Here is a 72,089-nt window from a genome sequence, read left to right as displayed (position 1 = left end):
ACTACCCTCCTGGTGAGAGTTTTTCCTAATATCTAACCTAAACTTCCCTTGCTGCAACTTGAGACCATTGTTGCTTACTTTGTTATTTGCCATCACTGAGAACAGTCTAGCTCCATCCTCTTTGTAACCTCTCTTCAAGTAGTTGGAGGCTGCTATTAAATCCTACCTTAGTCTTCTCTTCTCCAAACTAAATAAGCCAAGTTCCCTCAGCCTTTCCTCATAAGTCCTGTTCCCCAACCCTCTATTTCTCTCGCCCTCTGCTGGACTCTTTCCAATATTTTCTACATCCTTTCTGTACTGGGGGGTCCAAAACTGGACACAGTACTCCAGATGTCACTTCACTATTGCTGAATAGAGGGGAATCATCACTTTACTCAATCTGGCAACACTCCTACTAATTCAGCCCAGTATATTGTAGCCTGCTTCAAAACAAGGGCATTTTTGGCTCATATCCAACTTACTGTCCAGTGTAACACCCAAGTCCTTTTCTACGGATTTCCTGCTTAACCAGTCAGTCCCGAGTCTGTACCAGTGCATGGGACTGTTCTGTCCTAAGTAAAGGATGTTGCACTTGTCCTTATTGAACTTCATGAGGTACTTTTGGTCCAATCCTCAAATGTATCTAGGTCTCTTTGAATCCGAGCCATACCCTCCAGCATATCTACTCTACCACCTAGCTTGGTGTCATCCACAACCTTGCGAAGGGTGCACTCCATCCCATCTTCCAGGTCATTGATGAAGATATTGAACGAAATGCCCCAGGACTGACCCCTCGTGCACTCCACTTGATATTGACTGAAACTAGACTACTAGCAATTGATTACTACCCTTTGAACCTGACAATCCAGCTAATCTTGTATCCCCCTTGCAGTCCATTTATCCAACCCGTACTTCCTTAGCTTGCTTGCAAGAATGTTGTAGGAGACCATATCAAAAGCCTTGATAAAGTCAAGGTATATCACGTCCACTGCTGTTCCACATCCACAGAGCCAGTCATCTCATCAAAGAAGGCAATCAGGTTGGTCAGGCATGACTTTCCCTTGGTGAATCCATGCTGACTGTTCCTAATCACCTTCTTCTCCTCCAAGTGCTTTGACATGAATTCCTTGAGGACCTGCTCCATGATTTTTCAAGGGACTGAAGTGAAGCTAAGCAGTTTATAGTTCTCCAGATTCTCCTCCTTCCCTTTCTTAAAGATGGGTACCATATTTGGCCTTTTCCAAACTTCTAGAACCTCTCCTACTAATTTCCATGAGTTTTCAAAGTTTTCTACATACTTGTAGAAACCCTTTTTGTTACCTTGAATTTATATTTTTTTGGTTGCTAGCCCAACATACAGGGCCCTAAGATACAGACACATCAGGTCTAGGACTGTCCTATAGTTTTAAACATAATATCAAATTATGAAATTATTCACAAAGGCCAGTAGAGTTGCATGGATATTTCAGAAGCAGAATTCTTCTTATTTGTATTAGGGTATATTTTAGAATGATCATGGCATTAGGGTTTTACTAAGTTAGTTACTCAAGAAACATGTAGAGAAAGACAGTTTTTGTCCTACGTCTCTCACCCCAGTCTTTAAAACAGGATATAGCTGTGATAGCTTTGTAGTAACTGTTGGCAGTTTAATTGTGCTGATAACTGCGAGGGCACAAAGATATACTTGCAGTTGTTTAGATTAGTTTTGTTAGAAATAAACCTATTGCATCCACTACACATTTAATTCCACAAAGAGCACATGGAGAATAAATCAACTTTTGGGTTGTAGGAGTTAAATTACAATGCAGAAGGGAAAATTATCATAGCAGAATACTTTGAGGGGAAAAAAAACCCTTTCTATAGTGCACAAGCACCTGGACAAGCATTATACCCTAAAACAAATATTGAGTTTCCAATAAATATCTATTATAAACATTGAATGAAATAGCTTTGCAGTTTTAGGCAGTGATCTTCAAAACACTTATATTCCATTTTAGGATGGAGGAGGACACTTTATGAACAGATTCCCAAGAAACAATGTTCTGAAATGATGTTGATGATTCAGTAGACATTCCTCTACCTTTAAAGTCAATAAATGAAGAGGTGCCTACTGTTGTTGCTTACATAGAACCCAAAGATGTGTCAGATAAATTGAAATGTAATAGATGACCAAAAGGCATTTCACAGTTGGATTTGTAAGTAAGCCTCTAATCAACATGAATGGATTTGCGAAGCTATAACACAGGATTTGAGATCTAGGACTAAGGAAATGGATCTGAGTTTTGGATAACAGATTAAAACTAAATCTGTCAATTTAAGGTTCCATTAAATATTTACAAATCTTGGACCTGTTTTAAGAATAAAATAATATTTACAAAGACATGAATTGCTGTCCAAATGTATTTGGATAAAATTATCATTCAGGTGCAAAAAATGATTTCATGTTGCAGAACTTTATCAGGCATGAAATTTTGCTCCCTAGTTCAACAAAGTATTTCATGTTCCAAGTATCCAGGAGTTGGTATGAGTGAAATAATATTTAGCATATAAAGAAGATCTTTAAAACATTACTTCCATTCTGACATCTTCTGGCCTATCCCAAGTTTGTTAAAGGTTCCTTTTTTCAATGCATGGTTAGCAGATAAGGTAGCTTAAGAGGCAGCAGTTACATCATTGCCAGGCCTAAGCATTAAAAAAACTTCTGAGTCAAACCTTTCATAATCATGAAACTACTTAACAATTGTGGGCACTGACAGACGTGCAGCTCCCTGCTGTAATTCATGGTGCTTTGCAGGAAGTGCCATGAGTTACACCATTCCCCCCAACCCAACAAACATTGGCTGATCAAGCTCCAGTTTGGAGCACCTGTTCAGACACTCTCCCCTAGCCCCACCCCTCCCCCTTCCCAGTTCCAGTGCTCTCTTCAAAACAGAAGCAGGGTGGGGAGGAGAAGGGAATGGAGGGAGCTCAGTCTGGGGTTTGCCCAGCCTGCGTTCAAGGGTGGGGCTGGTGGATTGGAGCTGCTGAAGCCCCATGTCCACAGATCAAATGACTTCATGGTTCATAGGCTGTAGGTTACTGACCTCTGCTATATGCAATCTGCAATTCACTGTGGGATGGATATCTCTGGATAAATAATGTTCTATAGATGCATCATCAAATTTCTTAGACAGGAATACTTATGAATTATTACAGAATGTTTCCAGTGGCTTAGAGATTCAAATTTCTTCTCCTATCTATAGGCTCATCGTAGGCAAAAAAGTTTACAAAGCCAGGAGGAACCTAAGTGATGCCATCTGACCTCTTATATAACACAGCCCTGATGGATGCTGTGTTGCCCCTTGTGGGGCCTCTGCTCCAGGACCTCTATATAACCCCCCTTTCTATCTCTCCTGCCACGTCTTTATGTGCCTTTTATGTTGATTGGGAGGCTGCCTCTGAGTTCTGGAGTGATCCCTTGGTGCCTAGCAGACTCAGTCTTGGGGCCCTCTGTCTGATAATAGGACCTTGCCTGTTTTCTGCAGGCAGCTTGCATGCCCAGTCAGAACTATTTGTGCCCTGTAGGCATGACTCAAACTCGTTATTCACAACTCATGACTCCAGTGGCTCTAATTAAGCCTTAAGGTCTCTAATTGTGGCCTCTGTTCTCCTGTATGGCCACACCTGTGCCTTGCAGGTGTTACTTGGTTGTCCTTCACTCTCTTGTATAGGCTCCAGTCCTCTTGGCTTTGTCCTGCAAGTTATGGCCTCTAACCTGGGCCCCCTTGCTCTGGCCCAGCTTCCTGGCCTCAGCCTCTCTTTCTTGGGGCTCAGGCTCTAAAACGCTCAGTTGCAGTCTCCCTTTTTTTCTTGCTCTCTCTCTCTCTATAGCACCTGCATAGTGCCTTCCTAGTGCCCCTGCATGGCCTCCTAACTCTCCCTATAGCCACAGTCTGGTCCTCCAGTATTTGCTATCTCTGCCACAGCAAAACAAAAGATACAACCCGTCCAGGTACTCACAAAACAAAGATCACCTCAATTCAAAATCCTCTCCTGAACAAACTTAAAAGAAAAAGGGTTTTTTTCTGTTTGCATGCCAGGGCTCACCTTACTGCCACTCCAAGCTCTGTAGCAGCATTCCTGGGAGGTCCTTATCCTTCCCTGGCTAGAGTGAGTCCCATATACTGGAAAATCCCTCCTCTTCTGGCCAGTTCATTCTATCATGCAGTGTGAGCCCAGGGTCCTCTCTTTGCTTCGTTCAGCCCTGCTTGGTTTCAGTACACCTGTACCAGGGCTCCTGAAAACCTGTATGTTCTTTCTGCATTGTTTTTGTCTACATCCACCCCACCTTATAAGCCACAAAGATTCTACTCTTAAAGGGTCCTTGTAGGCTGTTGCTTGTCCCACAGCCTTCTTTTAGTTACAGGGATCTGCCACAAACTTCAAAAAGCAGTTTCAATTGTTAATCACCATCTCTGTTATAAATGTAAGCCTTATTTTTTTCTAAATTTGCCTAGCTTCAACTTCCAGCCATTGTATCTTAACATACCTAGACCTGATAGATTGTAAATGTCTCTTCTCTAATCCAGTAACATCACAGAAAAGAAGATTATGCTGCACTATTGATCTCTTAAAGGCTTAATATACATCTGTTGGATTTCTATTTATTGATGCTGTCCAAGCCATTTGTTGACATCTTCCAACTTACTAAACACCACAGAATACCAGTTAATATCAGGTAGCATAGCTTGAGAATATTCTTTAAAAATGTATACCTATATATGCAGTAACTTGTAGATTAATTGCTGCTTTTGACCAGGAATAGAATGTTACCTATAAAATAAAACCATTTTATGAATAAAAGGCCTGACATGCTTTTAACAAGATTTTCTAACAATAACCTTCTTGAGATCCAGCCCATTCTTCCTTTTGAGCAGAAGAGGCTCCCTAGAGGCTAGAGAAGTTGTTTTGTTTTTGTACACTGTAAACTGCTCTGGGACTTGGTGTCTTTCTTAGGTACATTGATGCTATTATGTTAAACTGTGACTGAAACACTTTCTATTAGTATGGAATGAACTCTAGGATGTAATGGATCTTTTCTATTTTTAGCTGCTGTATCCCTTTAGGCACAGGTTTGAAACACATACACTGAAAACTTCAAAGAAACTCTGAGAAACACATAGTTATCCCACAATGGTACAGTCCTACAAAACATTATTATGATGACCTGAAATAAGACTGAGATGGCAATGGCTGCCCACTTCTGAATGGTTAGGAGAGGTCAGGTCTGAAGTGAGCTCTGTATTGATTTCCAGAAACTTCATTCTGAAATTTTGCAGCCAAGCTTGCAAGGTGGCAATGCTCTCCTACGATGCCCATTTCAGGAGTGTGGAAAATGGTGATGAATTGAGTGAAGTTGAAGGCGACGAAGAAAAATTCCTCCAGAAGCAGCTGTTCAGCATTATCCTTTTCCTCACCCCTCTGCTATTCCAGCTGCTGAAAGATTGGTTGTTAGTGCTGCTCAGTGTTCTGGTGGCCACCCTGGAAACTGAAGACAACTGTGAGCTGTCAAATACATCTCCACCAGCACTGTGTATATATGATAACTAGAATTGTGGCACACAACTAGCTGGCTGGTAACAGTGGGCATTCTGTTGTGATCAGTTGAAGGATGGGATGGTGTGAGACCAGTTATTGAGGTTTTTGAGTTTGACCCCCAAGTTCCATAATTACTGTTGATGACATCTAGTTGTTTCTACATATCTCACAATATTCCACAGGAATAACCTCACGGTGCATAGGATCCAGGAGCGGGACAACTAACAATTGGATACCCACCAAAATGCTGAGCACTTAATGTAGGAAGAATTCTTGTCACATGGAAACAATGATTCAGACTTCTATAGGAAGTATCTCACTGTGTAGACACAGCTATGGTCTAATGTATTTAATAAAAACAGTTAGTGCACCACAGCTCAGGGTACACTAAACCCTATAATTAGAAAAATTCTAATAAACTGGGAGCTTGATTTTCTACCTCCTTGTCCACTCATAGATTCATAGACTCATAAACATTAGGGGCTGTAAGGGACCTCGCAAGATCATCGAGTCCAGCCCCAATGCCATAGGCAGGAAGTCTTCTGGGGTCAGATGACCCTGGCAAGATAAGCATCCAAATGCAATTTGAATGAGTCCAGAGTAGATGCTTACACCACCTCTGGGGGGAGTCTGTTTCCTGGACTGAAAGAAGTTTTTCCTTATGTCCAGTCTAAATCAGCCTTCCAGAAGTTTGTGGCCATTAGTTTAGAATGTCCACCAATGGACACAGAACTCCATAATAACTTTACTTTCAGAGTAGCAGTGTTGGAGTGATGGTCCAGGAAATATGTGAGGCAAGAATGCTTTTGGGTGGTATCTTTTATGGAACCAACTGTATAGGCAGTGAGTTTTCAGGCACAAGGTGACCTTCCTCATATTATTGAGGTTCCTGACCTGAGGATGGCCCCATAAAAGATATCACCCCAAAAAATCCTGACCTTTTACACTTCTAAGAGTGAAAACAGATACAATTCCTGTGAAACAATCAGTGAAGTCATGATGATTGAAGTTATATGGCACCTCTGAAGAGTCATTTGTTCCACCACAGAATCTGGACTTAATGCAGAATGCTACAAGTGATTTTTGTTTTCCCTCTGAAAATGAACAAGACAATCTTTACACTTCTGCTATTTCTCTCTTTGCATTATTCTTTTTGTCATAGCATTTACTGGTTAGACAGAAAAAAACCAAGAGGAAAAGCAAGGGAAGGTGTGAAGGGAAACTAGGATTTTCTTCCTAGGTTTTCATATTTGCAGAATGATTTTTTAAAGACAATGTGGTTAGATAATCTTTAAAAGTACCCAGTGGCTCTTATTTTGGTAAAGTGATATGTTTTCCCATTCATTGCATGGGAAACATAGATGACATAAGGGTAGCTAGAAAAACCAATTATATTGTGGTCCTGAGCATTTAATGAGGTTAAATTTAAGAATATAGGGCTGGAAAAGACCTCCCAGGTCACTGAATCCAGTTCCTTTATGCTATTATTTATTGTATAATCCCATTAATAAATTTGCTATCCACTGTTTTAAAATTAGCTAGGTCATTTGCTCCACAACTAATAATATTGGAAGGCTGATGATTAGAAACATTCTTGTAAATTTCCAGCCCAAATTCATTTATCACCAGTTTACACACATACACAGGTTGCCTAACCTCCTAGCTTCTACAAGCAGGTTTTTCTCTCTGGGGAGCTCCTCGGTCAATCCTTCAAAATAAAATGCAGTTTTCTAAACAAATAAAACAAGCAAAACAAAATGTTACTGTCCTGTTCTGGACGCTGGGACAGAAACCCCTTTGGTGCTAACCATAGCGCAGCATCCTGACGCTGTTTTTAGACATTTCCACAGCACCTAGCTTTAAGAGTATAAGTTGCAAAAGTGTTGTTAGAAATACCTGGCTGTCAGAAAATTAATTAATAAGAACTTTCATTTCACAGTGAGAAATGCTTGCCTACGGGCTTCCCCATGCTTGAAAAAAGGTGCAAGTAATCCCAGGCACATTTTGTAATTCCAACATAGAAAAACATCTTTTCTAAGAGTTAGCTAAAAATTGTAAGCAGTACTAATGTACAATTGTATATTCTTATTTGAATGATCTACTTTGCAGCTTTCTTTCAAATGTACTATTTTCTGATCATTCTTTGAGCCAGATTAGGGGAAAAAATTATTATTTTAACATTCATTTCTGTTTCTCGAAAAAAAAAAAGGCCAAAAACAAATATTTCTTAATGGTGAATTGTTTAATCTACTATATTGCTTTTCTGCAATTATAAGCAAGCACTTTACCACTTTTATTCACATAACTCAACAAATCTCTAAGATACTTGTGAATTGTCAAAACTTTGGTTATTCTCTTTATTACATGGGTTGTTATTCTAGCAAAATCATTTTTATAACAAGTTCACAGATGTCCTTTAAGCCAGCAAATTAGTTGTTTTTTTCTCTCTTAATTTGTTGCCTTTATAAAAGCTTGTGAAAGAACACAGGGCGTATTTTGTATGGGGAGGGAAGTGTGCAAAACTTAGTTTTCTAACACTCCCCACCCCAGGTATATAAGCAAAACTTTGTTCTTGCTTTCAGCCTGTAGGAGTCTAGGAGGGAGGAAAAAACCTAATTCCTTTTATTGGTACTGCAGCAGTTTTTGAAGGGTACGTACCTTCATTAAGATAGCTGAAAGTCACCTCTACCATATTTACCAGTGTGGAAACTTCAAGGCATCTATCACACAGTAGTGAAGAATATATTAACTACTGTGTGATCAACAGATTTTAGATTGTTAAAATATAAGTAGCTGAACTGTAATATCAAAGTCCTAAGAATTGGACAAATCCATGTTAATTTATCATTAATATGATAAAGTAGCAAGCAAGAAACTGAATTATCTGGCAACCTCTATGCACAGAAAGTCTCAGTAAATATAATCTTAGATTTATTCCCACCTGTTGTAGACCGTCACTTCTTTAGACCATTTCTGGTCAGTATAAGATGATAAAAACTAATAGGTAATTTATACAAATTACTTTGATATTTCCCAGGTTGAGATCTTCAAAGGCCTTTCTTTTCCATTTCTCACACCACTGGTTTTCTTCTACACCTGATCTCTAGTAATATATGAAACTCTTTATGAGCCTAGTGTGCTCACCTTCAACATATTAGAGAAGATGAAAGGGAAATAATTTTATTGGTGCAAGCTGTGTTGGAATTGGGGTAGGGGGCAAGAGAACTAGTTGATATCTTAAGTAGATGTGACTATTGTTTTGACCAGCTAGTCTCTCCCCACCCCCATCTACTTTACATGACAGATTAATTGTAATTATTTCGGTTACATTAACCTTGCCACACAGAAACACAGATGTGGAATAAAATGGATTAATTGTGCCAGTAGTATTGCTGGAATTTCACTGCTATTCTACCAAGAGAAGATATGCCTATACCATACCTGCCACCTTAGCACATACCATGACACATATCAATTCAGATTTGATGGTTCTGCTTTTGGAATATTTTAAAGCTAGAGGTTCCTTGCAACTTGTCTACGCATTTACATGTTGACACCATGGTACCATGGTATATCTTTAATAGACCCTTTTCCCAATTACTAAGGTACCAGGATAGCCCTGGTGATTATCTAAGGCAGTGGGCTTGCCTACTTCTGGTTCTGCCCACACCAGGAGCTATAACAGTTGGAGAGCCAAAAGTAAGAGGCATTTGCAGGCTGTACATGAAGAAAGCCAGAGCTCCCCAGCCAGAGAGTTTCATAGCTTCACAGTTTCATAGTTTCAAAGTTGGTAGGGTTGGAAGGGACCTGAGCAGATCATCAAGTCCGACCCCCTGCCATGGCAGGAAAGAGTACTGGGGTCAAACGACCCCAGCAAAGTGTTCATCCAGCCTCCTCTTATAGACCCCCAGGGTGGGAGCCAGCACCACTTCTCTTGGAAGTTGGTTCCAGATCCTAGCTGCCCTGACAGTGAAGTAGTGCCTCCTGATGTCTAGTCTGAATCAACCCTCTGCCAGGTGGCCGTTATTTCTAGTCACTCCTAGTAGTGCTCGGGGGAACAGGGACTCCCCCAATGCCTGTTGGTCCCCCCTGACTAGTTTGTAAATGGCCACTAGATCCCACCTCAGCCTTCTTTTGTGGAGGCTTAACAGGTTCAGGTCCCATAGCCTCTCTTCTTAAGGCCTGCTCTGCTGACCCCTGATCATGCAGGTGGCCCTCCTCTGGACCCTCTCCATGTTGTCCACATCCCTCCTGAAGTGCAGCGCCCAGAACTGGCCACAGTACTCCAACTGCAGCCTGACCAGTGTTGCATAGAGGGGGAGGATCACCTCCTTGGACCTGCTTGAGATGCATCTGTAGATGCATGGCAAGGTACGGTTGGCCTTCCTGACCACATCCCCACACTGTCGGCCCATGTTCATTTTGGCATCAATAATGACTCCAAGATCCTTTTCTGCCTCTGTACTGATGAGAAGGGAGTTCCCCAGCCTGTAGGTCTGCTGCTGGTTCCTCCCCCCCAGGTGCAGTACCTTGCACTTGTCAGTGTTGAAACCCATCCTGTTCTCATCCACCCACCCCTGTAACCTGTCTAGGTCCAATTGCAGCCTATTCCTCCCTTCTAGCATGCCCACATCCCCCCACAACTTAGTGTCGTCTGTGAATTTGAACAGGGTGCTTTTTACCCCCTCGTCCAAGTTGCTGATGTAGATGTTAAACAGTGCAGTTGTGCTGGACAGCTCCCATCAGGGCCAGGGAGGCTGCAGGAGCAGAGAACCAAAGCAGGGAAGGGCTGAGGGCACCAGATGAGAGAGTGGGGCCAGCCTGAGGACTGCAGCAGAGAGATCCAAAGGGCTACAGAGCACAGCGAAGGGCCAGAGCAATCAATGAGACAAGTGTCTAACTTGTGGAGGGCACTGTGAGTAGAGAGTACAGGCTGAGAGAGTGCTGTGGCACTGTAGGCAGGCAAAAGGTCAATTTAGGTTGGAGAACATAAGACCAGTGCACAACATCCATTTTACATTCACTTTTCAGAGCTGTAAATGTTTATGCAGGAGACAATGGACAGTTGAATTGGACCTGTAATTTCTGATTTCCAGTGGAACTTTCTTTTACTCTTCTGACTTGTTATCACTGACCTCCCACTGCATGGGTAACAAAAGTGTTTGGATAAAGAAAAACTCTGTTACTGAACTCTTACGCCAAATGTATGTTTTGGACTGCTTGAGAAGTACAAGGAGGCTTAGAAGAAATCAAAGAAGAAATTTGTGGTGAGCAACATGCTGGAATGCAATTGAGAAGTCTTTATACTAGCTACAACCATAACTGATAGGGGGGACTAGAACTGTGACGATGTTGCTGGGATTTGATAGCGGGGTGGCAGAATGCTATAACAGGGTACTTTGTCCCTTTACAAAGTAACAGTCAGGGCTGTTGTCAAGTCTCAGTTGCCAGACATTTGGATAGGCAGGAAGAGTCCTGCTAGGAACTTTCAAAATCTCCTAGAAGAGTAAGCAGGGAAGGAGAAAGCAAGTGGTGAGTCAGCTGCTCGCTGTCAGAAGGGGCCAGGCTCCTCCTCAAGTGCCTGGGATGAGGCAGAAGGATTTGGTTTCCTTTGATTTGTTTGTTTGCTTATGTGTTACGTAAGGACTATGTTTTACGTAGGGGCACTTTTAAACAGAGAATTTCTGAACATTCACCTCAATAGATATGCAGAGTTCCTTACTGTGTAGTACATGTAGCAAGTTCACTTTTGAGAGTTTGGGTTGAGTCCCAGGCTTGAGATCCTGCTGTTTTGATTGGTGGAGCCCATCCACCAATCAGGAGACAGCAGGAGAAATAAAGCCACACCTCTTTCCTGAGGGAAGGGGGCGAAGAGCTCCCCTGGACCTGATTGAAGACTGTAAACTGTCAGGTCTGGAAGACTTCAGGGGCGGAGCCCTGGAGTGTATAAAAGGAGCTGTGTGCCCAGCACGAGGGCCAGATGCAGCAACGGACTCAAGAAGAGTGGAACCAAGAAAAGCTGGGGAGCTCTCCCTCAGTGGGCAAAAGGTCCAAGGCTCCTGAAGCTGCCATTGGAGGAGCAGCCTTGGGAGCGGTGCAAGACCGCTTGAGCTGCTGATGGCACACAGGGACAGTGTGCGGAGACCTGGCCCTGGGATTGGTGAGAGACTGCTCGGGCCCATCATGTTGCACAGTTCAGTGCATGGAGCCCAGGCTTTGGGAGCTGCAAATGGCAGCTTGAGCCTGCAACCCCAGCAGGGCCTTGGGGCCCACAGTGAGGCGGCTCAGGCCTCATCTCCCAGTAAGCAGCCAGGTCCCACAGTGCACAGGGCAGCACACAGCACCGAGCCTTGGGAGCCAGGGAGTAGTGGAGGCTGCTTGGGTTAGCCACCTGGTGTGAGGACAGCTAGTTGGAGCCTGAAGGGCCCAGCATATGCTAAGAGAGCCCTCAGTGCCAAGCCAGGGCACAGGGAAATGGCAGTGCTGCAGTGTGAGGCCCAGCACCCAGGAGCCAGCAGCAGTTATGCAGCAGCTGAGAGGAGCTGAGCCCTCGGTGCCCAGAGCAGGGCACAGGGTGGAGAGGAGTCCAGCAGCACAGGAGAGTGCTGGAGAGGCGCTCCAGCAGAGGAAACCCTATTAAGCTGTGCTCTGACCACCGCCACCTGAAAAAGCATGAGTCATTGGGTCTCACAGGGGAAAGACATTTGGGGTGGGCAAACCTAGAGAAGGGACTGGATGAGCAGCCCCTTCCACCCCCCCACCTAGTCAAGGGTTTAAGAGGAGGGCCCCTGGTGCTTCCTGGACAATCCCCTAAGGGACCCCATTGGAAGGAGGACTATCTTTTGCCATGGGTCAGGGACTATATTAAGGAAATAGATGTTATTAAGATTGTTCATGTTTGCACCTTATATTTTGCAATTGAAATATTGTATTGTGATGTTGTAAATAGTGTTATTTAGGGTTTGACCTTGGTTATTGGTTAATGTTCACTGTAAATATATGTATATGATATTTAGTTTTATGTTTATGCATATTATAACTCAATAAATTGTGTATAGTTAAGAACTTTGGGCTTGGGCTAACTCTATAGAGGAAAGAGGGATCTGCTCAAAATTCTGGCATCCCTCTCACAGCACCCCCTCCTGCCTACCCAACCCATCCTATTAAGAATAGGGCACACCATTGGGTGTACCTGGGTTACATACAAAAGTCCATCCTGAATGTGTATTTGCTCCAGATGCAAAAGATATGCCTTAGACAAGTTCTAGGACCAGTGCCTATGCTGCTTCCATTCTTTGGGACTTCATAAATTCATAAGTAACATAAGTGCATTTTCAACACATACACAGTGGCTGTGTCTACACAAGATGCTTTACTACATAGTAGACTAATCTGATGCACAGTAAAGCATCACCATCTATACATGCAGGCTTTTACTACACAGTAAATTAGTCCACTGCATAGTAAATTTACTGCACAGTAAAGCCAAATAACATTAATTCCATGTGTAGATGCACCCAATAGCACAACACTCATAATGCTAGTAGCTACAAATGGGAATAAGTGGAGATGTATTTCTAATGCTTGTTTTCTGGAGTTTATTATTGCCCTTCCCCATTGTTACTGGCTAGAACATCAGCTAGAAATTGCCAAAATGTTTATATTAGCATATATTCCAACATGGGTGCCTTGGACATTCATTAGAAACAAGTCAATAGAAATAAAACCATCTCTCTCATAAACTAAGAGGCGGGATTTGCTCCATTCCTCCCATAAACAGTAACATCTTCTGTCCTATCTCTCCCTATTGGAGCACAATCATTTTAGCCACCCAAGGAAAAAACAGCCTTTTGGCATGCCCCGAAGTTCAGCGATGACTGACTATGTAGGACCTATGGGTGTTTCTCAGTTGAGAACCCCAAATGGAAAATGCTATTTCATTCACTTCTTTTAGTTATAAACTTGAAAAAGGTATTTTTCACTACTTGGCAGAAATCTGTGGTGCTTTTCTGTACACCAATGCAAGTCAATATCTGCTCCTCCAAACCTGTAGTCCCAACTAAAGCTAAGACTTTCATTCAAAAAGTTAGTAGATTTGACCTGGTTTGTTTGTATCATAAAAAGTTCAGTTACCTTTTTCTGGCTCTCTACTATTCAGTTGAATATAAAACAGCTTTTTTACTGTTCTCCCCCCTCAACCTCTGAACTATCTACTGTCTGGTACATCTAAAATTATCTTGTGCTTGGAAGCGCTAAAAGACTTATCACTTTATTCAAAGGTGAGAATAGAATTAATGAGGGTATTAGCACACAAGATTACAGCTTGCATCAAGGAAGCATATGCTAATGATTAAGGGGCAACTGTTTTAGTAAGTGAAAGTGCTTTTTCAAATCTTATCAGACACTCTGCTTTTCCTAGAGTCAGTGTTGCATCATAGCTATACCAGAGTACAGCTACATCCACATACAGCCTGGGTGTTGCAGCCTTGACTGTTTCAACATCTAACTTCAAAGAACCTAAGGCATAATTCATATTGGCCCCTGAAGTACCTCCAATTTAGCCTTCAGCATATCTAAAAATTGAGGACCTAATTCTAGAAGGGTGTTACAAAGAATAAATGTGTAGGCAGCCGCAAAGTCTCCAGTCAGTGTGCAGAGTCAGATGTCTCTGATGGGCAATTCAGAGAGCCTTGATGCTGAGCAGGGACCTTTGTAGTACTAGTTAATAAGAAATGCTTAGCACAGGGTTATATCTAAATTTCTGTATGTCTTTGGACAACCTAACTGTATGTTAGTTACTTCCACCTGTTTGGGGTTCAGTGCCTGGAGTTCTCTTTTGAGGGGTAGTTACCAAAAAGATATGCTCATATTCTTTTTAAGACACAGCTGGAAGAGAAGGTGACAGCTGTTCCTTCTATATACTAGCTTAGTGACTAGAGCAGTCCCACGTGAAATGAAAGACCTCTAGATCCTCTGCATATGGAAAGAATTCAAACCGATATCTTCCACTGCCCAAAAGAGTGCCATAACCACCACACTGTCAAAGACTGTATGGGGGGCACTCTCCAGCCCTCCTGCTGAGGCAGACCACTGTACAGAGAAAAATGAAAATGTTGTTGTTTTAAAGGGAGATCAACAATAGGGAGTATGACTATAACCTAGCACAGGGGTGTCAAACATGTATATGGGTTCCCAAAGGGGTTGTGACTTCAAAGGTGGGGTGAACAAATTCCCTTGTAGTGGCAGGTGAGTGATGGCTGTGTTAATCCCTGCTGCTACTGTTTCCTGGACACTGCTGTCAAGTCCAGATCCAGCCCAAGTGACTCCTTGTAGTCCAGATCTATCCTGCAATAACCTCAGCAGTTTGGATCTGGTTGGGGTACAGGTGAATTTGACACCCCTAGTCTAGTGGTTTGGCACTTTTTTAGGAGGGAAGAGACCTGCGTTCTGTTCCTTGGACTGTTCATGCAGTTGTATTAGAAGGTCACTGCATAAAACCAAAACAATTCAGGGAGCAGAAAACAAAAACCAGGACAATGACAAGTGCAAACAAAAGAGCTAGAGAAGTCTAAGCACAGGATCAATATGGTCACATGGCATGTTTGTGGCAATGGCTGCTTTAAAGATTCTGACAGAAGATCTCAAAGAAGTGAATTAGAGTAAGCAGTATGTTAGTCATTGTGTTTTACTTACTGTGAGCAAAGCAGTTTAGTTGGTCCCCACTGCCCTCACTAATTGAGTGCTGCACCAGGTAAAGGATAAACAAAGGCTTTAACAGCAGGGGCTCTTTCTACAAAGAACAAACATAAAAAAGAATCTCTGCCCTCAGCATTGACTCTTCCCATAGTATAGGAATTAACATAAACCAGTCTTTGTTGCTAACATACCTAATAAATGATGCATCTCTGCTGCCAAGGCCTTGTGTGTGCTCAAGTTGCTTTAGCAGAGATGCAGACAAAGGCTAGCAAGCCTTTGTCTGGATTTCAGTGTAACCCCAGTATTATCAAAATATCATGTGTTTTTAAAGAAACAATAGTAAACATGTCTCTGTAGTCAAGTAATTAGTTATTTCTTTGAGAGGGAGAAATCTGAGTTCTGGCCCAGCTTCACAGATTGCTTAGGCATTTTGCCTTAAGAGTCATTGGACAGAATAAAAAAATCCCACTGGGACCAGGACTACTCATGCTGTCTGTGGTTTGTGAGTCTCTGGCCCTAGACATGTTACATTTGTTGGGCTCTAGACACACTTTCCTGCTGTTTGCTGTGCTAAGAAAATGGCACAATCCACCACAGAATGGCAGATCTGTGATAAAATAAAAAAGTTGTTGTTTCAAGCAAAAACAACTCTGTTGTGGGAAACTTTTCTGCAAAAAATTTAAGATATGTACAGGTTTCTCTAAGTCAGTGGTTCTTGAAACTTTTTGAACTCAAGGCACTTCTCCACAACATTATGGCACCCTATTTTAAAGACTAATTTATTACAGTGCTTGCCTCTCCTTGCAGAGGAGCCAGGCAGTAGGGGTAGGAGAGTGGCCGGACAGGTGGGGCCTAAGCCTGCCCTTATCTGCTTGTCTCCTCACACTCTCTGTGACACCCTTCAAAGGTGTTTTAGGGTGCCCCAGCACCCTGGCTGAGAATCACTGCTCTAGGTTTCTGCAACTCCCAGTATCCCACAGTGCTGTGCTCTCCCTCTCCCCTCTAATGGGGCAGGGAAGGAGGGAAAGTATCTGGCTTTCTGATAGCCCACCCCACCAGTGAGCTGCAGAGAGCCCTGCAGGGATCACTGCTGCTGGTTAGCAGTGATGGCATAGCTGCAGCAGTGGCAGGGGCTGATGGGGTGATCTCTGCTACCCAAGCAGCCCTTGCCAAAGCGGGTAACTTGCAGGCAGTCCTGTCAACTGATGTAATTTCAGGAACAGTGGTGGAGATGCAGCAGCAGCAAAGGCTGATTGGGTGGCAGAGACTACCCAAGCAGCCCTTGAGGCTGTAGGTGGCTTGAGAGCAGCCCCACTGGTTGTTACCATGTTAGGAATGGCTGACTGTGTGAGCCTGTCCCCTTTACTGACAGACTGTCCTGGGAGTGCGGAGAGCTAAGGAACACCCCTGTGTCACCCTCTGGCTGGAAAGCATGCCTTTGTGGTGACTTTGTTCCATTCAGGAGCCTGGGTATGGAGTGTAGATGCCCCCATACCAATCTATTTTTGTAGTACCATTAACCTTGAAGCACTACAAATATAATGCATGTCTAGGGCCTTTCAACACAAGGTAGAAACACTCTGCTCTTACAAAATGGTGAAGCCACTGGCCATGCACCCTAGCAAAATCTGGGCACCTAAGTACCATTGCTGGCAAAAACTTAGTTGCCTGGAGCCTCTCAGTTAGCTAAGCAGCTAAATGGAGTTATTGTATATCACCCATTAAAGTGCCTCCAGTCTGTCTGAATTGTATCCCACCTACCCTGACCAGCCCTAACTCCACTATCAAGTACATAAAATAGAAATCATTTTCTTACTACCTGGAGCTATTCTGAGAGATTGGAAGGGGCATCAAAGGAGAAAGGGTTAATATTCACTGAAGTTTGCATAAAGCAGCAAAAAGTGTGTACGTTTCTTGACTAGCTCTATGGGTATGCACTATAGTAGACCTGCTTAATCTCCCTCACCGCAGTGGTTTGATATAGAACCAGGTTGTTCATCTTAATGATTACAGAGTCTATGATCAACATTGCTATAATAAAGACTCTTCTAGTAAAAGTTTTCTAAGTCTAAAAAACTAGTGATACATCAGTGATTGGGGAAGATCATGTGCACTTGAGAAAAGATGACTTCATTTGAAGTGCTTCGTTTGAGTTCACTAAAGAGCAGGGTGCTGCTAGCAACAACAGGTCCCACCTCTGGAGCCTTTTTTGGAAAGACAAAGAGGGAAGAGTAGTGAAGCTGATGCATAAATTCAGAGGAAGAGGAGATAATCCGTGTGTGTTTTGAATCTACCATATTATAACCCAGTGTTTTCAAATGGTGTTCACTGAACCCTGGGGTTCTATAAGTCATAAGGGTTTCCATAGAGATTAGGGGTTATGGTGACCACCACTGCCATGCTGGGTCACCTAGCTCCACATCGGCTCACATGGTGTGTGGAGTCACAGGTAGGAGGTCTGTGGCAGAAGAAGTGATATGAAAGTATTCTGTGATTTTAGGAAGTTTGACAACCACTGTTAAATCCAGATGGATTGGCCTGGAAATGTCAAGCAAGATTTATGCTTCCTTTCTTTAAGAGGAAATGCTGTTACTTATCTATGCTGGCCTAACAAGTTGTTAAACATATATTCAATTGATATTTCTATGAATTAAAATGCCATATACAAGTTGCATATGCATGCATTAATTTGTTTTACTGTATGGCAAATACCGTGGGAATGCTCATCCCTTCGCTACCTTGTAATGGTATAATTTTGTGCAGTAAACAGATTGTGAATTAAATAAGCTCTGATGAGTTGTTTGAAGAAAATTCAGAGAGTTAATTACCACTGTCGCAGGGCACCTCGGTGCCCCTGCTCCTAGAAAGGAGAAACTGCCAGAGAGCGAGTGAGCGCGCCCTGGCCTGACATAACGAGCCCAGCTGAGGCTTGCTCAGGTAATGAGCGCAGCTGCGGGTTCCCGGAGCAACCAAGGGGAACCAGCTGCCTGTAGGGGGCAGGGCCTGGCCCTTATAAAGCTCAGGGCTGAGGTCAGGCTGGCAGTTCTCTGCCAGCAGCTGGAGAGGCAGGAGCCTGAGTTGCAAGTACAGCTCATGATAGCCCTGGAGGCTTGAGCTATGATAATGAGTTATGGCCATGCGGCTTGTGGTTATGTTACAGCCTAGGGGCTTGTGGTTTTGCGTTGTGTTTGTGTTATTACACCCGGAGGCTTGGGTGAGGCTGTAGGGGTTGGAGGAGGCCTCAATCACAGGGACCCCAGAGAGTGTGGGGTGCCCTAGCACCAAGAGGGCGCATTATTCTCATAGCGCCAGGGAAGGCGCAGCTCGCACGCCAGGGCGTGAGCAACTGGTGGCGAGGAGCGCGGCCAGTGGGTCGCGGGTGCAACCCGTAGGTTGCAGACGGGGGCCTAGACCCCGGATTGTGTGTGGGGGAACATAGACCCTGGCCCCAGGAAAGGGGCGGTATTATTGAGTAGCCCAGAGTGAGCACGGCGAGCCCCAAAGAGGGGGAGCACCATACTGAGGAGCCCTAGAGAGAGGGGCAACTACTGAGAAGCCTGAGACAAGCATAGCGAGCCCGGTCCGCAGGCTAGTGCGGTAACACCCCTCAGACTGAGGCAGGGCGCTGCGGTTGCCCCGAGAAGACAGGGAGTAGCAGCGTGGTGAGCCAGGGTCAGAGAGGGTGCCCGTGCGGTTGGCCCATAGGACCGGAGGCCCGCTAGAGAGTCCCTGAGCGGAACCACACCGGCAGGGGAGGCCCAGAGTGGGCCAGACGAGAGTCCCAGTGAGAGGCTGGGCACGAGAGAGGGAGCCCAGAGTGGGCCACAGTAAAGAGGAGGCCCGGGAAGCGGGCGTACGGACCGGACAATGTCCATTACATCTGCGAGGCTTGGGGGCGTGGTATTAGGGGTTGGTAGGAGCCATGCATAGCCCATAAGGCTAGGGTGTCCGAGGAACACCCACCGTATCGGGAGACCCCCAGGGGGTCCGGAAGAACCGCGGGGACAGAGTTCCCGAGTAGCCGTGCCCAGGGAAGACACAAGGCAGCCTCCCAACATTATATTGACCAACAAGACGTGGCGGGCGAGAATTAGAGGGTGTCTTGGGCCGGCCTGACACGGAGCGAGGGACCTCAAGGAGATCACGGCTCTCTGCGAGGACCCCGCCATGACAACCACCTTGACAGCAAACTATTCTTCATAGATACTTTGTGCATCTATTGTTATTTCCATCTCTTATTTCACACTAAGAATATGGGAGTTCTTGGTTTTAAATTACTCAGGACAGGTCTATAAGATCATTTCAGTTTCTATTGTTGACTTTTCCACAAGATTGAGTGTAACGATAATATCTGAGGTTTTTCAAATTGAATCAATACATCATGTCTTTCCTACACAAGTAAAAACCTTTAAAGGTTTTAGTCAACTACAGAAAAGACACGACCAGAAAGCTCAATGGAGTGCTTTTTCACTTTTCAGATGTTTCATTTCAGATCGGATGGGCCTAAAATGCATCTAAGACTTAAATGAAACCTACAGCAACTGTTTATGCATTTTATCCAATGACTTTTTAGTATAAAATACATAAGGAGTAAGAATTAGAACCCAGGACTTTCTCCATCCCAGGGGAATGCCCATATCACTAGACTGCAAAGTCAGGGCTCCTTCTTGCTTGCTTTCACCCTGGCCACATGAACCCTTCATTCTTTTCACCACTTGTTAGGTACTCTCCTGACAATTAGATGACATAGATTTGGGCACCGTCAAATTGAGGAAAAGTTGAACCCAGACCTCCCACTTCCTCATCAGCTGCTCTGTCAAACTGCTATTGAAAAGATAACTACTTTCTTTTTTACCCATTTCTTTTATTGAAAGTGGCCTCTACAATCTATACTAAAAGTAATGTCATCAATATATGTTAGGCATGTTTGTGCCTTTTGAAATGGGCCTTTCTAGGAACTTAGGCACAGGTCAGCTAGTTTTCAAATGTTGGAAGATGTCAGGCAGGAGCTAAACATCTTCCTGACTCAGCTAAGATGGAGGTAGTTCATGTCCATAAGGTGAACTTTAGACATAAAAGCAGTTAGATAGGGGTTTCTGGATGGCTAATTTGGATTTAGGTGTTTAAATTCTACCTGCAGTGGACAACCAAGGGCCCTTTTTTTCCAGCAGTTCCAGCCCTAACTCCAGGCCAATAACAAGTATGTTCAACTGCAGCTTCACTGGTGGTAAGTTTTAACAGTTATATTTAACTGTCTGTTAACACAGATACAAGAACAAGCAAATATTTAGTATTTGTTTTACCAACAGTAGCCACTACTCTGAGGACTAATTGTAGCTCCATTGTTCATTCACAGGCTTAATTAACACTATGGGATTTCAGAGTCTCCTGTGCAGATACAGTTCTGTGGCTGAAGTAGTTTTTCTTATGCTTAAGTTGTATGAGGTCTCCTGAACACCACAAACTCTGCTGACAAAGCTTTCTTTTGCTGGCCGAATTGTGTCCACGTGGAGGGGCTTTGTTGGTTATAAGATATGATCTTTACACACCCTTAGCAAATATAGTTATGCTAACAGAAATCTAATGCAGGCAAAACTACAGATTTGCAGTTCTTTCATTTCTGTTTTGAAACGTATTTGTAGATAAAGTCATGAACAAATTAAGAAAAGATCTAGTAGAAGAAAAACAGAAATTCCTCTGATTTGCTATGTAGTCTTTAGCAAGTCACTTAGATCCAGATTTTTTAAAGCAGGCATTAATACATGAATTTGCGTGCCTTTATTTTCAGATTCAAAAATTGATTTTGCATTCGACAATTCAATTTAATTTAATGGGAGTCTACTGCACAGTACCTTAAAACCCCCCCAAAAAACTAACATTGGATACATTTCACTGACTATCATAGAGAATGTTAGCTTTAATTGCCTTATGCCACACCTGAATTATGTTTTAAAAAATTAATCTGAGCAATAAGGAAACTTCCAGTAACCACATTTTTCCTCCTCTCTTTCATTGTCCATTAAAAACCCATCTCAAAGCTTTGATTGAGAGGCATGGACATGCCAAATACTTATTATAGTTCTTGTATAATTCAGGGTGGACTGGATGAGGAGTATGGGGCTGATCTGGGGTCCAGATCATGTGCCAGATCCATCATGGAGGGCTGGTTCAGTGCAAGCGCCTGTAAGCAGTGTGCCCCACACACTGCATGCGGCATGTGCTGGCCCTGGCCTCACAGGCAGCACATGCACAACATGCTGTACATAGGAACTGTGCCAATGCAGGGCATATGCTATATGTGGCACCTGCAACAGACTAGTCCTGTGCACTGAACCCAGCATGCAAGGCCAATCTGTGTACCTCATCCAGACTGACCCTGAATCCAGCATACAGGGCCAGTCTGACACAGGTACCATATGCAGTGCATGTCCTGGATCAGTCCCATGTCCCATATGAAGTGTAGGTCCCAAACTGGCCCCATGTTCTATGTGTAGCATATGCCCTGGATCAGCTTTATGTAGCAAGCGGCACGCAGGGCCAGCCCAGGGTGGCCAATCACTGCATGTGACACCCATGCTGGACCATCTCTGCATGCTGGAACCAGGGTGGGTCTGAATTCAGCATGCAAGGCCAGTCTAGTACCAGAGCCACATGCAGTATGCACCCTAGACCTGTTGCCCTGTGGGGTCAGGCCAACTCTCAGGATCTCAAAATTGTGCTGTTAGATGGGAGGGTGTGACACAACTGCACATATACAAACACACAAATCAATTAGGTGCACACACACACTACCAACTCAGACACATACACATCCAAGATTACCAGCCTAGGCACATGCATACCTATCACCAATTCAAGCACATATATGCTCTAATGATAATAACATGAAATCATACACACTACGCATATACAGACACATATACACACAGGTTACACACTGACTCAAGTGACAGTGTGTGTGTTGGTGCCTGGTGTACCTATGCTTGGGGTGCTTGGTAACTAAAGAGCAGGTGGCAGAGATCAGGGGAAAAAGTCGTGGGGATAAGGCAATAGCAGTGGCAGAGATCAGGGGGAAAGGCAGTGGGGATAAGGCAATAGCAAAGAAACAGGGGTTTGCAGGCAGAGAGGAACTCAGGATGGCTGGAGCCACAGGAGCATGGGACAGGTGTTGGAGAAGCAGGAGTGAGAGAAATGAGACAGAAGTTAGAGGGGCAAGGAACAGAGATTGGAGCAGGGCTGGAACCACAGTAAAGCAAAACCCAACTCAGGGTTCCAAATAACAGTTTTATTAAATGAACACTGTACTGTAGAGCTGGGTTCCTACCCGCACTCATACAAGCACTCCCACACACACTCATACAATGGTAGCAGGAGAAAGAAACTCAGTGGAAGGGTTGGAGTCCAGGTAGGGAAGAGAAACAGAGTCCAAGTCCTTGGTTGAAGAGAGGGTGAGGGTGATAGCTACCTATCCAGGCTGGAAGGGGGTCCTTGATGGCCAGTTGGGGTCTTTCTCCAGCAGATGTTGTCCAGAGGGGGTCACCAGCAGGGCCTCTGGGTTGATAGGCAGGGTGATGTGGAGCAGGTCTGGTCCAGGTGAAGATGGTGTCCCAAGGAGTCAGTCTTCACTACTCCTTTTTATGGGGCAGACTACCTATGATCTCCTATGGGGAGGTCATGCCCAGGCAACGTCAGCCTTGTTCCAGATGTTCATACTGAGCATGTGCAGCCTTGGCACAATGGTGGGTTGCCTCATCTTTTGTTTCTTCAATGCTGAGAGTGGTTCCAATGGCTGGGTTGTTGGTCCAGGTATTGGTTTTGATGGTGGGGTGATTTAGTAGGGGGTCCTGCTATCATTGTGCTTCAGTCATCCTTTCACTCTTTTGCTGTAGGCATTCAAGGAAAACCAATTTACATGGGAGAGGTTACGGACTTAAACATGAGTCATAATTGCAACATACTTATGTGGCAGAAAGGCCACCGTCTGTGTCCCTCTCCAGAAATCTGTCTCTGCCAGCGTGAGAGGCTGGTGTTGAATTCCCCAGGGAGGGGGATCCGCCTCCCTGCCTACATGACAAAAGCCTGGTGCCTTGGAGGCGGATGCTCTGGTCACCTGGGGAGGGGGAGGGAAAAGCCCCGCTCACCAGCCCAGGTAGCCAGTGATGTGTTTTTAGATTGGTTGGCTAGTGGCCAGCACTGGCAGCTTCGATTGGACCGGGCTGCTGAGGTCAGAGAAGTTATAAAAAGGCCCGGGCCAGGAAGAAGGGTAGCCATTAGCCATGCAGTCATCCAGGTGAATCTGAAACTGGCTCTCTCCTCATAACTGCATGCTCAGCGTGACCTGCCTCCAGAGGAAAACTCCAACCACCTCTGGATGATGCGTGTGAGTAAGCTACTCGAGATCAGACTAGATATTTAGCTTACAGTAACTCAGATGCGTGTTTAAATGGCTACCTCAGCCATTCTAGTTTGCTCTATGGGATTCCTCTGATATTCCTCTGATATTGCTCTACCTTTTACCCTGTTTTCACCCTGCCCCCTGTAATCAATAAAGTTCTCCTTTGTGACCGGTGTGGGAGACTTATTGAGGGGTGGGTCTAAATTATGCCAAGGAGGCCCCTTAGGTCTGTGGACTAAGGGAGACTTTCCTAATACGCCCCTGACTTGGGGGAAGTGCCCCAAGTGCCTGTATTGGGTCTAGTACCCATTGGACGATCAGGCCTGTGTTTTCCAAGGTGCGCAGAGCCAGAATTGAGTCCAGAGCCTTGGATGGTGGCAGCGGGAACCCCAGGCTAGCAGGTGTGCTCCAGGGAAGGGGTCGGCTGGACGTGAGGCACCCCAGGGAGGGCACTCGGAGCCTGGAAGGTGGTCGGGCGTAGTGAGGTGGGCGGCTCAATGCAGGAGTGCCCCCTACTGGCCTGCCACAACTTACGCAGCAGGGCATGGGGACAAGATGGGAACAAGATGGGAACCTGACACACAGAATGGATACTTGACATCATTCATGGCAACCCACATTACAAGCCTAAATTGTACAATGTTAATATGAAACAATAAAAATCAATACACAAATGATAGGAATCAATATAATACAATATAAAACAGTAAAAATCAATACAAACATAACAGAACACTATTTACAATATAAAAAGGAGCTTATTACAATACTAGCATACAAGAACTTATCTTAGCTTACCTATTACTACTTGTAATCACATAAGGGATAGAGATGGCAGAGAGAAAGTCAGAAATGGTTAGGGGAAGGGGAGGGAATGTATTTTTAAATTAAAAAAAAGAAAAATTGGGAGTTTTGCTACAGACCAGCCCCATGTGCCACTTGTGCAGTGCATGCTTCAGTTTCAGCTCCAGCCCCAGATGCAGCTCATGGCAGACAAGATCTATGTGCTGCATTCAGCATGGAGGGCAGTCCAAACCCCACAGGCAGCACTGTAGGCTGGATGATAGGAGCCTGCAGGCCAGCCCCATCCCATGGGCTATATTTTTGACACCTCTGGTATAATTTAAAGTGAAGTGTGACCGTGTAAAATGGCATTCTAGAGCAGTGGGGTCATCATTTTTGGCTGGTGTGCTATAAATTAGCTTGGCACTCTCCCCAATAGCCACTCTGAGCCCCTTTCCCTGCTGGATCTGCTGCTCTGTTTTCTCCTTCCTGTCTTATGTGCCACTGTGCTGCCAGTCCCCTCTCCAACCTGCTGTTTAGCACACAGAGGCTGCCTGTGCCATTTGTGGCACCTGTGCTGCAGTTTCATAGAATCATAGAAGTAGGGTCTGAAGGGGCCTTGTAGATCTTCAAGTCCGACCCCCTGCCTGGGCAGGAGGGAAACAAGTGACCCCAGCCAGGGAGGCATCGAGCCGCTTCTTAAAGACCCCCAGGGTAGGAGCGTGCACCACTTCCCTCAGAAGCTGGTTCCAGATCCTAGCCGCCCTAACTGTGAAGTAGTTCCTACGGATGTCTAATCTAAACCTACTCTCCAACAACTTGTGGCCGTTATTCCTTGTTATCCTGGGGGGCGCTAGGGGAAACAAGGTCTCCCCCAAACCCTTCTGGTCCCCCCTAGTGAGTTTATAGACAGCCACAAGGTCCCCCCTAAGCCTTCTCTTGTGAAGGCTGAACAGGTTCAGGTCCCGTAGCCTCTCATTGTAGGGTCTGCCCTGCTGTCCCCGGATCATGCGGGTGGCCCTCCTCTGGACCCTCTCAATGTTGTCCACATCCCTCTTGAAGTGGGGTGCCCAGAACTGGACACAGTACTCCAGCTGTGGCCTGACCAGTGTCATGTAGAGGGGGAGGATCACCTCCTTGGCCCTACTTGACATGCACCTGTGGATGCACGATAGGGTCCAGTTAGCCCTGCCGACCATGACCTTGCATTGTCGGCCCATGTTCATATTGGAGTCAATGATGACTCCAAGATCCCTTTCTGCCTCCATGCTCTCAAGAAGGGAGTTTCCCATCTTATAAGTGTGCTGCCGGTTACTACTGCCCAAATAGTAACCGGCAAGGTGTGGGCAGTGGGGTACTGCAGGGCTCGGTCCTTGGACCGATACTCTTTAATGTCTTCATCAGCGACTTGGATGAGGGAGTCAAGTGTACTCTGTCCAAGTTTGCGGATGACACAAAGGGAGAAGTGGACATGCCGGAGGGCAGGGAACAGCTACAAGCAGACCTGGACAGGTTGGACAAGTGGGCAGAAAACAACAGAATGCAGTTCAACAAGGAGAAATGCAAAGTGCTGCACCTAGGAAGGAAAAATGTCCAGCACACCTACTGCCTAGGAAATGACCTGCTGGGTGGCACGGAAGTGGAAAGGGATCTTGGAGTCCTAGTGGACTCCAAGATGAACATGAGTCGGCAGTGTGACGAAGCCATCAGAAAAGCTAATGGCACTTTATCATGCATCAGCAGATGCATGGCGAATAGATCCAAAGAGGTGATACTTCCCCCCTATCGGGCGCTGGTCAGACTGCAGTTGGAGTACTGCGTGCAATTCTGGGCGCCACAATTCAAGAGGGATGCAGATAACCTGGAGAGGGTCCAGAGAAGGGCCACTCATATGGTTAAGGGCTTGCAGACCAAGCCCTACGAGGAGAGACTAGAGAACCTGGACCTTTTCAGCCTCCGCAAAAGAAGGTTGAGAGGTGACCTTGTGGCTGCCTATAAGTTCATCACGGGGGCACAGAAGGGAATTGGTGAGGTTTTATTCACCAAGGTGCCCCCGGGGGTTACAAGAAATAATGTCCACAAACTAGCAGAGGGCAGATTTAGACTGGACATTAGGAAGAACTTCTTCACAGTTAGAGTGGCCAAGGTCTGGAATGGGCTCCCAAGGGAGGTGGTGCTCTCCCCTACCCTGGGGGGTCTTCAAGAGGAGGTTGGATATGCATCTAGCTGGGGTCATCTAGACCCAGCACTCTTCCCTGCCTATGCAGGGGGTCGGACTCGATGATCTATTGAGGTCCCTTCTGACCCTAACATCTATGAATCTATGAATAAGTGCAGCACCCTGCACTTGTCCGTATTGAAACGCATCCTGTTTTTGTTAGCCCACCCTTACAACCTATCCAGGTCTTTCTGCAGTCTTTCCCTCCCTACTAGTGTGCTCACCTCACCCTAAATTTTGGTATCATCAGCAAATTTGAACAGGTTGCTTTTCGCCCCGTCGTCCAAATCGCTGATAAAGAAATTGAACAGTGCGGGCCCAAGGACCGAGCCCTGGGGGACTCTGTTGCCCACTTCTCTCCAGGTCGAATATGACCCGTCCACCACCACCCTCTGAGTACGACCCTTCAGCCAATTAGCAATCCATCTGACCGTGTAGGCATCGATGCCACAGTCGCCTAGTTTTTTAATGAGGATGGGGTAGGAGAAAATGTCAAAGGCCTTGCTGAAGTTCAGAAAGACTACATCCACGGCGACACCTGCATCCAATGCTTTTGTGACCTGATCATAAAAGGCAATCAGGTTGGTCTGACATGACCTGCCCCTAATGAAATCGTGCTGGTTGCCCCTGAGCATCATCCCCGAGGCCGGCCCATCACAGATGTGCTCCTTGATGATCTTCTCAAAGAGTTTCCCCAGGATTGAGGTAAGACTGATGGGCCTATAGTTGCCTGGGTCCTCCCTCCTCCCTTTCTTAAAGATGGGGACCACATTGGTATCTTCCAATCATTTGGCATCTGGCCCAAGCACCACGAGTGCTCGTAAAGCCGTGCCAAGGGCCCAGCAATAACCCCTGCTAGCTCCCTCAACACCCTGGGGTGGAGAGCATCTAGACCTGCTGACTTGAAAACATCCAGCCCCTCCAGAAGCACTCTAACCCGGTCCTCCTTAACCCTAGGTCTTGAGGCGTTCCCCTCAAGTCCGTCTTGAAACACGGTGGGGGAGTCCCAGTCTCTGCACAAGAAAACGGAGGTGAAGAATTTGTTAAAGATGTGTGCCTTCTTCTCTGGCGCAACCACCAGATTGCCCAGCGCATCTTGCAGGGGCCCCACATTTCTCAGTGCCTTCTTCATCCTCCCTATATATTTGAAAAAGGACTTTTTATTATCTTTGATCTTGGACACTAGTCCTAGCATTATGTCCGCCTTAGCTTTCCTAACAGCCTCCCTGCAGGCCCAAGCAGTGGAGTTATACTCTTCTTTGGAGATATCCCCCTCCTTCCACTGGGTGTACGCCGCCTTTTTGGCAACCAGGCATTCCCGGACTTCCTTGGTGAGCCAGGGAGGCTTTCAGGCACTCTTGCCCCCCTTGCTTCTTGTTGGGATCATCACCCCTTGGGCCCTGAGTATCGTCTCCTTAAGGAACGACCACTCATCTTGGGCACTGAGTTCCCCTGCCCTTGAGAACCCCAGTGCCTCTCCCACCAATCTCCTCAACTGGTTGAGCTTGGCCCTCTTGAAGTCTAGAGCTACCGCCTTGTTGCAGGCCCTTGACACCCTGAGTTGGATGATGAATTCCAGCAAGCAATGATTGCTGTCACCCAGGTGGTCAAGGACCTGGAGCCCCCTTACCAGATCATTGCCTGGCTGCCTCTGATCTAGAGTTTTATATTTGGCCTCCTTGCTTCAGAAAACAGAAACACTACAATGACACTGAAGGAGTTTTCATCGTGTCTAGCAGAACATCCTTCTAAATGGCAAGTAAAGTTAGCACTTGCTAAGATTGGTACCTAATATGATGATTTGAAAGGTAACAAAAATGCAAATTTAACCTAGAGCCTGAAATCTAAGTTTGATTCTCCACTGATCAACTCATCAGCACCAGACCCTCTAGTCCAAGCAGGGCTGATGATGACAGCAACTGGCATGCCCCTTGCAAGAAAAGGTTCTGTAGTTGTATTAACAATTCTGGAGAGGGCTGTACATAACACAGGAAACCAGTGCTCTCTCCTGCATTAGGAGGGCAAGAGGAAATAGTAGGTAAACTTGGAGCTCCTCAGGATCTGTAAATACTCTGAGTGATGTCTGTCCCAGGGCGATGAGCATCCATGGGCAGATCTACAATTTTGCAAAGGGAGGTACAGATGGTGAGGTGAATCATTTCATAGGAAACAACACATATTTTCCCTAGTTAAAAATAAACTGGAAGCTTTACTAATATTTTAGGGGCTTAGGATTGGATTATTTAATTTAAGACCAAAGCAAAAAATAAATGTAACTTCATTGGAATAAGTTAGAAACAATCTGCAGGGCTGTGAAATAGGACCATCATTACCAGGAGTCACTGACAGACAGCAGAGTTGTGAAATGGAGGCTAGCTCACCAATACCATTAAAAAGAAGAGAGGGTTGTTAACACCTGTGGAATGAAGAGTTTAGAAAGGGTAAGGTGGATTACAATGAGTTGTGAAGTCAAGTGAAACATCAAGACCATTAAAAAGAAGAGAGGGTCATTAACACTTGTGGAACAAAGTTTTGAAGGGATGCAGTAGATTATGCTGAGGTAGAAAGTCAAGAGACTCCCTTGACACTGCCTGATTAGAAATGCTGCTGCCTCTGCCAGGCAGCTGGTTTTAAAATGTGAGTGGAGCAATTGCCCTCTCTTGGATGTGCCCTTGCAAGTATCAGTTTGGTGCCTGCTCGACATTACCCACATTATGCAATTCACTGGTGCATGGGCAAATTTACACTGGCCACATGAGCAAAGTCATGGCCATAGAATCATAGACAATTAGGGTTGGAAGGGCCTTCAGGAGGTCATCTAGTCCAAGCTGCTGCTCAAAGCAGGACCGTCCCCAACTAGATCATCTCACCCAAGACTTTGTTTAAGTGGGTCTTGGGAACCTCCAAGGATGGAGAGTCCACAACCTCTCTGGATAACCTGTTCCAGTGCTTTACTACCCTCCTAGTGAGAAAATTCTTCCTAATATCCAACCTAAACTTCTGTTGCTGCAACTTGTGACCATCGCTTCTTGTTCTGTCATCTGTCACCACTGAGAACAGTCTAGCTCCAGCCTCTTTGGAACCACCCTTCAGGTAGTTAAGGCTGCTATTAAATCCCCCCTCAGTCTTCTCTTCTCTAGACTAAATAAGCCCAGTTCCCTCAGCCTTTCCTCATAAATCACGTGCAACCATTTCTGTTGCCCTCCACCTTCAGTTTTATCACCCCATACAACTGACTACGCAGCACTAAAAAGAGCTGTCCGGCTTCAAAATTGGCACTTGGAAACATGTCACTGCTCCGCAGCTGGATTCTATGGGATGGCTTGGATAGGGCCCATCTCACCTCAGGCAGGGGCTGGGACTGTGGCTGTACCTTAGTGCAATACTAACTGAATAACATGGATCAGAGATAATCCTACCCTGGAGTGGTGTAACATTAAGCCCTATAAAGAATGCTTAAAACCAGTTTCAGGTGTTGTGCAGATAATCCAGGGGTTAAGAGCTCCAGGAACCACTCAAAATGACTGTGTAACTAAGCCCTTACATTGTAATTTTGGGCAGCTCCTGGAGCTCTTAACCCCTGGATTGTCCTGGCTTTCCCATTACACTGGGGACTCTGTGTGAGTTGGATTTCTTGGGAGGCAATGGCCAGATCACAGTGTGGGGGCGCATTTCCCTTCCCGGGGCCACTCTTGACCCTCCCTTCAGAAATGAGTGGTGGGGAAGACTAGGGCTGGCCAGGAATGACTTCATGGGAGAGCTGCAGTCACAGCAGCCAGATGCTGCTGCCTCAAACCATAGAAGCAGGAGGCAGCTGAATGCCTCGCTTGCTAACCATGGGGGAGCAGAGACCAAGGTAGGCACAACCCAGAGCAGCATTGCCAGGTCAAATTATTGTATTGGAAGCTCAAAATTATTGTATTTTCTGAAAAACTATTGTACACTGAAAAATTATACAAATAAATATGCAAATAAGTCTTCTTATTTACTTTATATTGCTCTCTATAACTCACCAATGAGTGAGTGAGAACTGGGTCATCAAAGTTGAAGCTTTTCTTTCTTTCAAGGCTAGGAGTCATAAGAAAGTGCTGACAGCAAGCCCCAAAGTTGGTTAAGACTCTCTGAGAGTGACTTGGGTTTTCCATAAGCTGCATCAATGAAATGCCTCAAAAAATATCCATGTTGCAGGGTTGTTGGTTGTAGCCATGTTGGTCTAAGGACATAGGCAGGCAAGGTTCTCTGGGTAGATGCAGTCTTTTTTATTGGACCAACTAGATAGTTGGAAAAAAGTTCTTTGCAAGCTTTTGGGCATAAACACCCTTCCTCAGGCATTGGGAGATACATCAGCAGAGTCTCCCAATGCCCGATGAAGAGTGTTTGTGCCCGAAAGCTTGCAAAGAACTTTTTTCCAATTATCTAGTTTGGGGGTTGTCAACTGGGGGTATGCATAACCTGGGGGTACTTGAGAAGGCCCTAGCGGGTATGCACCGGTGGGAGTGGCCCCTGAGATTGGCCCCTGACTCAGCACCGCTCAGGATGGGGCAGCTTTTTTGCTGCTTGGGTGGGTGGCATGTTGGAGGGAGGGAGGGACATTAAGCCATGGCACAGAAGTATAGGAGTGGATTTGGGGCTTTTGGCCTGCCCACAAGTTGTGCGCCCCCAGACTCAGGATGCACCAGTCACCCCTGCTGCTGTGGGTACACTGATCCAAAAAGGTTGAAAACCCCTGATCTAGTTCAGCGGTTCCCCAACTCTGACAGATTGCACCCCACCAATTAAAAACAATACAACTTTAAGTACCACCAGCACACTTTTGTCAACCAAGACCAGTGACATGCATGTACCCAAGTAAGTGACAGGCGTCTGGATAGTCCTGGGAATTGGGGGGTGGCACACGCACCAATTCATGGCCTTAAATGCCTCTACACCAATGCTCATACTACGGGGAATAAGCAGGCAGAACTCACCCTCCGGATAGCTAGTTCAAACCAGGATATAGTAGGGTTCACAGAAACCTGGTGGGATTCATCCCACGACTGGGTGGTTAACATTAGGGGCTATAGATTATACAGGCGGGGTACAGCAGGGAGGAAAGGCAGAGGTGTGGCGCCCTACATCAAAGAGCAATACACATCCTCAACTAGTGGGATGGGGTCAGAGGAGGGGCAGGCTGAAGTGCTCTGGGTCAGAATACAGGGGGGTTGTGGGGAAAGGGACTTAATGGTGGGGGTCTACTACAGACCTCCCAACCAAGGGGAAGAGCTGGACCGCGAATTCTCGGGTCAGCTTACAGAGGCACTTAAGGCAAGGGATGTAGTTGTCATGGGTGAGCTAAATTACCTGGAGATCTGCTGGGAGGAGCAGTCAGCGAGGTTGGAACGCTCATGAAGTTTCCTTGTCAAGATACAGGACCTCCACTTAACCCAGGAGGTGCACAGTCCCACCAGGGGAAATGCTCTGCTGGACCTGGTCCTGGCCACAGGCGACGACCTGGTGATGGGACTCCAGGTTCTTAACCATTTGGGCGACAGTGATTATTGCCTGCTGGAATTCACCATCCAGTGCAGGGTGTCAAGGGCCTGCAACAAGGCAGTAGCCCTTGACTTCAAGAGGGCCAACTTCGATGAGTTGAGACTGGTAGGAGAGGCACTGGGATCCTGGAGAGTAGGGGAACTGGGTGCCCAAGATGACTGGTCATTCCTTAAGGAGATGATACTCAGAGCCCAAGGGGTGACAATCCCAACAAGAATCAAAGGAGGCAAGAGTGCTCAAAAGCCCCCTGGCTCACCAAGGGCATTCGGGAATGCCTGATTGCCAAAAAGGAGGTGTACACCCAGTGGAAGGGAGAGGCTATCACCAAAGAGGAGTATACCTCCATCGCTCGGATCTGTAGGGGGGCTGTTAGGAAAGCTAAGGCAGATACAGAACTAGGGCTAGCATCAAGGACCAAGGGCAACAAAAAGTCCTTTTTTAAATACACAGGGCGTATGAAGAAGGCACTGGGTGATGTGGGGCCCCTGCAGGATATGCTAGGCAATCTGGTGGTTGCACCAGAGAAAAAAGCAGACCTTTTTAACAATTTCTTTGCCTCCATTTTCTTGTGCAGGGACTGGGACTCTCCCACCGAGATTCGGATCGGACTCAGGAGAGACTCTGCCAGGCCTAGGGTCAGGGAGGACCGAGTTAGGGAACTTCTGGAGGGGCTGGACATGTTCAAATCAACAGGTCCAGATGCTCTCCACCCCAGGGTGTTGAGGGAATTGGCAGTGGTTATAGCGGGGCCCCTGGCACGGCTTTATGAGCACTCATGGTGCTCTGGCCAGGTGCCAGACAACTGGAAGGGGGCCAATGTGGTCCTCATCTTCATAAAAGGGAGGAAGGAGGACCTGGGCAACTATAGGCCTGCTAGTCTTACTTTGATCCCGGGGAAGCTCTTTGAGAAGATTATCAAGGAGCACATCTGTGAAGGGCCAGCAGCAGGGATGATGCTCAGGGGCAACCAGCATGGTTTCATTAGGGGCAGGTCCTGTCAGACCAACTTGATTGCCTTCTACGATCAGGTCACAAAATCATTGGGCGCAGGTGTCATGGTGGATGTAGCCTTTCTGGACTTCAGGAAGTCCTTTGACACTGTCTCCCACCCCATTCTCATTAAAAAGCTAGCGACTGTGGCACTGATGCCTACACAGTCAGATGGATTGCAAATTGGCTGAGGGGCCGCACCCAGAGAGTGGTGGTGGACGGGTCATATTTGATCTGGAGGGATGTGGGCAGTGGAGTCCCCCAGGGCTCGGTCCTTGGGCCCGCATTGTTTAGTCTCTTTATTAGTGACTTGGACAAGGGGGTGAAAAGAACCCTCTTTAAATTCACAGATGACACCAAGATTTGGGGTGAGGTGGGCATGCCAGCAGGGAGGGACAGGATACAGCTGGACCTGGACAGGTTACAGGGGTGGGCAAATGAGACTAGGATGGGATTCAATACTGACAAGTGCAGGGTACTACACTTGGGCTGTAAGAACCAGCAGCATACCTACAGGCTGGGGAACTCTCTTCTCAAGAGCACAGTGGCAGAAAGGGATCTTGGAGTCATTATTGTTTCCAAAATGAACATGGGCTGCCAATGCGAGGACACAGTCAATAGGCCCAACCGCACCTTGTTGTGCATCCACAGATGCATCACAAGCAGGTCCAAGGAGGTGATCCTCCCCCTCTATGCAACACTGGTCAGGCTGCAGTTGGAGTACTGTGGCCAGTTCTGGGCGCCGCACTTCAGAAGGGATGTGGACAGCATGGAGAGGGTCCAGAGGAGGGGAAATCGCATGATCCGGGGACAGCAGGGCAGACCCTACGAGGAGAGGCTATGGGAATTGAACCTGTTCAGCCTTCACAAGAGAAGTCTGAGGGGGGATCTGGTTGCTGTCTATAAACTTACTGGGGGGACCAGCAGGGAATGGGAGAGGCCCTGTTCACCCGAGCACCTCCCGGAGTAACAAGGAATAACAGCCATAAGTTGTTTGAGAGTAGGTTCAGACTAGACATCAGGAGGCACTACTTCACAGTCAGGGCAGCTAGGATCTGGAACCAACTTCCAAGGGAAGTGGTGCTGGCTCCTACCTTGGGGGTCTATAAGAGGAGGCTTGACGATCACCTGGCTGGGGTCATTTGAGCCCAGTTTTCTCTCCTACCCAGGGCAGAGGGTCAGACTAGAAGATCTACAAGGTCCCTTCCGATCCTACATCTATGAATCTATATAAAGTAATTATAATAAATCTGTTAATGTGGGCCACTGACAGGTGGTCTACCTACCACTGGTGGTACCCGTACCACAGATTGGGAACAGATGAATAAAAGACATCACATCCACCCAAGCATTGGTGACGCATAGAGGGTGCATGCGGGTGCATGTGCACCCCCTGAGCATGGCGGTGCACCCCTTGAGAAAAGGCGCTGTTGACAGTGTGGGCAATCGCCGCTCACCACCTCCCCAACCGCTGCCAACAACATTGGTGGTGCCTGGGGGCAGTCCATGATCACTGCTGGCCGCTGCCGCCGGTGGTCGCCAACAGCTGGTGGGTGTTTGCTATCACCCCCCCTGCCACCGACATTGCTGCGGCTGCCTGTGGGAGGTCCCCGCTCGCAGCCGCCACGCGCCCACCAGCACCATCGCAGCCTGAAGGGACTGGTTGTGCCCCCAGCCTCCGGGGCCATGCAGTGTTCATGCACCCAAAGAAGAAAAAAAATATGTGCTAGAAATGATCATACAGTTGCCAGTTAACAATTATAGTGCCTTGTGACAGTCACGTTTCTTTGGGTCGACCTGGTATCTTTTGTTAGACCAGCTGAGTAGTTGGGGGTGGGGGAGAAACGTTCTTTGGGAGCTGTCGGGGCACAGGCGCCCTTCCTCGGGTACCGGGCGCCTCCGAGACCCCCAGGAAATGAAAGCAGCGAAAAGTGTGCCGGGAATATGCAAACAGGTGGTAATTTGGGTCGCACTTTCAGAAGTGCAAGGGGTGACATTACAGCAGCAACGCCCTCGTTACTTGGACACCCGGCAACCCTGGCGCGGGCTGCCCTGAGGGGGAGCAGCCGGGTCCACCCGCCGAGCGCGGGCAGCCAGGTCCCCGCTCCCACGGCCGTGCGGGCGCCTGCGCCGGCGTGCAGCGCCCAGTCCCCGCCCCAGCCAGCGGCGGCGGCGGCGCATCGCCGGGCGGGGCGGGGCGGGGCGGGGCGGCGGGAGGTGCTCGGCGCTGCCCCGCGGGGGTGCTGCGCGCGGCGGGGAGGGGAGCGGAGCGAAGGCGGTGTCCCCCGCGTGCGAGCGAGCGATGCCGCCCGCCTCGCAGCCCTTTGTTGTGGGCGGGCTGCGGGCGCCGCCGCGATGCCGGGCCGGGCTGCGGGCTGCCGGCCGCCAGGTGAGTGCCCCGCGCTGGGCTCGCAGGCTTTGTCTCCGCTTCCCTTCCCGCCTGCCGCGCGCTCCTCGTCTCTGCCCCGCTGCCGCCGCGCCCTGGGGACAGAGCGGGGGGGACCCGCCTTGCCGGGCCCCAGCGCTGTGGAGGAGGGAGCCCAGGTGGAGATCAAAGTGGGGGGAGGAAAATCCTCTCCAACTTCAGGGGAGCCCCAATTGTTGGGCTGGGGTGAGGCTCTGCAGTGCTCCTGCTGCCTGGCAGGGCAGGGGTCCAGCCAGCAGAGACGTTGTCCCCCCTTGGGATGCCGAAACAGGAAGGTGCTAAGAGCTAAGGAGAGGAGAGACTTCAGCTGCCTGCCACAGCCAGTGCCTTGCCCTCCACCCCAGCCCCCACTTGAGGCCTTTCAGTGTCTTGTTTTTCTTTGAAGGGTTTCCTCCACCTGGCCCTTTGAATTCTGGCAGGCTTTTACAGCTGCTGGAGCTAGCTGGAGAAACCTCCTTTTACAGTGGTCCTCCGCCAAGCGCCCAGAGCCTACGCCCTGCCTTCGCTGCTTCTTGACCCCGTCGCTAGTTCGAGGCAGTAGTTCAGTGTGGGGTCTGGATGCAAATGCTCCCCGCTATCCTGTGGGAGATGCGGCAGAGACTGAAGAGGTCCGATCTCGCCCATTTATCTTTCCTTACTCTTCCTTTCTAATCTTTCTAGTCTGACTTTTATGCTCCATACAGTGCTCTCTCCTTTTTTATTTCTTCTTTCCATTTCTTTCTCTCCATTGATCGTTTTTATTACCACTGCATAATCATTTGTAGAAGTGATAATACAAGTGGGTGGCTGAGGACTCAGTCTTTCTAGTTCAAGTCCAAATACATTGTAACTAGGGGATGCATGATGATACTCGTTGCATAATGAGAGAGCATTGGTTTGTGAATTCTTGCAATGTGTATTTAGGGATCTTAGCTTTTAATGGTGTTCCTTTCCAGTGTTCGGTATCTACAATGCTGACTGATTGTGTAAAGCTCTTGCTTATGCAAAATGTACTGTTTTATGTACACATTGCTCTTACGTTACACAGGAAATGCATTGCTCTTGATGCTAGAGTGATGTTTGCCTTAGAAAGTGCCATACTTAACAAGATGAGAGGTGCTTATTTTCCCATAACATTAACTGTTGTTCATGCAAGTTGTGCATACAGAGTAATTTTCATATGTGGCCTCTTTCATCAAGTCAGATAATAGGAGGCAGATAGTGAACTGTTACGTGAAGCAGAATTGTAAAGATGCTTTTCTGGCAAACAATTTGAAATGTTTTGGGTTTTTTTTCCCCTCTAAGGAGAACCGAGTAAAACAGGTGAACTAATACATCTGCTAAAAGATACAGGTCACAAATACAGTCATGTAAAATGGCTAGGAGACTTAGCAAACAAGTTGCATGTGTCTCTGAGAGGACTGTTGAATAGAAATTTAAACATCCAGAAATAAATGTTGTCTGATGCATTCTGTACTATTATGAGAGACATATTGTACATTGCTTATGTTAGAAAGAATAAGAGGAACAGTTTCCTGGCAGAGAGCACCATGCTGGTTATTTGTAACAAGCTATATAGAGGTTTCAAATGGTATTAGTTACGTGGAAAAGCCAGCAATTGGCTACTCTCAAATGCAGTTTTTCTTTGGCCTTTACTCGTCATTCCACTTTTGTTGCGAGTGATATTGAGCACTGATGTATTTAAGTTCCCAGGGTCATATGCTTTACAATGAAATTTTTAGTTTACAGAAGCACATTTGATACTGACCACTGGGCAGAGGATTCATTTTAGAATTAGAGTAATCGCTGGATAACTTTAACTGTTTTTGAAATTCTATTTTAGTTCTGGAAAAGCATGTACTGAATGTATTGCTCCTTTTATAAATTGAGAGAACTAAATTAATCATTCAAATATTAGTGAATCACATTTAAGAAAGACAAACGATTTTACCTAGATGGAGAAAACCCGACATGTATACCCTCATTTTTGATTTTCTCCTAATTTTGTGTGTTCAGAATTGTTTAGATTTAGATTGTAAGATAATGCCTGATCCAAAAAAGTACGTGCACATTTCATTTTCTGGGCCACACTTAAAACCTCCTTTCGAAATAAGAGTAGATGAAGACTAGGAACAGTAAGTAATGGACTAAGTGGAGAGGTTTGGCATCCTGAAATTGCAAAAGCAGGATTTAACCATTTGTGTAAATGTAACTTTCCTTGTTGTAAAAGGAAGATACTGTTGTCATCTTGTATTTCTTACCACCAGCATAATTTATCTGTGCACTGAAATGCACAAAGGAATTTAATGTTTGCTTCTTTGTTCTTTATTTTGCTGGTGGAAATTTTGCATGTTCTGAGATGTATCCTGTATTCCAATATCTTGAATAACCAAAAGATCTTTATGGCTATGAAATATTTTGAAAGGTTGACATGCTTAATCCTTGTTCATTTCAGGACAGGGTCTGATGCTTATTGTTGTCTTACTTGAAAATGCATTGCTCTTGATGCTAGTCCTGCTTGCCCCAAAGGTGCCCTAGTTAAAAAGATGTTCATTGCCCTGTGATGTTAGCTGTTCTTCTTTTCAGTTTTGTGCACGGTAGATCTTTTTTTTTGTGTGCATGGGTCCCATTGGACCCAATGAGGGAGGTCAGCCAGAAGTAGCCAATTTTTGCCTGTAGAGATCAAGGGGAGAATTTGGCATCCCTCACTGTCTTATGCTGGTTGCCTGCATGGCCGGTTTCTGCAGGGAAGATGGAGTGGGAGTGGTGAACAGCTGTTTTTGGGCTGCTGTTTTCCCTAGTTGTGTAGGTAGGCAGGAGCATGGGGAAATTCTGGTGCCCTTTCTCACACCCCCATAGTCAGGGCAGCAAAGGGGGAAATCGGCTATGCCAGGCAAGGGGTGGCAGAATTGATTTCCTCTCCTCTCACCTCAGATCTGCTGCTTGGGCAGCACATCTCCATAAGGAGATTCGGTGCACTGGCAAAGTGCTGCTCAAGGAGACAAAGGAGGTCAACCTTCTACTCATACTTTGCCAGTATTCTTACACTCTGAGGTCTTATATTTCATTGCAAGGAGAACCTTGGAATAAAACAAGTAACTTTTTATTTTAAGGGTGGTGATTTACGCTGGAGCAGCGATCAACATGGCACAGTACTTGGACATGATGGTTCTAAATTAATCTTTAAAGCACTGATTTTGAAACAGGGTGTCGCAAGATCCTTCTGAAGGGTGCCAGCAGTTGCCACACAATATTGGCACTCTTAGGTGTCCAAACACCTATGCCTGATTCACACGATAAACCCACCAATTTCAAATAGGAGTCCCTAGTGTCAAAAACATTTTAATCTGTTGTGTTTTTTCTGAGTTCTTTGCAACATAGGAATTGTTCTGTTATTTTCTCCATAGTCAAAAAAAAAAGTGAGAGCTAAGAGTTGGCTTTTTTCTAGGGTTACCTTGAGTCTTAGTAAGGTTGAGAACTGCTGCTCTAAAGAAATCTCAGAAGATTTTTTTGATGCACAAGTCCTTTCCCCTTCAAAATTATGAACAAATTTTGGCCACAGGGTACCATTCTGGAATTTTGTAAATGTGCAACTTGCTGCCGGGTATATTTATTTATAGTGTTTTTCAGATTATCCTTTGTTGGAACATACATGCACATATTCTATTTGACCTGGGTCAGATAGAAGAGAAGGAGCTATTAATATCTCTAGGGAATAACATCAATACCTGACTTTTCCATAACACTTATAATCAATAAGCCTCAAGGCACTTTGTGGAGGATTTCATATGTTGGTTTACAGATGGGGAAGCTGAGGCATGGGGAGAAAATAGAAAATCACTGAGAAAGCCAGTAAAGAGCCAGGAGTAGTGTGACCTGTTAAAAGAATGTTAAAGTTCAGAAGCCAAACACTTAAAAGCTTAGGAGATACCAGAATTAATTTTGCCTATGCAGCCTTAATTTGACTTCCTTTTGTGTATACCTTTCAGTGTAGTCTCTGATTACCCAGTTGTATGTTACTTTTTCCACAGGATGCCTGCCTTGTGAGGTGCACAGAGTGGCTTAGATGATGGCTTTGGAAGTAGATCTTCTGTCTTTTGTTTTTGCCTTGCTGTTCAGTGTGTTTCTCTGTACCTTATTTTCTGCATGGTATTTAAACCCTAACAATTAGTGACAGAATTATTAGTTCTCCTATGGCCTTTTTATGATATTTGACACTGTAGTTGTTGAATAATTGATGCCTGTGAACCAGCATATCTTCACTTTATCTCCGTAAGTTGTCAGGATAGTATTAGTTCCTTTGTGTACTAGGGAAGTTGAGGTATAGAGAGATTGTAGTGAAAAGCGTCCACTAATTTAGGATGTCCAGCTTAAATTGCTTTGAAGTCTTGAGGCAGGGTTAGTTAGCAAATGTAAAAGAAACAGTTTCTCCTGTACAAAATAATTAAGAAATATTTTTCTAATTCCATTATAATTAGAATATCAAAAGCCTTTAGAACTGAGTTTATGGCTTTAGGTTTTCTGCATCATTAGTGTATGCTAAAAAACTATATTTTTAAGGATCCTACAATGTTTCTCTGTATGGCTGGGGAAGAGCATATGCTTTCTCAAAAAAAGGAGAGCTTTGTAAGTTGCTTCTCAGGGTGCTATTAATTCACTGAGCCTCTTAAAATGGATTGCCTCTAGCTTCTTTACTTTTTCAATTTTCTTCAGAAATCATTTACTTTTTTTTGTTTATGTTGTTTGGCAGAGGTGGGGGTTGTTGGAAGGATAGTTTGCATTTGCATATATAATATCTGCTAGGTGCATGTATGTAAACTCTTTCAAAACACAGAAAGTTGTTTCAAGCTATTATATATGTGTAAAACAAACTAGCTAAAATGTCTCCTTGAAGCATGTAGTGCCCATGTTTGAGTGCTTGTATGCTCTTTTTCCCTCTCTAAGCCTCCCCTATATGACTTAGCTCTGATTTGAAGAGTGCACCACTAGGAATGAGAAATTAATTTAGCTTCTATGAGCACTAAACTTTTGGAGTAGCTGCTGAAGCTCCAAGCATGCCATTTATAATAAGAAGGCTGGTGACATCTGAAAGAGAGTTGGCAGCGCTCAATACTGACTCACAAAGACATGTTCAGAGTGTTTATAACAGCAGGAAAAGATTGCCATGTGCCTTATTTGTAATAGGGCAGGCAAATTCTTCTCTATATACTGCTAGAAGATTTTGCTGCCATTTTTATGGGGACACCTGTCCCCATAAAAACACCCAGGGACTGGATTGACTACTATGTTTTGGTGGTTCTCAACCGTTTCAGACTCAAGGCACCCCGTCATATTTTTTCTGAATTTAATGGCACCCCATTTCAAAACATTATAAAAAACAATTTTCTGAAAGTCCTTTATCTTAGATCTAAAAGTTTTTTTTCTTAAGAGATTTAAAAATAAATTAATAACATGGAAATAAAGCAGAAACAGCACTTTGCAGGCAGTATTACAATTGAGAAGTTCTGGGAACACAAGAGGTTAGAAAATAAATTTACGGTCACAGCCCCATAATTACATGGGTGCAGTGGTCTGATTACAGGGTTAGGGACCAAGATTTGCAGCACACATGTGAGAAAGTGAAACTTCCTTTCCTTGTCAACAAAGCACCTGTGTCCGTCTCATTTTGGCAGCAGGCAAATAATTTGGAAATGGAGACATGTGTTGCAAAATTCCAAACAGTCCCCTTATCCTGCAGGGCAGATGTAGAGTGTCTACTGGAGACTGCTTGGGAAAGGGGAGGCAGTGGGTGTACACTTGGCCTGAGTGGGAGAAGCTGAGAACAGATTATGGGAGCAGCCCAGTGCTCCAGCAAGGATGCAGCCCAAGCACCAGCTCCATCCTGCTCCCAGCCTGGCCTTCCAGACCTGGGTCTCAGTGTCTGCCACCTGCTCACTCTGCAGCTCCTGCTTCTCCCTGCACTTTCCTTGCATACAACTGCAGCTTGTTTTCCACCAGCTCATTCTTCCCTTCATGGAAGCTGGGGTGCTGCTAGAACTGTTTGGATCAGACTGGGCTGGTTGAGACAGTCTCTAGCTCTCCAAGACCCCGGTGTAAGGCAGGACAGGTCATACTGGGAGATTCTGGGAGGATTCATGTACTTTGTGAAACCCTTAAAAGCATTTTATGGGAAGCCATGTGAGAATCACTGATGTATTCATTTCACAAGGCTGATAAACAGACTGGGATCTTCTCAGAACACTTGGTAAATCATAGACCCCAGCAGTATGAGAAGTCGGGTGGCGCTGTATTTGTCTTGTCATTCATTTCAACAGAGGTATCTAAGGTAGCTTCATTCAGATTTGTGTGATAGTAGAAAAGTGAATCAAAGCTAGCATAGACCACTACAGATAAGGCCTCATCACCTTGCTAGTGATGGTGGTAAATTACTTCAATTATCTTAGGAGATTTTAACACACTTCAAAAAGACAGCAGATTTAAAATTTAACTCATCCCCTCCTTTGTTAGGGTTTCAAGTCCATCTCTGCTCCCACACACACGGCAGTTCAGGCATTAGACCTAATCTTCCGCCTAAGTATCTTTATTGATGGCATTACAGACTAGATGAGGTCTGTGATGGGACTTTCTTCTCATTAGGTCCATAGCTGAAAATCATCTGGCTCCATTAGACCAGCTGCATGCTGCTTCCTAAATAGGCACTTTCTTCCTTCTACCCACATACCTTCATGGCTTATACAGTGTCATAATGATGTTTTGCGTTTTGTTTTCTATTTCTTTCATAGTGAATGCCCAACAATTTTTTGGCTTTTTTGATTGCTACTGTGCAATGAACCAACATTTTAGAGGACTTATCTACAATGACTCCAAGTTGCATTTCTTGAGTTGTAATGGCTAGTTCAGAGCCCAGTCTTCTGCATGTATAACTGAGGTTATTTTTCCCTGTGTACATTACTTTGCACTTGTCAGGGTGGAAGTTCATCTGCCACTTTTTTTGCTTACTCACTTAGTTGTCAAAGAGATTCCATCCTATCCTTACAGAGGATGACCTATATTAGTTATTTATGCTTTCATCATTAGTCTGTCTGCAGCAGTTCCTGGACATGCCAGTGAACACCAACTAGTACACTGAAATGCATCTCCTGAGCAATCCATGCATATCATACCTTCCTCCAGTTTCTCTTCTGGTTTCTTACCAAATTTGTACTGAAGTTCAGTGATTCGGACCTTATATTCAGAGCACACTGTGGCCTGAGCAACTGATGTCTAAAAGGCCACCTAAAGGTCCAGGGTAAATGTCATGCTAGATGACATTGTTCCTCTGGCCTATTGAAACATTACATTAGACTTTCCAGAAGCTAAAGGCCATTGCAGACTTGAGGACCACTTTCTACTCCAAATGAAAGTTGGCCTTTTTAACAGAGATGCATAGCAACATATATATTGGAAATTAAACTCAACCTCCACCCCAAAAATATACCGTAACTGTGTGGCTTTGAGTGCACTACTGGAAATCCTCATTATCACTATAGTTCTCAGGATCTATTGTGATGACTACCGTATTAGAACCCATGTAAAATAAGTAGTTCATAAAAATGTTTAGGCCTTACTGACTTGAGCTTGATATATTTCTTTACATGTACTTCAGTCTCTAGGGACCTATAAAAGTATCTTTTTAAGAAAAGAAAAATATCCTTAATACAAAGGACTTGGGCCATATCCTACTCCCCTTAGTAGCATGATGATCCTGCACTTGGGTTAGCTTATCCTAACTATCATCATACCCCAAATCCTTCAGATCTTCCTACCTGACAGGCCCAAGAGAACAAATGAACATTGCCATGTGTCCAAAGCCCTTAAATCTAGGATGTATATGAGAAAGAGGATGCAAATGGGTTCCAGAAAGGAAAACCTCCACTAGAAAATGATCTGCAAGCATTTTTCCTTCTTTAAACTTCATGTCAGTTATCAGTCTGACTAATCACAGTAGGGAAGGAGGAAGAGAGATATCTTTTATTCTATTCTATTTGGAGCAGCCTAGATGTAAAAAAACTCTGTGTGCTATTATCAGTCCCTTGAGGCATTCAGTCAATCAAGCCAGAGTGTGAGGAGGATTTATTTGTGCCTTTTTAAAGAACATAAATAACTCTTGGTTTCATTAGCATGCTCATTTATGATGATGACTCTGCATGCCTTAAAATATAAATGTCTTTCTAGCCTATTTCTGGTAAAGATGAGATAGTTTAAGAATTTAGTCTTCTGCAGTCAGATGGATCCTAGTGTTGCTAAGGAAACAGACTATAAATGAAGTGGCAGCTGAGTGTCCCTACAATATCAGACTGTCTGAAGATAGGATTTTTAACTCATTTAGGTAGGTAAATACAATAGATTATGATATGAAATGTTAATTTCCTGTTTTTACATGTCATTACATTTTATTGCCTATTTACTAAAGATACTTTAGCTCCCATTACATCCTCCACCACTTGGGGCATTGGTTAAAAATTTGCAACATAAAACAGAAATATAAAAACTAAGAAAAAATGCATAGCCCTCAAAACTACTCTTTGGTTAATGGGCAAAGTTATTAAAATCCAGTAGTTATGTGGCCCGAAAAGAAAACCTGTTTGTGGGTGGTAGGGTAAATTAAGGAGATTAGAAAGTGTGGAATGATAGGGTGTGTCACAGTGGATATGTGTATCAAATTTGAGCTCAATTTTGTATTGTGTACTGAAAACATGTCTAAAGTTGCCCAAGGCTAGTCTCTTGAACTGAATTTCAGATAACTGCCCTGCCTTGGGAGAAACTTTGACATCTTGTTGGAAGGCTATCTCTGAGAAGTCATCAGATCTCCTGTTTTGGACCATTAGCTTTGAATGCCTACCCCAGCGCAACAGTGTATTTTCTACACAAGTAGGGTTAGCAAGACTGAGAAAGATAGGAATGCAGTTTTCCAATGGTGCATACAGATAAAGGGAGAGAAGTTTTATGCTTAAGAGGGATAACTGCTCATGGGAGGGACAGCGGTTGTTTCCAGGTTTTAGAAGGACTGACAGGAGAAACATTGGCTACCTTGAAACAGTGAGAAGCCTTGGACTCCCAGGCTAAGTGCAGACATTCGAAAAACCTGATCCTGAATTGATTCAGTCTTTGCAGGTTAGTCTAACCTACGTATATTTAACCGATTTGCAAGTGGATAGACATTCACTTTTGATTCCCGAAATGCCTGCAGTGGCTCAGGCTAGAAGCTGGGGGGCAGGGGCGCTATAGCGAACCCTCACTTCCCTTTGGTAGCAGCTGCAAGGCTGGAGGGAAGCTGATGGGGGAGGGGAGGGGCAGGGGAAGGGACAGGGACAGGGGTGCTTGGCCAGGCTCCAAGCAGGATGCTAAGTATGATTGGGGTGGAGTTTAAAACCCCACCCTGGCCTGCAGGGACCCCAGCCAGAGCGTGCCTGGAGGGAGAATGCTGAAGCAGCCATTGCCAGGTTTGTCCCTGAGGAGGGAGGTGTGCCCAGACAGCAGCCAGGGCAGCGCCTCAGGTGAAGGGTGGGCAGGGAGGGGGATTAAATTCCCCTGTCTCTCATGGGGACCCCAGCTGGGCAGTGGGGTGTGTGGCCAGAGCCTGCCTGTTTGAGGCTGGGGCTGAGGGGTACAGAGAGGCTGGCCTGGGCTGGGCCATGGGGGCAGGGCCCTTCCCAGCTGGCTGCTGCTCAGGTTGGGGCTGTGGGACCTGCGTGCCTAAGTTGTTCCCGGCTCCCTGTACCCAGGCTGGGCCAGGCTCTCATGGATCTGCAGCCCGGCTGGGAATGACTCTGACCTTGCCCCTGCCCCTGCGGCCTGGCCTGGCCTGACCCCTCTATGTCCACACTCAGCAGCGCCGTCAGCTTGTGTGGCTCAGCCCCAGCTGAGGTGGGCAGACAGCACAGCCCTCCTGGGTCAGGACGTGGGGGCAGGGTCTTACCAGCTGGCTGCAGCTCCATGACAGCCCAGCCTGGCACTTGGTGGTTGGCTGGTCAGTGGTGTGGAGACTATGCCATTGCAGCTGTAGGTGGATGCCTTGGCAGCTAGGCTGGCTGTGCGGGATGAGTCCGTTCTGCCCACAGCTGCCTGGGTTGGCTCAGAGGTGCCAATGGGCCCAGACCATGTTGGCTGCCTGCCATGGGGGCTCATGTGCCTGCAGCTGCTGCTGCTATACCCCCTGCACAGTGCTTGCTCATCTGTCTATAGCTGCCACATGAGACAGATAAGCAGGCACTGTGCAGGGGGTGTGGCGGTGGCTGCTGGCACATGAGTGCGCATGGTGGGTGGCTGCTAGTCTCCAGGCCTGCTGGCGCCTCTGAGCTAGCCCGGGCAGCTGCGGGCATGATAGACTCATCCTGCACAGCAGTCCATCTGCCAAGGCACCTGCCCACAGCTGCAGTGGCATTGCTTATGTGCCGCTGCTTGGCCAGCTGGCTTCTGTGCGTGGTGGGCCAGGCTGTCGAGGAGCTGCAGCCAGCTGGTAAGGGCCCTGCCCCTGTGGCCTGGTCTGGGTTGGCCCTGCAATCTGCCCAGCTCACCCAGGGCTGAGCTGGGCTGGCTGTGGGTGCTGCTGAGGGCTGGCATGGAGGGGACAGCCCAGGCTGTGCCTCCGGGGCAGGGTCCTTCCCAGCTGGTTGTGGCTTCATGACAGCCTGGCCTGGCCTGGCCTGGGTGCGGGGAGCCAGGAGCAATCTAGTTGCACAGCTCACGGGCCCCAGCCAGAGCCTTAGCTTGAAAGAGTAAAACTAGAAGCCCCAGAGCACCCTTGGATTAGATGGAGTTCTGCAGGAACATGTGTGAACAGCTGCCATTGGTTCTCCTGCATAGGTTGGAGGCACTATTTATAGAGTTTATGTCCCACGGCATGGTGTAACATGAGAAATCTGAGCCTATGACTCTGTCTTTCAGACCCAGAGCTAAAAACAGCGAGGACTAGGCTGTACCCAGACTCGAATGGCTTAGAAATGTGTAAGAATCTGAGTTGGGTCCACTTGCAAAAGACTTATAAAAGATACCAGGCCAGGTTGTAACAGGCCATCTAAAGGTGGAGATTGTCATCTATATTCTTGTCAAGTTAGGGTTGGGTTTTTTGGGGTTTTTGATTTTTGGAAACCTCAACTTCTTTTAGGGGAGGCCTAATTCAAAATACCTTCTATTCTGGAAATATCTGTGCTTAACTTGAAGCATTTGAGCTGCCTGTTTTGATTTCTTTGGGATGAGAGGCATGTGCTTCAAGTTAAATGCATGTATGTTTCCAAGATGGCAATCTAATTCTGAGGATAAATATACTAAAGATGGGAAAGAATAGGGAGAAAATGGTTTAGCAAGTTATATGTGTTTGGAAGAAACAACTGGGCCTTTTCTCTCATTAGATATCAGTTATTGTGCTGCTTGAAGCTGCAATGGTGGGGAACCTGGGATTGCAGAAGAGACTTGAAAATATTTATTGGAAAATTTTAAAAATTATGAGGGTTGGTCAGGCACGGGCAATTATTTTGGGTGGAGGGCCGCTTACTGAATTTTGGCAAGCCATCGAGGGCCGCATGACAGGCAGCCAGGGGCAGATAAATATTAATTTCCTAAACTTTTTAGGGACTCCGTGGGCTGGATAGAATGGCCTGGTGGGTCTCATGTGGCCCATGGGCCTCGTTATGTCCACTCCTGAGTCTAGGAGTAGGAAATACGTACTGAAGGATTTCAGGTAACATCCCATGAATAAATTGATTTTTCTACTCCTAATTCTATTTCTTTCCTATTCCATGGAAAACTCTAGCAGTTTGAAATTTGTTTTCTGACCTGGAATGACATTTCTAGTGAAATGACAATTTAAAAATACAATTTAGAACACTGAAACCTTTGAATTAACCTTATGGAAATAAATCTGAAATTAAAGTTTTAAATATAGTGTCTACTATATAAAATATGTCAAAATAAGAAGTAAAAGTCAAAGTACTTTCAGCATATTAAAACATGATTTTGGCATAAAACAATAATTATTTTTTTTGAAAAATGGAATAAGGTTGAAATGTTTCAACTTTCTTCTATAAACAAACACTAATGAAATAAGCATGTTCTAGGAAAATAGATGGAAGTTCTTTTTCAATAAAACTCCATTGTTTTTAAGAAACGGCTATTCTGTTCAAAAAAGGTTGACCAACTCCAGAAATGTAGAATTGATACTTAACAGGCAGGCTACTATTATGGCTAGAATTGTAAAGTGTAGACCAGAAACAAAGGAACAATTTTTAGAAGAAGATAAATAAGTGAGGAAAAAAATAGATAATTAAGACCAGTAGTAATTGTAGAGGGAGGCCGAAAAGCACATTTTTACTTAGCTTTAAAGCATCTTTGACACCATGTTTAATTCTGAAATTATTCTTAAAGGTGACTTCAAGCAATTTTAAATAGCTTTTTAAATTTTAAAGCTATTTAAAATTGCATTTGTTTCTTTTTTTAGTTTTAGAAATATCAGATCCCTACTGTCACCTCTGCTTAGTTTTCAAGACTGTTTTTTGGGAGTCTTTGGGTGTTGTTAAGTCTAACCTTTAAATTTAATATGTAAGCAGATAGAATCTTTAAGAGAGGTTCCTTTCTCTAAATAGTTATTAAAATTAAAAATAAAGGGTTAATTGACAGTTTTAAACAGATTTATAGCTCCTTCCCCTTCAATTGAATAAAAGCTGATGTTTTCAATTGTTTGGGACAGCAGGGGCCAAGCTTTCTGGCAGCTGTCACAAAAATTAGCCCCACACCTACTCTGATCCCCTTTCTCTGCCTCATCTGCTCCTCTGCTTTCTGTTCCCAGCTCTGTGTTCCTGCCTGATCTGCTGCTCTGCTTTCTGTTTCATTCCCTGTTCTCTCTGTCTGATTTACTGCTTTGCTTTCTGCTTCATGCCCTATCTGCTGCTGTACTGCCTGTCCCCTTGCCGGATCTGATACATGCCGTACACAGGATGCCCCTGCCATTTGTTGTAGGTTGGCTACCCTTGATTTAGGACGTTGTGGTTTTTCACTTGTTCAACACTTTTGCTTTGCCATAACATAAGTAGACATTGAATATTTGGTGTTGCAGTGTTTGAGAGTTCAATTTGATTCTTTTTGGCTCCAAGTACTTGCAGTTTAATTTGGTATAGTGTTTATATTAAGGACTGAATTGATACAAAAAGATGATAATTCTACAAATTTATTTTTCTAGAATCAGATTAGCGGTAAACTCAAAACCAAATACACTTCTTAGCTGAAAACTCATTTTAACATTATTTCCCAGATGAGTTGATTGAGTATAATGAAACAGTGCTAAGCTTATAGAAGAAAACATGATTACTGAAGCATAAGATGCACCCTAGTGTATATATGTTCCATGTTCCGCAGATTTTAAAATAATATTCTGGAAAGGAGTTTGAAAAGTCTTTAGGTTCAAGTGGGGGAGCTGGGACCAGGTGAGAGCCTGGAAGCTGCAGTTTAACCCGTTCCTGGGCTGCCAATTTGACAGCCCTGGCCTAGCCTTATGCTACACAGTGAGTTCACACTTGAAGCCCCTCTGTGGCAGACTCTGCCAGCGGAGTTTCTCTATCTCTTCCAAGTGGACTAAGACTTATCTTGCTACCAGCATGTGAAGTCACTCCTGATCCTTCAGGTGGCTGCCATCATCCATTCAGTAGCTGGTATCTTCCTATCAGTTGAGTGCTATGCAGTCCTGCCACAAGCATGCTGATGTGTATGCACCCTGGCATCTTGGTGACAGCAGCTGCTGTCTGCTGCCATGACTGGGCAGCCATTGCAGCTTGCAATTATGAGAAGAATTGTTGTTAAAAAAATATTCTGTCAGCTTTTGTAATCAGTCTGAGAACTGGAAAACTTTCACTACCTATTCAAAATGCCACTGTCAAGCCACTCTGTTTGATGTGTAGGATGAATGATTGAAGGTAGTGTTTTCATTACAGTGGTCTGTAAAGATACCATCCATGCTTTGTGCCCCATGTGCTAGGCACTGTTTGCCATGTGCGAAGGGACAGTTCCTGTTTGGCGGTGAAGTGTTGTATGTTTGGATGCAAACTTTGGGGAAGATCCAGGGAGGTGTGGTATAGTCGTACCTCCCTTCACCTGAGCTCTCCAGAAGACATGTTGGTGGCTTCAGCTCCCTGCGGTTGATGTTTGGGTCCCCTACAGAGTGGGGGCAGGAAGTGGGCTGACAACTTCAGGGAGGGGGAGGAGAAGGGTGGGGAGGAGGCATGATTGAAGCCTCTGGGCCAGCAGGGGACACTTGAAGGAGCCATGCAGGGGACTTGGTCAGAAAGTAGGGATCCACCTGTCAGTCCCTGGCTGACCTGGGGACAGGACAGAGTTCCAGGGCACTATTGCCCACTCCAGCCAGAGGTCCCTATTTTGTGGTCCCTGCCTTTTGCTGAACTGCCCTGCCCTGTCCCATGGTACACAATGGCTGGGTTGGAGATCAGGCTGATGGGAGGAAAGGAAGAGCAACCACAGGAGGTAATGGGAGGCAGAGTGGATTGGAGGATGCAAGTTTTGGGCACCTGGGCAAAGGGTTTCCAACTGCAGCCTGAGCAGCTCCATCTTGAGGCAGCCACAGCGTGAATCATGGGGAAGGGGTGCCAGGAGTGGGTGGGGGTGGGTGGGGGAATGGTTTGACAGCTACCCCCTGAGGTACAGCTGCATCTGCCACACCACCCCTTTTCAAAACGCTAGATCTACCGTTGTGCAAACTTTATCCTTGATCAGTAGTAACTGAAAATATTACTGACGGTGCAGTTCACACTGGTAGTGAAATGACCTTTGGATTTTGCCTTCAGAGTGAAATGATTTGGGTATTCTTCTTATAACTTCCTTGGTTGTCATCACTAATACTCAGTGGCTGAATTTAGGCCATGTTCCTGCAAGCTGCTGTATGTGAGCAGCTCATCGTGCAGCACAGAGTCCACTGATATATGCAGATACAGAGATCCACCCAGCATAGTATTATTGCATATACAAAGACGTAGACTGTTTTTTAATCCATAGCAATAGAATCTCATAGTTTGAAAGAGTTTCTTTATATATATAATGGATAGTACTTACTGGAAGTCATAGGAACAATAACAACAGTCAGCTCCCCAGCACCCCCCAAACCAGCTTCTTAACTGCATTCATTTTATGGATCAATTGTAAAATGGTACAGATTAATTTTCATTTCTTCTTAAACTTCTTTTATCTACCTGCTTGGCTGGTATGGGGTTTTTTCAGGTTTAAATTATTCCTAAATCGCAATGATGTTCTAGATTTTTTTTAATTGACTAAACATACTACCAGTCTCACACACAGTATCTTCTAGCACAAAAGGTGTGAGAAGGAATAAAAGTTATTTTGGAAAATATGCTTGCCTCATGGGAAGCTCTGACACTTAAAATTTGTATTTAGTCCTTCCCAGCTCCTGGCAGACTCTTGTGCCTGCTAACAAACCTGTTCACCTAGTTGATGTGCGGGCCGGGAGCAATCCGGGCCCTTTTGTGCACGCGGGCCGTGGCCAGCAGCCCGGGCACGTGGGGTCGGAGAAGACCGGGGGCGAGCTAGAATTAGTCACGGACGCGTAGTGGTTGATTTAAAGATTGTTTACTTACACCAAAGATGGTCGTGGTGTAGGCTGGACAGTTTTCCAGGTACAGCTCCGCTTAAATCCTCGTTAGAGGACTACGACAAGTTCGTTCTTTTCCCCCGGAGTTGTTGAAGCTCCGTGGGTTCGGTAGTTTCTCGTACAGGAAGGGATACGTCTAGGAATCTATCGGCGACAGGGAGAGGCCAGAGGCTGGTCAGGCCCCTGTTGCCTTTTAAGAAATGCGTTGGGTCCGTAAGGATCCGCAGCGCTTAGAGATCTTCACGCTCTCCCTCTCGAACTCCAATTTCTCTCTCTCCAACTTGGGCGGAAACCACCCAAGCTCTTTATACGGCTAGCAAGCCAATCGCTAGCCGTCACGTGTGCATATATTAGAATCGGCCAATAATGTGGCACGAATTCTCATACAAATGGCGGGAACTCCTTGCACCGTGCATTTTGCTTTAGATGCAAAAGAAATGCACCATGCAAAGAAAGCTTCAAATTGGCGGGAAATTCTCCGCTGCACCGGGGTTCTCTTCTGCAGCAGAAAACTCCACCGTGCAAAGAAGCTGCAATTTAGCGGGAAAAATAATTGAGCAGTGCCGAAGCACACACAAACAAAAAATCACAACTTTGGGTTGTGACAGTTGACACTTTAGTGAGACTGAAAGGAAAGATCAAGAGTTTGATACTTATTAAACAGGATACAGATTTTGTAGCCAAAGCTTATAATAATCTTATTTCTGCATTTTGTCTCTCTTTTGTGTTTATGTTTCCCTTTTACCTGTTCATTGTAATAAGCAAGTTTTTCAATTTTATTCTGTTAGCAAAATAACTTGTATTATTAATGACTTCTGGCCACTTGTTCTAAAAACTGTGAAGGAGTTCTTGTGAAATGTGTCAAACCTTTCCTAGCCTTTTACAAGCTGTGGAGACGTGTGTGTGTATATATATTCCAAAGCAATTCACTTGTCTTTTTCACAAAGTTTTTCTTGTGGCTTGATTTTGTACATAAAAATAATATTTATAAATAACCATCATCTCTGGGATTTGCTAGAGATTATTTAAATAGCTGAACTGTATCAAACCCTGCAATCCCAGGAACTGGCACAAGGAGCTGGCAAGGGAAGTTCAAACTTTTATGTAGGGGTTGCTGAGGATTAGGGTCAAAACCAATGAGCTAAGGGGAGGGGGACAGACACAGGTAAATAAAAAGTAACATTAAGGTATATACACTTAGGATCAGGGTAACAAGAGGTGAACAGTGACACTGGTGAAATCCTCCAAGAACAGGTAACTGGTAGAAAACACTAACACCATGATAGTATACACTTGAGAGCCTTGAACCCTCCGACAACGCCAGAGGGCTCCAAACCAGTCTCTGGTCCCTTAACACAGGGGTTGTCCACCAGGGATACGTGAGAAGGCCTCAGGGTATGTGGCAGCGGTGTGGAGAAGCGAGGGCACTTACCGTTTTGCCTCTGCCACTTCTGGTTTTGCTGCTGTGCACGGGACACCCCTTGCCCCCTCCCCCCGGCTCCTTGATCAGCTGCCAGGGGACCCCTCCCCCCACTCATCGATCTGCCGGGGACTTCCTGCTTCTTGACCAACCACTGAGGGTACACCAGCCAAAAAAGGTTGGAAACCCCTGCCTTAACACACTTAATTGCAATCAATGTTCTGAATTCACCAATCACAGTCAGGCCTCACAGTCATATCAGTTCCATTTTCCCCAAATCTCTGTGGTTAGTTACTGAAGTGGGTCAATATTTCATTGATTATTGGTCTGTGGTGGTAAGTACAGCATAGCAAGATATGAAATGGGCATGAGTATATCTGTAGTTTCCATGCTTTTTCCTGTCAGTTTTCAGTTATGTTTAGCAAGGTTTTTGATATGGTCTCCAACAGCATCCTTGTAAGCAAGCTAAGGAAGTATGCGTTGGATGAATGGACTGTAAGGTGGATTGAAACTGGTTGGATAGTTGGGCTCAAAGGGTAGCGATCAATGACTCCATGTCTAGCTGGCAACTGGTATTAATTGGCGTGCCCAACGAGTTGGTCCTAGAGCTGTTTTTGTTCAGTATCTTCATTAACAACGTGGAAGCTGGGATGGAGTGCACCCTAAGCAAATTCACATTTGACACCAAGCTGGGGGGAATAGTAGATATGCTGGAGACTAGGGCTAGGATTCAGAGTAGACACATTAGAGGATTGGACCAAAAAAAAATCTCATGTGGTTCAAAAAGGACAAGTACAAATTCCTGTACTTAGGACAGAAGAATCCCATGCACCAGTACAGGCTTAGGACCAACTGGCTAAGCAGCAGCTCTGCATAAAAGGACCTGTGGGTTACAGTGGACAATAAGATGGATATGACTCAACAGTACACCCTTGTTGCCAAGAAGGCTAACAGCATGCTAAGCTATATTAGTGTGAGCTTTGCCAGAAGATCAAGGGAAGTAATTACAGGCAGTCTTTGACTTAAGACGTTTCAAGTTACAAAGAATGGCACTTACAACATTTATAAATTGACACCCTGTTTCAACTTTCTGATGTCAGTTTCGACTTTACAACAGTTGATCCGACGCCGTGCCAGTGAACGAGTTTGCTGCGTTGCCCATCTCCTTGAAAAACATCTGAACAAACTTTCTTGGACACTTTCTTTAAGAAAGCATACAAGACTCCAGAAAAACCTGCAACCAAGACTCCTGAGAAGACTCCAAGCAAGAGCCCTTCAAAAAGTCCAGCAAAGTCACCTCTAAGAAGTCCTTCCAAATCAATATGATTGCCATTTACAATATACATACATTAATGTAGCTATATTACTCATCTATAATTGAGTACAAAAAATTAAACAGCTATTAAATACCTGAAGGGGGTTCCAAAGAGGATGTACCTAGACTATTTTCAGTGGTGGTAGATGATAGAACAAGAAGGAGTGGTCTTAAGTTGTAACAAGGGAAGTTTAGGTTCAATGTTAGGAAAGAAACTTTCCCCGTAGGAGAGTAGTGAAGCACTAGAACAGGTTACCTAGAGAGATGGTGGAATCTCCATCCTTGGAGATTAAGGGCTAGCTCAACAAAGCCCTGTCTGGAATGATCTAGTTGGGGGTGGTCCTGCTTTGAGCAGATGGTTGGACTAGATGGCCTCCTGAGGTTCCTTCCAACCCCAGTTTTCTATGCCCAGTTCCCATGCCTCTGACTTACTCCCAACAATAAATCCTATTGATATATGGAAATGTCATTTACCCTTTCCTGTGAATTGCCATGGCAGGCTGTGTGTTTAGTTGTTTCTTTCCATTGTTCTCAGAAGGTTTTGGATTATGCTCTTTAAAATTAGAACATGCCAAAAAATCTCTTTGCATTAAATGCAGTTAAATCAGGTGTTGCAGCTCTGAGGTACCTGAACAATCAAGTATAACTGAGACTGTGCGTGAGACTCCTAAAATCCATGTGTGGTTCATACAGAGATAGCTGCCTCAGGATGGGAGCCAGAAGTTTGGCATGCTTAGCAGGGAATTGTGTGACGATAGCAGGCTCAGCCTGAAGCAGCTTAGGGGTAGCCAGTTGGAAACACTGACAGCAGAGTCCCATTTTAAATACTGCCCCGGGGGGTTTCGGGTATCTCTGATCAGTGAGGATCCAAAGCTGGCAAACCTCTTGAGGTCAGCACCAGTGCCCTCTCTTTCAAAGACCATAGCAGAACTCATGCTTTTTTAATAGTGGTGCAAGTGCTGCCACTATTTGCGTATAGTGGTAATGTGGTTAAAGGAAGTAGAAGATGTGGGTCCAATCCCTTCCTCTGAGGTGTCAGGCATCAGTGTCACCACCATGCAGAAAGGTGCTTTAACAACCATTCTGTAAAATGTTCTGGATGTGGTAACTCTCTACTCCTCCTGTTGAAGCTTTGCTATTAAGCCAAAAAAAAAAAAAGATTCCCGTGGCCAGAGGATGAGAGAGGACAAAACTTTAGAGCTTAACACTCGTAGCACTGCTTGCTTGGGAGTACTCCTGGGCAAGTGCTCTAAGTGCTACCCTATTTCACATATGTGGTCTTGCACTTAGTCTGTATTTGTGCATGCAATTATTCCATCCTAGGGAATGTCTGGCTAGACTGCAGTACTACAAAAAATAACCTGGAGGTCATGGTAGACCAGGTGTAGCCAGCCTGTGACATGCCACAGGCAGCATGAGCAGGGCAGCCTCTGGGTGTGGCTGGTGACAGACTGGGGAAAGAAAAGGCAGCATAGTGGCAGATAGGTTGGGGAGCAGAAAGCAGCATCTGATTGAGCAGGGTAAGGGGATTAGAGTGGCACGTGAAGATAGTGTGGAGCTAATTTGTGGCATACTTCCCAAAAAGATTGCCCCCTTACTGCAGTACACCATAAGCTGAATATGAACTACCAGGGTGTTCTTGTTGCGGGGGAAGAAAAAAAAAAAAAAGCCCAAAGCTACTGGGTTATATTAACAAGAGTGCCATTTGCAGGTCAAGGGAAGTGATCCCTCCACTCTATTCAGCATTGGTGAGGGCTTATGTGGAGTACTGTGTCCAGTTTTGGGCCTTGCACTTTGAGAGAGATGTGGACAAATTAGCAAGAGTATAGAGGAGAGCAATAAAAATGATAATAGGTCTAGGACACGTGACTAATGAGGGCAGACTGAAGACTGGAATTATTTAGTTTGAAGAGAAGACTGAGGGGGGATTTGAAAACAGTATCCAAATATCTGAAGGGCAGTTATAGAGAGGATGGAGACTGTGGCTATAGGGAGTAGGGCTTGAAGCAATGCTCTCAAATTGGAGCAGGGGAAATTTAGATTAGATATTAGGAAGAACTTTCTGATTATGAGGGGAGTTAAACATTGGACCGGGCTACTCAGGATGGCTGTGAAATCTCCACCCTTATAACTTTTAAGAGCGGTTACAACAAACTCTCAACTTGGATTCAGGCAGCGGTGTTTAGTTAGCCATGTGCTTTCTCCCCTCGCTCTATCGTCTATTTGGATGTGTTATTGATTTATGTATTTATTTGTTAACAGGCTGCTTGGAAAGGGCACCCTTTGCTGATCATCACATCATGCAACCTCAGAGTACCACAAGATGACTTTTTCAGGCTATTCCTAATTCTGTTCATGGGACCCTGCCTGGATAGGTGAGTTTGGGATTTCTGCCAGGAAAGGGTGTATGTTCATGGCACTTAAAGATTTAATTTATATGCATAATATTAATGTAATGGAACTCTGAGAACAATATTGTAAATGGAGCTTCCACAGGAATGGAAATCATATAGTGTAGCACTGACAGCCCAGATATTAAAAAAAACCAAACCTTTGCACTTCTATAGAACCTTCCATTTCATCAGTGTGAGTATTTCAAGTACTAGTCCTTGTAACATCTTTGAGGAGCAGGTGAATACTAATGGGAGAATTGAGGCGGTACTGGGAATAAACTCAGACCTCCCTTTGCTTTTTCCCAGATTCTGAAGACTTAACTAGAATATGCCTTTTCCCAACAGTGAAGTAAATACTATTTTTGTTTACACCTTGTCTCTATTCATGATTTATAAGAGAAATAATTGCTTCCATGAAATTTGGGCAGCTAATTACCAACTGAATTAAAGTAAAAAAGCAAGCTCCTTAATTTCATTAATACCACTGATTGCTACGTCAAAAGATGGCTATTGCTTTTGTATTTTTCACTTAACTGCAACAAAATATACTTTTAAAGAAGAAGAAAGGAAAATCTCTCATTTTAAAGTGGTGCTTTCAATGAATAACTTTGCTGGTGATCTTATGTACACAGTCTAGGTGATTATTTACAGATGGAAATGATGCAGCTCCCTGGGGAGAGTCATTTAGGTGAGCGTGTGAATTGTCCCTGCTCATTCCTTTTGCCTCACTCCTTTCTTTTGTTGGATCAGACTGCATTTCATTCCCTGTACTGCCTAAGGCACCAAAGAAAACCCTTTCCCTTTTATATAGGAGAAGACTGTCGGGTTCCCACATATAAGGGTGTAGTTGAAGAAAGAGCATATTGTGTGTAATGTTTTGTAATATTTTGCCATTTTATTTATTAATTAGGTTTATTTCCTACCCTGTCTAAAAAACTCAGAGCAGCTTACAATGAGCAAATGACCCACAGACAAGATTCTTCAAATAACATCCCAAAACCCAGGCAGACAAGGATTTTTCGGGTAGGTGTGATATATTTTATTAGACCAATTGAATTGTTGGAAAAATTGTTCTTTGCAAGCTTTCGGGCACAAGTACCCTTCTTCAGCCTCTCTCTCTCTCTGCCTGAAAAAGGGTGTTTGTGCTCTAAAACTTGCAAAGAACAATTTTTTCACTATACAGTTGGTCCTATAAAAGATATCACATCTACCCAAAGAACCCTGTCTGCCTATGTCCTTAGACCGACACAGATACAACCAGCTATCCTATCCCAGAACCCAAGAATTCCAACTTCTTTCCCCTCCCCTCAACCACTGCTGCCTTGTCCAGTTCCTGTGGAAGCAAACCTTTCCACCAGTCCCAACCGTGCCCCCCAACTGCCACTCACATCATGTTACAAGAAACCCTTCCCCAAACCCCTACCCACTTGTTCGCACCACCCCACCCCAACCCCAGGGGACATCACCCATCCTCCCTTAATGTCCTCTCTAAGCCCTCACCCCCTCTTTTACAGAGGAGCTGTGGTTGTCACCTCTCCTCTGCACAGAGCACAACTAACTGCTTCCCCCTTACCTCAACAAACACAACACAAATACCAGAGAACCCTTAACACACAAGTAAAAGGAAAAGGCAGACACTCTTGTCATAGCCAAGAGCAATGCCAGTGGGTACCCTTAAGCACCAACTTCTGGTGTTACCCACCCAGGGAGGCCTACTGGCTTGTAGTCTTACTTGTTGGTTGAATACTTTATTTGCACAAAATGTTTTTGTTACTTCAATTATTTATGTAAGCCAGTATGTACTTAGTAACTGTTCAGCCAAATGTTTATAGATCATCTTTAATAAATCCAAAAGTAAATTAAAATAAGATGTTCACAATAACTTTAAAATATCCCAGTGCTTCACAATTTTGAACTCTTAAAGGTCTTCATTAAAGGTCTTATTTATTAAAGGACTTTAATAAGTCTTAAAGGTCTTTATTTTTTTCTGTGTTCAAGACACCTGTCATCTTTTAGCTTTTGAAGAAAATGACAGTTGGATGGCTAAAACCTGGTGCAGGGATCTTGGTAAAATTGGATAGGGGAAAATTAATACAGTAGTTAAATGCAATGACTCACTGAAGTAGCAGCCAAATATACACTAGCTTTGCATAAAACATATGGTATCTCTAATTCTGCATCTATAAGAAAAATGAAAAAGCCCTCCCCCATTTGACTGTGTGGGAGGTCCTGGTTTTGTTGGCTTTCTGCCTGAGACATAATCTTTGTCTTTCCTTCTGGTTGGTCATGGTTTCTGAATTCTAATGGAAATATTATCTTCCAAAGCTGCTAAATATAGACATCAGAAATTTAGCAATAATTATATTTGGTGCATGAAATTTGTGTGATATTTAGCTGTAAGTTTATACTGCATCAAAACAATTGGGTCTATTATGTTCTATAGGAAAAAAAGTTGCTTTTGAAGGAGAGAGCTGTTTGAGAGGAAGTGTAAATACCCAATTTTTTTTTTTTTCCTTTTCAATATAGAAAGTAATTTGAATGGTTGCTTTTTTGCATGTGAAAAAAATAGGAGTACATATTCCAAAAGTGGGTTTATCATGACAAAAATGTATCAGCATCATATTTATCTACTTTGGCTAGGAAATAACTTGCCTACTTGAATTATTATTAATATATGGGTTTTTTTAAGTGCAACATAATTACTGTTCTCCATTGACCCTGTTCTAGTCTGAAATTGTAGTATTTCTCCTTACCTGCTAGCAACTTCAGATTGAAACAAAACTGTTCTGAACACCTTTTTAGCCCCTTTTGATTCACATTTTTGGCAGGGAGGGTGAAAGGGGGGAGGAGGCATGGAGTGAGTGATTATTATGTATTTGGTAGTTGGAGGTTAGAACAGGCTGAACACATTTTTGATGCAGTGTGGCCCCTATTTAAAAAAAATCCTGATAACTCAGGCTTTGTGAAAAGAAATTAATGGAGTTAGATATGGTAGACTTAACTACTTTCTTTACTTGTAATCAGAGCAAAGGAATAGATTTGATGAGCTTGAGAGTCTACAACATTTGGTGCTACTACTGGTGCCTAGTCCCAGAGCAGAATGCAGAAGTGCCTCAGTTCTTTCTACCAGGGTTAGCAACCTTGGAAGCTGCAAGCTTTCAACCCAGCTAGTGCAGTGCCATGGGCTGCCATTCCCTGCCAGCCACTCTAGGGATGCTGAGCAGAAGCTGCTGAGAGGGAGAGCAGCCCTCCATGCCAGTGTGGGGAGCTGTTTGTATTATTGCACTATTAGCAAAACCTGGACTGGATCAAACGGCTGTGGATTGGCATTCCTTTAGTAAAATGCAGACTGGACCCAATCCCTTTGTGCGCTGGATCTGGCCCTTGGGCCATAGGTTGCCTAACCTGCTCTATGCAGAGCACATGGTGTAAGACATCTTAGATGGGTAATCCAAAACACCCACCTGATGACTGGGGAGCCAGCCAATAGAAATGCCTAGTCTAAGGATGTCTCTAAACCTCCATCTTCCTCAGGAACTTGGGTGTCTGGTGTAGCTATCTTTATCAACTTGGGATTCAGAGCCCACAGTCCTCTCCTGTTTTCTAAAAGAACTAAGCAAGTCTCACTTTTTGCAACACGCACATTTTTATATTAAGTAGTAATGCTTAGAGTGGTGGAGACCTGAGACTTTGGACCTTCCTTAGCCAGAGGGGTTCACAAACAAACCCTCATTCCCTAGGAGAGTCCCCTAGCCATGAGACTGTATACTTTGTTGGATGGGGGCACTTTCGCCCTAGCCTACAGAAGTTGTACCACAGGGCCAAGAAGAACGAAAGTTTATGGGACAAGGGAGTGAGCACAAAACGAAGCATCATTCTATAGCCTAGTGAGTAGTATATTCAGCTTGAAAATGGGAGTCCTAGGTTCTGGTCCTTAGTCCAGCAACTGTCTGGGTATTCTGTATTTAAACAGTCATTGGATTAAAGAATTCTGGGAACAGAGACCAGTCAGTTTTTTGTGATCAGATCCAAACGTGAGAAGCTCAACTCTTCTTTGTTTCCTGCTTTTCCTCAGTGGCCTGAAAAATCATCTGTAGCCTATCTGCATGCTTACATGATTTATTCCTATCTATGGATCTGGTATCTTTATCATTTTGAACTGCTAGATCGCTATATGGGAACTACCATAAAAAAGCTTATTTTGAGCTCAGCTGGAGAGACTGTCCTCTGCAACGGAAAGGGTTGAGGAGATCATGACATTTTCAAAGGGATTAAATGTTATAATTAATTCTACCAATTAATATTATCCTCTCTGAATATGCAGAAAAAAACAGGGAGCGTGGGCTTTCAGAGTTGGTAGAATGTATGCAAAATAAACATTCTAGCCTTTACTCCTCCCCTCCCCTCGCCTCCCCACGTTTATTTTATATATAAAGATATATTTAAAACAGAATTCCTTATTTCGAAATAAGAACACCTAATAGTGATTTTTCTCCTTAGGATTTTATGAAATATCTGTCACCCCATAGTTTCTGGGCATCTAAGTGTGAGGTTGCACATTCCAATTAGCACATGCTAAGAAGGATTTTGAGGCCCATGCATGCAAAATCCTTTTTCATCTTTCCTGCATATACTGGAACTAATTCCTTTGTGCAGTTGGTTACAGAGAGTCTTCTGCAAAAGTGTTTACTTTCAATTCCTAAATGGGAATTTTATTTCAGCAAGCTCTGAGGCATGCTGTCATCATGGGTCTGCGGTTTGTGCCTTAGCTTGTTATTAACATCAGTTCTTCCTGCAGAGGTGCTAACATAAAATAAAAATCAAGAATGAAGTAACTAAGTCAGTCTGTCATTTTTACAGGAATATTAGTATACGTAGCCTAGACTGGCTTAGTCTGCTCTCACTAAGCTAAAAGCCAGAATCTGAAATACAAAGGCCCCAGAGGATTAATGATTAATCCTCTCTCTTCAAGTAGTATGACATAAAACATTGCATTATTAAATCAATAGATTGTTACATTTCTACATTTCTAGGAATGGATTTCTGCAGCAGAGGCAGGGTGTACAAGCACTGTAATTGACCAGGTCAGGAAGAGGTACTAGTCTATTTATTGTCTCTCTAAGACACAAAGGGTAACAATTGTCTTGTCTTGCATTATCTGACATTAGCGCCATTTTTAGAGAGGAGGACATTCCTGGCCTGGGACATCTGAAATGGAGGAAGAAATCTTTAAGATGAGAATGTTCTACTGAAGTGGAGCTCAACCTTTTAGAGTGACCAGCTGGGTGCTTTCTACTCAGCCACACCACAGACCATTGCTCCCCTCTCTATGTGGGGGAGGAGCAGGAGAGAAGGTGAATGCCAATGTCAGAGGGGGAGGGAAGGGAGAGAGAAAGAGAAAGAGCAAGGCAAGGAGTACGGCAAAGGGGATCAGCAGCCAGCTGCAGGACAAGGAAGGGAATACATAAGGCCAAGCTGCTTGCCCTGATGCCTTTGTGCCTACTGGATGGTTTGTGGCTCTGCAGCATAGAGGTCCTAGGTAGGATTCAGAGCAGACTTGAGTTTGGAACACTGGGAGAAGCAGTCTCTTTTTTTTTATGATTAAGTCTAGTCCTGGAAAGGTATCCAGTCTAGAGGCCATGAGCTTTGAGTCCCAGAAAAGGAGTTCTTGACCATACACTGGCCTCATGGTGTATGTTTTAAGGCAGATAAGATAATCTACTACTTTCACTTCCTCAGTGCATCCTGATCCCAAAATAGATCTGAAGCAGACGCTTCTGTCGCTGGGCATGGTAATCCATCCTCATTCAGACATGAAATGCCATTCATCTGCATCTCACATGGATGCCAAAATACATCAAAATGTTCAAGTTAATAACCCCAAATTGGTGGTAGGGGTTAAAAATACAGGTGTTTCAGAGAATTAATATCATAATATTGGGATGTTTTAATAAAACAGAAAGGTAATATACTTAAAATTTTAAAAAAAGAAATACTCAACATAATACCAATAATACAAGAGCTCATTAGAATTGTTATGGGCAATGGGTATGTTATATTGGATCCAGAAGCATTTTACAAGGGTCCGATGCCATGTATTTCTAGGTATAAGGCAATAACTAACTAACATAAATTCAGGAGAGATGTCATGTACGATTCTTAACACCATAGCAGGGTTTCATGCATCATCTTATATGAGATGTTTGATGCTCTCTATTGTTGAGGTCAGAACACAGAATTAGATGACCTCTGCATATAATTTCCTCAGAAAGCTGGGGAAATTTTTAAAGAGTGCATCTGGTTTCAATTCAAGTCACTTGGAAATATTGTAACAACAATCTTCAGCACTTAATCATTAAAAACATGATAGTGGTTTAAAAACCATGAGACTATAACACTGATAATGTTTTGCATTCTCCTGTGCCTTTATATATTTGAGCTTTTAGGTTTTATGTTTTCAAGTTCTGTTTTTTTCCCTGCGAACATGACGGCTAGAAATTAATTTTTATTCAAATGAAAATTGAGGTTCTTGCACAAGATCATAACTGCAGGAGCTGGAGCTTTTGAAAGAAGGTAAAATGCTGTCAGACACCTTGAAAACTATAGGGGTCTTCAACTTTTTAATATGCTTTAGCTAGGCTAAAAACAAAAAAACAAAGAAACGGTAACCTCATGATTAAACCACCCCCTGTGTGACAAGGAGGAACATTTATTAAAAGAGGTTGTTTGTTATAATGAAGTTAGTTAATTTGCGGCATCACAGTAATGACAAAATGGCTCCTCCTGTTTGAATTGTTAAAAAAGGGGTTTGTTATGATGAGGTTGTACTTTTACACTGACATCAAATATTAGCCAAGAAGCAGAAAAGAGACTTTTAGTCAGAACTTGAGAGTATTCTTTATCAGCACACAACTTAGTAATGTATCTTAAGTTCTCTTCTGTGACTTTTCTTCTTTATTTTTTGTTTTGTTTTCCAGACATGGAAGTTGGAGCTCTGCTGTTAATGGGTATCTGATCCCAATTTGGTCAATGGCCAAGGAACATGATACTGCCCTTACAGGTTGAAATGCCTTGAAGACTTTTGGCTCTGCATACATTCATCCTGAAGCAATGGTTTTCTCTGTATTGTTGACATCTGCCCATTCTGGGACATCAAATGCTACTTTTATTGTCTATGAAAATGTCTATACGAATTTTACTACTCCCCAATTTCAGATTCGTAGTGGCACAACACAGCCATTGAAATACAGTCCAGGTGCCATGGTCACCCCTGAGTTAAGTACTTTCCTAGTGAACACTACAGCTATCCTGCCATCACAAGAAGTTTTCAAGCGCTTGAGTCTGCCACTCCAGATCATTCTTTCTGCTGCTATGATATTTATACTATTGGTTTCTTTTTTAGGAAACTTTGTCGTCTGCCTCATGGTCTACCAGAAGGCTGCCATGCGATCTGCAATTAACATTCTCTTAGCAAGCCTGGCTTTTGCAGATATGTTGCTTGCAGTGCTGAACATGCCTTTTGCTCTGATAACCATCATTACTACTCGGTGGATTTTTGGGGATATCTTCTGTAGAGTCTCTGCTATGTTTTTCTGGCTGTTTGTTATAGAAGGGGTAGCCATCCTACTCATTATTAGCATTGATAGATTCCTCATTATTGTCCAGAGGCAAGATAAACTGAACCCTTACCGTGCTAAATTTCTTATAGTTATATCATGGGCTACATCCTTTATTGTGGCTTTTCCACTATCTGTTGGGACCCCTAATCTGCAGATACCCTCTAGAGCCCCTCAGTGTGTTTTTGGCTATTCCACAAGCCCTGGCTACCAGGCTTATGTGGTTATAATATTGCTTATTTCTTTCTTTATTCCATTCATGGTGATGCTGTACTCTTTTATGGGCATACTCAACACTGTACGCCACAATGCAGTTCGTATCCATAGCCATCCTGACAGCATATGCCTCAGCCAGGCCAGCAAACTTGGTCTCATGAGTCTTCAGAGACCTTTTCAAATGAACATTGATATGAGCTTTAAAACTCGTGCCTTCACAACCATATTGATCTTGTTCATTGTCTTCATAATCTGTTGGGCACCATTCACCACCTACAGCCTTATTGCAACATTCAATGGCCACTTTTACCACAAGCACAACTTTTTTGAGATAAGCACTTGGCTCCTTTGGCTCTGCTACCTCAAGTCTGCACTGAATCCGCTGATTTACTACTGGAGGATTAAGAAATTCCACGATGCATGCTTAGACTTAGTGCCCAAGTACTTCAAGTTTTTGCCACAGCTACCTGGTCATACAAGGAGACGCATTCGGCCTAGTGCCGTCTATGTGTGTGGGGAGCACCGGTCAGCCGTGTAATACTGCAGCTAATAGACATGATGGTTATTTTCTGGGATTATTTGAATATATGTGGTGTTTGTTTATAAAATATGGCTCCTTCAACTGCCATATCGCTGACTTAAGTTTTTCATTACTTTGTGCAATTTGGAGGAAAAAAGTGATTGATTATAGTTGGTTTACTACCAGAATATAATGTAAACAGAATTACAGATGTTACCTCTAGGATTCAGTTGAAATCCATTCTTTTTTAAAAAAATTACATTTGTAATACTTGTCAGGTTTATGCTTACTAAGCCTGCAATTGCATTTAATTGTAGGGTTTTTTATGCTGCTAAGGTACAGTATATTAAGATGGTGTAATTTTTCTGAATATGTTGCTGCTTTCTGTCAAGATATTAGAGCCAAAAAGTTTCATTTAATTTTAACAAGTTAGGAGTTTTGGTGATGGCATTGGAAGCCTTTTTTCCCCCTTTTATTAATATTTCAGTTAATATTTTGTGCACTTTACAAACTTGATACAAAAATCTACTTTGAATATTTTGTTGCCAGTTGAGAGAGCTTTTTGGATATGGATTATTTGACATGTTATAGTGTTGCTTTAATGAAAGACCTGCTTAGCCCTAAGGAGGGCAATTACTGTTGGTGCACTTATAATTAAAACAACTGCTTTGCTGGGGGGGGGGGGGGGGGGTTCCTGAAAATTGACCAAATTATGACATTTACTCATAAATTTTAGATAACTGTGGGTAGAGCATGCGCACACAATTAAAAGGTAGATTATCGTGCCCCAAAGTTTATGCAATTTCTGGAAAGGGTGGGTCTGCATAAAAATGGGCATTTTTTATTACTGTATACATTTAAATATTTTTTTTCTGCTTACAAACCATCCAAAACTTAAGTGATCTATCCAAAAGTTAGTTGGAAATGATGGCTCTCATCCTGCCATTTACAATGTGTGGGCAGACAGCTGTTCTTAGGTAGAGCCCTAATGATATTGGTATGGCTACATATAGGTGAAATAGATGAAACTTTGTACCTAAGGTGAAACCTTGTGTTCTGAATGGTAGAATTGGGGCCCAGTAAGATGTGTCGAAAAATTGGAACAGCTGTTTTTGTTTGTTTGTTGTAAAGACCCCCTGAACCATGTTTTGGATGAGGCACTAATAAACCCCTTTACCTAAAGATTGGCCATAGACTTCCAAATCTTTAACAAACAAAATAAAATCTTTCAGTTAGAGTTTGATTTTGTTTCTTGTCATAATAATAAGTTGGGAATTAGTAATAGACAAGAGTTAGGCCATGGAACTTGAGAGGGGTTGAGTAAGTTAAATTTCTGACCTTTATCTGGTTTTTTTTGTTGTTGTTGCTTTTCTTTACCCTCTTCCACCACAGTGCCTGTTGTCTCACTGACTTGCTCTGGCATATTACTTGTAAGATAAAGTAGCTCACAGAGCTGAGACTTCTCTCCTGGGAATGCCAATTAGCACCAGGCACTGACATAGCCTTTCTTGGTATCCACCTTGAAAACATTCATTCTTATTTGAGAATAAGAAAAATGTTAGGTAGATTTCAAGCAATGACAGTAATCCATATATAAATTGAATAAGCTTCTACATGAGTGGTGGATAAAGTAAAGTATTAGGACTGTTAGCCACATGTAACCCCTTTGTGAGGCATCAGGGCATAGGCAAAGTATAGCGGGGAGCACAGGGTGGGGGCCTGTGCCTCCCTTGACAGGGTCCTCAGTGGCAGCAGCAGTGCCTGCGGGAGCTCACCAGCTTCTCTCCCGCCGGCAATGGTGGCGGCGGTGGCGCCTGCAGGGGCTCACCTGCAGGTGCCCCCCTGGACTCAGGAGGCACCAGTCACCAGTGCATCTGGGTGGTGCATAGGGGAAACCCAGGAGAACTTGTCTCTTCTAAGCATGGTCTCTTTGGGGTTGTATTTGAGCATGGGAAGAATTAATCTTCCTTTATCCATGAGGTTCCAAATCATGGCCACTCTTTTCCTTATCCCTTCTTGGTGTCTGGCTTTTCAGGTGGGGGCAGGAATGAACAGCTTCTGTACTCCTGAGACTGTAGAGGCTTTTCTGGGAGTTTCTGCATAAGGATTTGGGATTAAGAGTGTAAAGGATATGTCTTATTTTGTGTTACTACTTGTTATCTGAGCCCAGGTAAGCAGTATGTATTTAAGGTCTAGAGTGGCTTTTATGAAGCTAATTATTCAAGGGCTAAGATTACTCTAAATCTTATCTTGAAAACATTCATTCTTATTTGAGAATAAGAAAAATGTTAGGTAGATTTCAGGCAATGACAGAAATCCATATATAAATTGAATAAGCATATATATGAGCGGTGGATAAAGTAAAGTATTAGGACTGTTAGTCACCTTGTAACCCTTTTGTGAGGCATCAGGGCATAGGGGGAGCATGGGGGGGGGCACTCTTATAACTCAAAATATTAAAAAATATATTTTCTTATACTTTGGACATGTGAAAGTAAGAATTGTTGCCTTGATTGATTTTTTTTTCATACCATTTTTCCTTTTTGAGTTATTTACTCTTTTCTTCTTTGAAAACTACATAATTATATGTAATTAGAGTATACACTTTCTACCACTAGCAGAATAGAGGTCCCCCCCTCCCCCCCTGCGCGCCCCCCCCCCCCCCAAGATGTAAAACTGGCTTGAATGGCTATAAGAATTCAAGGTGAAGGGAGGTGGAAGAGCAATCCAGTGAGGTTTATGAAAGTATCCTTTGAGGAAGATGAGGAACATGATCTTTTGGGGATTTCCTAATCTCTGATCTGTGCTAGCTGTGAAGTAGAAATTGTATCTGTCAAAATATCTTGGGCTCAAATTGGAATGTGTTTTTAATTCCAATATTCAATCTATTAATGCACATGAAGAGAAGACTCTACTGCACAAAATTCAGAGGTGACTTACTTGTGGTATAACGTACACATTTAATAGTCTGAGGGTTGGGAGGTTGGCAGAAATAGTATCTATCTAAGAGGAGGAGGCAGAATATGGCATGTGTGGTTTGCTTGGTACTTAAATTATACCATTTGGCCTATTGTGTCTAATTTTGTTGTTTTAGAGCAGTGCCTTGTTAGTGGCGGTTTAATTCCTAGGGTCAAGTTGAAGATTAGTCAACTGTTTAATCTCACTGGCCATGAGTTCGCAAACACAAGCATGACTTTACTTACTTTTGTTAAGTTGTCCAACAGGGCCATTTTGCAAAACACTTCAGTAGAGTGGACCAATTAGGGATTTTTACAATTGATGTTTTATTTTTTTTTTATTTGACTAGGGAATTCAAGTAGTCTTCTTGCTTTCCAAATGTAATGCACATTACTGAAATGTGTGTTCCCTTTTTCTTTTATATTAAAAAAATCATTGGTATGGAAGATCGAAATGAATGTATTTTCAACTATTTTGCAGTTATAGTGGTGTTCAGTCAAAGCATGCTGCTTTCATAACTTTCATTTGTACAAATCTGTAGCTAAAATGGTTTTTGTACTTAATGGATATTGCATAGTCTTTGACAGTTTTTTTCCTACTTTTATGTAAAGATATTTATCCATATAGAGAAGAAAAATGTTGTCTCATCTCTTTCTGTTGATTTTTTCACTTGTATACTTTTTAATTTCATTTACTTGGGCTTATGCTTAAATAACTGCCAGATCTTAATGTTATTTTTAGGCTCTTTTGGGATGTATGTTTTTTTTTAATTCTCAAGTCATGCAACATCGCCCTCCTTGAAAGACATAATGAAAGACATTATTTTTATGGGAAAGAAAACTTTAGAGCACACAATTGTTGCAGCTGGAATGGTAAAGAATTTCTAACAAGTCCATTTTTCCAGGAGCCACTATTTTGCCATTTAATAACTTGTTTATTTAATTTTTTTGAACAGTAGTAATTTCACTATGTGGAGAAACCTTGAACTTATTGTTTTCAAAACAAACTGTTAAATAGAACTGTGTTGTATTTTCTGTACATATCCTACCCAGGAAAATAATTGAAAAACTAAAAAGGAAAATAAACATGAATATTTTCCAAATATAGAAGAAGTCTTTCATTAATAAATTATGTCCACATGTACATGAAGGCCCTTCAAAATATCTGTTGCTTTAAATATCTGAATTGTTTTTCTATTCAAACACTTTAAAATGTTCTTTATAATTCATATAACAAATACTGATATCTTTTTTCAGAAATGTAAATGAAAATATTGTATAGTATTCTTGTATGGTTTCTTGTATGGTAATTTTATAGCAAAATGATGGTCTGCCAAAACTGTGATAGAGATGCTGTTAGTGTATCAGAAAAAATGTCAGTGTTTCCACTGAAGAGAAGGCTGAAAGCCTTAAGAATATGAAACTTCCTTTTTATTCCATGTAAAGTAGGTATGTTGCCTTTTAGCTATGCTAAGTAATTAAAATCATATTATTGTGGAATAAATGGAACATATGCCACAGGCAGGGGTACAGTGTGGCATGAATAATTTCCACACAAGATAATGACCTTTATGATTCAGTTACTGCCTGTTTTTTTTAAGTGATGGATTATTCCCTTCAGTAGTAGAAATAAAAACAGCACTGAATTGGATGATGAGCATCTTGGGGTGTTACAAGAACTTTCAGTAAGTTCACAGTTCAAATGAACTTCTGCCGCTAATTTTAGAAAGTGACAGAGAATCAAGGTAGAAGTGCTGCTGGAAAGTAGCTGTCTGCTTGCTGGAGTGCTGCCTTGCCTGCACAAAAAGCCAACCCTAGGGGGATGCGGGGACTGGATCAAATCAGCCTGTGCGGGGCCCTCTTAACACTGTGTGGGGCTGTGGTACCCCCGCAAAGGGGTGGGAGGGGGTGTCTCCATGCTTCTTCTGTGGCATGGGGCTGAGCTGCCAGCTCCAGGTGGGCCCCATAGGAGGGGCCGCGGCTGCTTCACCTGGCTCCACAGGAACCCCCCCCCCCCACAAAAGCATGGGGCCTGGGGCAGTTGCCTCGAATCACTGTACCCTAGGGATGGCTCTGCCTATGCACTTCAACACTGTAAATGGTTCTACTGTTCTTGAGATGCTCCTCAATAACTTTAGCCACATGAGGAATGAAATCTGAATCTGAGAGACTTTGCCATTGAATTTAGTGAAACTAAGTTTCTTAAAATGTTCCACCAGATTTTGGTTTATTTTGGGTACTAACGATTGTGAGAGTGCTAGTTTGAACAGGGATCTACAGCCATTTTAAGGAGGAGGTTTGAACCAGTGTGAGAGCCATTAGGCTCATCTTGGTTTATGTGGCTATATATGATGTATGTGGATTGTACATTATGTTTACGTTGGTACACTGTAAATTAACAAACTATTTAAAATAAGCTTAACTGCCTTTGACTTCTACTGAACTACAGCATATACTTAAGGGCTTCTCCAGATCTGGTTCATACACTATACATTGTACAGTATTGGTCCCCTTTATAAATTTGCTGGGTAGAAAATATGTTGAAATAAAATATATTTCAAGAGAGCTGATAAAATTTCTGACATGATAACTTGATCATAGAACTAACTTCAGCTAGCTGTATAAAATGTTATACAAAAAATCTAGTAATGAAAAAACTGAAAAAATCTAGTAATCTTATTCATTTCAAAATAAAACAAGTTGGAATGCCCCTTCTTTAACTTGATGTTATTGTTAGAAACAAAGCAAGATGTTATTGGTAGAATCAAAATTGTGACAGCGTGGGGCCAGGGTTTCCATGGAGATCCACCCCAACAGCGCTGGCACGGCATGTGGCTGAGCAGGGAGGGGCAGCTGGAGTTGGGATCTTGCAGTGGTGACAGCATGGTCCAGAGCCAGGGCAGAGTTGCAGTCTGCTGCCTGCACACCCATTTCTGGGGCAGCGTGCAGGCAGCTGAGCCCCAGCTCTGGACCACACTATCACTACTGCAAGATCCCAGCCCTGGAGCAGCTCCCCGCCCAGCTGCGTGCCCTGCCAGCAGCACTGGGGCTGATCTCTGTGGAAACCCTGGGCCCATGCTGTCACAGCCCTTCCACTGTTGGGGTCTCTATGGAAGCTGGCTGCAGCAACACAGGCAGGGGCTGCTGGGAAATGGACCTGATCTGGCCCACAGGCCAGACTTTGTCCATCCCTGAGCTAGACTGTTCTCAGTGGTGGCAGATGATAGAACAAGGAGCAATGATCTTAAGTTGCTGCAAGGGAAGTTTAGGTTAGATGTGAGGAAAAAACCTTCTCATTAGGAGGGTAGTAAAGTACTAGAACAGTTCATGGAGCAAGGCTGTAGAATTTCTATCCTTGGAGGTTTTTAAGACCCAGGTAGATAAAGCCTTGGCTAGGATGGTCTAGTTGGGGATGGTCCTGCTTTGAGCAGGGGATGACCTCCTGAAGTCCTTCCCAATGCTAATTTTTTATGATTTTATTGAGATCCTTTACCTTCCTAGTAGTTTCTGAGTGTAGACAAACCTTTTGTGAGATATTTTTGGTTTCCCAGTTTCTGTGGATTACTACCAGAAAGATGGCAGAACTTGGATTTGTTTAAAAATCTCAGTACTTAATATTATTCATAAAATGTTGCTATATTTATTAGTAAAAGTTGTGATAGTTGAACCAGATAGGTATATAGAAACAATAGTCTTCAGAAATGGCAAATACTGCAGATAAGTGAGGCAATATATATAAATTCTAAGCAGAATGTGTTTCTGAGCAGAATGTGTTTGCCAGTTTCTAAATAAGTAGCTTATTAGTGTGTAGGTGAGGAACATAGCAACAAAGACACTCATACTTCTAGCTCTAATTGGCATTGTGCCTCAAGCACATCACAGCTTTGAATACCTGCACTGGAGACTTGGAATAAAATTAGTTCAGCAACACCACAAGATGGAATTTTCTTCTTCTACCTTGACTTCCCCCCCTTGTTTCTAAAAAAGTTATATCAAAACCTAAAGATTTTCTCCAGTTACGTAAAACTAGATCCACAAGGCTGATTTGAAAGTTGTGACTTTTAGTGTTTTAGTATATGACTTTTGGGAATGACAACATCAAAGTTAGGTACTTATTCTATGTATAGAATGCATTGAGAAATTGTGTTCCTAAGAATGGGGTTCCCATCAGGCAGCAAACTGCTGATTTACCTCAACTAGCCAACTGGAGATGCTGATGCTGTCATAATTTCTTCTATGTTGTGAGACTTGGACATTATACCTCCTCCTGCCTGTGATTCACAACCCCCTCTCCTGGAGTTATGCCAGTCCTTCAGAAGCTGGAAGACAGAACTGATCCTCTCTTTGAAGCAGGTGTAGTGGTGGTGATCCTTCCTCTCTAGCCCAATTGTTCAGTGGTTAGAAAATTTACTTGATGTGGGAAATGCATCTA

General features: G+C 44.1%; 1 protein-coding gene across 1 annotated transcript; it reads left to right on the top strand.

Annotated features, from left to right (window-relative positions):
* The first annotated feature begins 35,407 nt into the window (after window positions 1-35,407).
* Window positions 35,408-65,383, top strand: GPR63 (G protein-coupled receptor 63). The gene is made up of 3 exons (XM_006270488.3): window positions 35,408-35,559; window positions 56,218-56,330; window positions 63,326-65,383. The coding sequence occupies exon 3, from the start codon at window positions 63,459-63,461 to the stop codon at window positions 64,716-64,718; it is 1,260 nt and encodes a 419-aa protein (XP_006270550.1). The 5' UTR covers window positions 35,408-35,559; window positions 56,218-56,330; window positions 63,326-63,458; the 3' UTR covers window positions 64,719-65,383.
* The last annotated feature ends 6,706 nt before the right edge of the window (window positions 65,384-72,089 follow it).

The sequence above is a fragment of the Alligator mississippiensis genome, chromosome 1 (assembly GCF_030867095.1).
Source record: "Alligator mississippiensis isolate rAllMis1 chromosome 1, rAllMis1, whole genome shotgun sequence".
NCBI classification, from domain to species: Eukaryota; Metazoa; Chordata; order Crocodylia; family Alligatoridae; genus Alligator; species Alligator mississippiensis.
The sequence above is the reverse complement of the archived record's forward strand: the minus strand, read 5'-3'. Positions and strand labels throughout refer to the sequence as shown.

Bases quoted from the DNA above. Each gene is read 5' to 3' on its own strand.
- GPR63 (XM_006270488.3), top strand. From the start codon at position 63,459: ATGGTTTTCTCTGTATTGTTGACATCTGCCCATTCTGGGACATCAAAT.